The sequence below is a fragment of the Tauraco erythrolophus genome, chromosome 27 (genome assembly GCF_009769465.1).
Source record: "Tauraco erythrolophus isolate bTauEry1 chromosome 27, bTauEry1.pri, whole genome shotgun sequence".
In the NCBI taxonomy this organism is placed as follows: Eukaryota; Metazoa; Chordata; class Aves; order Musophagiformes; family Musophagidae; genus Tauraco; species Tauraco erythrolophus.
The window spans coordinates 5077028-5137975 of record NC_141491.1 but is presented as its reverse complement, the minus strand read 5'-3'; the positions used below and the strand labels follow the sequence as shown (position 1 = coordinate 5137975).

Below are 60948 nucleotides of genomic sequence, written 5' to 3'. Positions count from 1 at the left end.
CACCCCCCAGCACAAGAGCAAAGTGAATCACGACCCGGTGCCCACCCTCACCCGGGGTGACGGGATTTCTGAAACACGTGCCATGAGTGGGGAGATCCCAGGAGACGCTGACACACGGTGAGCCACCGCCTGGCAGCGCCGGCGGGCACTGGGATGGGCGAGCGGGCTGGCACGCGCCTCCGAGAGCCGCAGGTTTGGGGTTCGGTGTCGCTGCCTCTGCGAGCGGACTTGCCACGCAGACGCCCTGTCCGTGTGTCCGACAGCTCCGGGCAGAGGGTGCTCTGGATCGGGGAGTATTTTTAAAGCACACGTGGTGAGCGAGCGTTAGTCACCAGCTCGCCGTGGTCGCCTCCTTCTCATGTACAGCTATAAAGGGCACGATCGTGCTCCTGGTGGATTTCCAGCAAAGCCACAGCTCAGGGAGCAGCAAGTGCTGTGCCACACGTGTCTTCCATCAGGAAGATGTCACATCAGTCGACGACTTCCCATGGGCCTGGCTGCACCAAGAGCGGCCGAGGGCTGGAGACCCCATATGCCACATGGACAGGACCAATCCTGCCCCACACTCTGCTCCCTTATTCTCACCCACGTGGTGAATCCTGCCATGGAAAATCCCAGTGAGCTTGGAGAAGTCCCTGTCCTCCCCCTGCAACCCCAACAGGGAGCTCCCCCCTGGCCTCACCGAGATGCCTGAGAGGAAGAGCTGCCTGCAAAAAAAAAAAACAAACCACCTGTGGATGTTTTGGATGGACCTTACTCGCTGCAAAGAGCTTTGCGAAAAGCTGGAGCCGTTCATCCCGCTTCCCAGCGGGGCATCCGTGCCCGCTCCACGGCTGCCAGCCGTCGGCACGGTCCTGCCCCGCTCCGGGGTGGCAGTCAATGAGGTGGAGCAGCGAGGGAATAAACTGGCAAACGAACGCGAGGGTCGAAGCCAGGTACCCGCGGCCGCCCTCGCCGGGCTCTGAACAATGAGGTCCTTTGCTGCCAGCAAAAAAAAATCCCAACCAACCCCACGAAGCTTCCGAGCTGCTCATGGAAAGTCAGTGAAGCAATTACATTAATGACTGTAAATGGGGCTAAAAACAATCTTGGATGAAAATGAGTGAGGGGCCGAATGAAGCGACCGATTCATAGCCCGGCTCCCGCATCCAGGAATATTTCCAGTAAGCAAAGGCCTTGTTTTAGGGACTGTCTCCCCATTTGTGCTTGGTGGGACTCTATTTCCACTCTGCTGGGTCCGGTGGCTCATCAAAATGCCTTCATAAATGGAGCGAACAAGGGCTGTATATGGCAGGGAAACAGTCAATTAACACGATCTCAGTTCTTTTAGGGGCAGAGTTAATCAAGCATTCAGCGTTTTGTCATTCTTGTCTTTCTTTCCTGGGAAAATCCTATTAGTATAAAATCACTTAATTGGGCACTTCAAAGAGCTGATGGGAAAACAGCCTTCGCTGGGATATAAACGCCATTCAGCCCAACACTGGGTTAATTTAGACTTTTGCTGGAGCGTGAGTGTTTCATTAAGGGCCTTCACGTTTCCCACTTAAAAGAAAAAAAAGCTTGTTAGTAGAGATAATAAAAAAAACCGACCAAAAAAACCCCCAAAAACCTTGGAGATTTGCATCTTACTGAAGAGGGTTTTTACTGCCTGAATATGGGGGGCTTTGTTTTGGGGCTTTGTCCCCAGCAGAGGGTCTTACACCTATGGCGAGTGCCTGAGCTGAGCGATTTCACACCTGCCTGGGGTGTTCTTGCCAGTAAAGGCTGTTGGAGGAGGGAAAGAGTCACCCCCATACCCCGTGGGAGGTGGGCAGCAGCCCTGGCGCTGACTTTTGGGGTGTAGGATGGTGCGTTTTGCAGGACTGAACCCCAAACCCCGTGTGCTCATCCCCACTCTCTGTGCTGGGGTGGAGGTCCCGTGTTAGTTCCCCTATTCTCGGGTCATTTCCCCAGGCAGAAATTCAGGTTTTTGCAGAATTTACATTTATCTCACCTTGAAAAATAGCGCAGCGTGCCCTGAGCTGTCATTGCCAACTCCATCCCGAAAGACCTGAAGGATGCCCATCTGCCCGACCCTTTTCTGTTTCTTCCCCTACATTGGTTGATCTAACAGGAATATTACATTTTCAAAAAAAAAAACCACTTCATTTATACCTTTGACCACCAAATCTCCAAAGCAGCCTTGCTGCTGGAGAGGGCTGGGGAGGAACCCTGCGGATTGCTTCGTTTCTGCGGTCGGCTCTGGAAGGCTTCTGGGAAAACATTTCCAGGTCGACCATGTTCTTATAGATATTAATGACATTTTGTATTCAGCCTTTACAAAATCCTCACACCTGGGTGCTCGTGTGCATCTAAACCCGTGGTTATGGGCATGGCTCGGACCTCAGCGTGTGGTTCCCACCAAACGCGCCGAGACCCTGCCTTGGCACAACCTTCGGTTCTCCGCTTTGGGGTCAGGATTCCCTGATGCGGCTCCACGAAGCCACGTTTCCCAATTCTCCACCTTCCCACCCAAACCTGGGGCAGCCGAACCCCGGTCTCTCCACCAACTCAAACCATTCCCCCGCTCCATGCTGAAGCTCCCACCCACATTCCCTCGGATTCCGCGGGTCCCCATGTCCCCGGAGCGGACGAAACTCGGTGTCAGAGGCGATGTGCCCGGGCACGTTCCCGTGACGAAAGCCCGGCCGTGCCGGCGCTGAGGAGGGGCTGAGTCACGCGCCGACTCTGCCCACCATGAGGAACGTGTTTGCATCCATGTCTGCAGTGCCTTCCCCTCCCCTCGGGACCCACCTCGGGGCGTCCGCCGGGAAGGAAACGCTCCCGAGGCACCAACCGGGCACCCGGAATTTGGGTGCCCTCGGTGCTGAGCAGTTTTCTTTGCAGGCTGTGAAATTCACCGTCGTTTCACGTGTTCCTTCTGCTTCCAGGCGCCAGGATGGGTTTGTTCAAGCGAATTACAAGGACGGATTCTCCCACGGTCACACCGCTGCCGGGTGGGGGTTTGGGACACCCCTCGGGGAGGGGCGCTGGGACGGGAGAGGTGACAGCTCCCGCGCGGTGGCTATAAACGGGGAGAAGGAAATCCCTCGTCTGCCCTCGGCGCTGGTCCTGGTCCCCAGCCCCGCGTCTCCAACCTCCTCCTCCTCCTCCTCCTCCATACGTGTTGGTGGGGCTGAACATCATGAGTCACCTTTGGGATTTTTTTTTTTTTAAGTTCCTGTACCGCCTTCTGTATTAATCACACTTTTTTTTCCCCTTTTTTTCTGGCAATGTCTCTGCAGACTCGACCACGGACTCCCTGACCCAGCCCCTGATGCTATTCCTCTCCCCACTTCCCATTTCCAGTAACCCCCATTTCCAGTAACCCACTTTGCTGAGGTCTCCTGTGATGCCGGTGCTGCGCAGCCGAAGCTCCCCAGTTCCTGGCACAGGCGCAGGAGGAAGAAGAGCAAAAGTGGAATTTGCAATAGCCAGAAACATCCCCCCCATCCCAGGGTGCCAAGACCAAACCCCTACCCCACCAAAAAAAATCACAGAGATAATTATAGAGTTACTTTCCTGAGGGAAAAGCTACGTCCGATTTATTGTCTGGTTGCTTTTGCCCTGGAATGTGTCTCCTGTGAAACTGGGAATGTTCACACCAGCCGGGCTGGTCGGTTTGATCCGGCGTCACTTCGCTTTTTTGAATCCCTCTTGCATCAGCGGCCGGCGCTGCGCGTTGCACAAGCTCCTTCCCCCGCCGCTTCGGGCGGTAATTTGAAAAGCCGCCGGTTTTGACGGTCCCGTTCCCCTTTTGTGTGTTCGAGGGGGGGGAATTTTTCTGGGAAAATCTAAAAAAAAAGCTCATTTAAGCAGTGGGCAAACTCTTGGTAAACGCTGCTTCACCTGGGAGCCCCAACTCGCAGCCAGAGGTTGCGCTGACCGGGGGAGGACACCGGTGGTCCCGCGGCTGGGATGGCGTTGGGCTTCCCTTCGGTGCCGAGCGTGTCTCCCGCGCATCCAGAGGGAGCGAAGCGACGAACGGCAGCCGGAGCGGAGCTGGCGGAAACGATGCGCTACGGCACAGCGACGCATCCAGCCCTCCGCAGTGCGGCTCTGCGAGCTGCTCTTTGCAAGCGGGAGGGAAAAACCATTCCCACGTGGAAGCGTCAGTTCCCACGCGCCCCCTCCTCTCCCACGTATTATGAACGGAAAGATGGGCTCGATTCGGCAGCACCCCCACCTTTGCCAGGATGGATTTTCTGCAGTGTGTGATATTAATTTAGGATGCTTTCACGTTCCCCATCCTCCTCCCACCTTTCCTCCCCATCCCACTGTGCCTGTCCAGAGGCAGCCGAGGGGATGAGCAGCCAACACCGACCCAAACACCAGCATCCTGGCCCAGCCCAGCACCGCGGAGCGGGGACCGGTGATGGTAAACAATGCTGCGGTACGTGGCAGCCTCTGGCCAAACATGCCCAAACATATTCTCCAGCTGCTCGGGCCAGTGGGAAGCTGCTAGTCCAGCCTGGAAACACACGGGTGTTTTGCATGCCAAGGGTCCCCCCTCAGCACCCCAGCACTTGCCGGCTCCAGGGACCTTTGAGGGTGCCAGGCACTCCCAAGGGACCACTTTAACTCGATCTTTGTCACTTGGAAGTGTGATCCCACCTTCTTGTGCCCCACAGGAGTGCACCCTTCCTGCCCAAGTCGTGGTGCCCAAGGTGCCTGGGACTTAATGCCAGGCTTATGCCATGCCGGGAGGGTGCTGCACAATATGGCCCTCCCTTATGGGATAAGCTGACTCCAGGGGCATCGGCGCCACGGGGCAGAGACGGACCCACTGACCCCACTAGTGCCATGGCACAGGGGTAGGTGCCCTCTGGCCTTGCAGTTTAACCCGGGCAGAAGCTGCCCCGTGTTTGGACCTTTCCTGCCTGTGGACTTGGATGCGTTTTCCAGATAAGCCCTGGATCCCTCCAAATCCTCCCAGCAGGTTCCCGCAGAACATGCACGGGCTTGTTCCTCCTCTTCCTCCCTGCCCGGTGCTGGCAGGACTCAGACCAGCAGATCCTTCCCAAAACGCTTTTCTCTGCCCGCAGCCGGGTGCCGGGGGGTGCCGGGGGGGGTTCAGCTGGTGGAGCAGAGCCAGGCCCTGGGGAGAAAATCCAACAGGAGAGGCCAGGGACGGCCTGTGCGGCCCAGGACGGTGCTGGGCAGAGCCTGGGGACCAGGGGAGCATCACCCCGGCGTGGCCCTGCGGTGGGGACCCCGAGGGGCTGAGTCACCCCTTCCTTAATCCATTATCCCCCTTCCTACAGTGCCAGGTGGGCAGGAAAGCCTGGGGGGATGGGGACACCCCTCCTCCAGCCAGCCAAAGTGCTGCTCTCTAAGGTCCCTGCATCTCCCGATGGGGAGGGGGCACCCCTGTACCCCCTGAGACAGAGTCCCTGCATCCCCTAGGAAGGGGGCCCCCCATCCCCTGCTGGGGGGGGTCCCTGTAGCCCCTGATGAAGGGGTCCCTGCATCCCCTTAGGAAGGGGGGTCTCTGTATCCCCCAAAGGGGGGGTCCCTATTCCCCTGGGGGGGGGTGTCCTTGTATACCCCAACAGCGGGGTCCCTGCACCCCCCAGGAGCGGCGTCCCTGCACCCCCTGACGGGGGGTCCCTGAATCCCCCTACGAAGGGGGTCCCCGCACCCGGTGACCGGGGTCCCGGCACGACCCGCTCCCCGCTGAGGCCGCGCGCACTCCCGGGACCGGGGATCGGGATGCGGCTGCAGGAGCCACAATGGCGGCGGCGGCGGCCCCGGGGGCCGGGCCGGTCCCGCGGCGGGGCGGGGCGGGGGCGGGAGGGAAATCCCGGGCGACGCGGTGAGCCGCGGCGAGGCGCCGCCCTGCCCGGTATAAAGCGCGGCGAGACGCAACGGATACCGGCCGCCGGGAGACGCGACGCAACGGTGAGGGCGGCGGCGGGGCGGCCCCGTGGGGGGCGGCCGGTAGCTCACGGCCCTTCGCGGGGGGGGGGGTGTGTCACCGGGGGCGCCGGTGCCCGGCTCGGGGGTGGGGAGCGGCGAAAACGCCGCAGCGGGAGCGGGCGGCGGCTCCGCTCCGGTGGCCGCGTCCCCAGCGCGGCGGAGGGAGCGAGGCCGCTGCCGGTAGCGGGGCCGGGGGTGGTCGGGGGAGGGGGGTGAGAACCCCACGGAGCTTCCCCCCCGCCTCCCCGGGCGAGCGCGGAGCCCCGGTCCGGGCTGCGCTCGCCCCCCGGTGGCGGCGGGGCGCGGCCGGGTAGCCCCACCGCGGAGCATCCCCGCCGTCCCGCGGGGGCGGCCGCTCGGCCGTTGGGATCCGGACACCTCCCTTCGTTCCCGGGGGCTCTGGGCTAACCCCCCGCGGCTCATCGGTGTCATGAGCGGGGCGTTCTCTGCGCCTTCCCCCGGGGAGGCACCTGGCGCGGGGTCACGTCGGTTTCTGGCTCCGTCCACCCCCGGGTGTGGGTGCTCCCAGCCCCTCCTGCTCCCCAAGCCTTCTCCCAACTGGTGTAACTGGTCCTGGGTGTTACAGGTGTGTGTGTGTCCCCGGGAGTGCCTTCATCTCCCAGCCCGCCTGGGTGAGGCTTTGATGCAGCTGTGCACCTGCATTGCCTCTGTGCCCCACTCTTGGGGTTCTCCAGCTGGGCAGGAAACCTTGAAGCTCTTGCTTCGGAGGGGCTGCTAAAAGCACCCCCAGCCCCACGGGAGGGGACGGCGACCTGGCCCTGGGCATTCCCTACCTGGTGGCTCCGGTAATCTGGAGCCGTGAGTCAGGGCGAAGCTGTTATCTCAGGGCGTGGGGCTCCGGGGTGGCACCCGGGCCCTGGCGGTGGCCTGAGGATGGGGAGATCGGGTGCCTGACATGGGTGAGGAAGGCCGGAGGGTGCCCGGTCAGGGTGTCGAGACGTGTCCCCTACCTGCCAGGGCTTGCCTGGACATGCTGGGACTTGCCTCGCCATGAGGTCACCCTGTTTATGCGCTCTGACTGCCCGGAGATAGGAAGCTGGATTTCTATTTTTATTCGGGGATGCTCAGTCTGGGTTCGGAGTAGGTCCAGGCAGAGGGTCAGGGTGGCCCCACCAGCTGCTTGCTGGCATGCCATGCCGGTCACCTGCCTGGTAATGGGGCAGAAGTGACCCAGAGGGGATGGGGGTGCTGAATTTGGACAGAAATCCTCCTTGTAGGAGGCTGAGCACCCTATCCCTGGGGAATTTTGAGGGCAAGCCTGGAGACCTGTTGTGGTCTTGGCTTTGGGGGTCCCAGATTGGGTGGGTCACGACAAAGCTGTCTTGCACCCAAGGATTTTATTTGTGTGAAATGCTAAAGCAGATTTGGTGAGCACGGCTGTCCAAGCGGGGTCAAGCCTTGGCTCCGAAAGCCATCAAATCCCAGAGTGTTGGTTGCTTTGCCCTGATAACGAGGTTCCTCGTAACTGTGGGTGGCACGAGGGATCCATTAGCCCCACGCGTGGGTCTGGGTGAGGATGGCTCGGAAGGAAAAGCTTTGCTGCTTACTGTGGAAGGCAAGGGTTTGGGCACCGATTTGAAAAAAAAACCTGAACAAACAAGGTCTTGGCTCTGGTTGCCCAACAGCTTCTTACAGATGAGGGAGGGTGGTTGGTTAACAAAGCGGTCAAGCTCGTGGCATGCTCTTGCAGTTGCTTAAAAGGCTTCCTTGCCACTGGGCCTGGGTTCTTGAGATGAGGAAACTGGCCAGAAAAACATCCTGTTGCTTCAGTTGCCCTTGTGCCTCTGTGGAAGCGGGAGTGCAGCTGGGTTGTGGATGGAGACGGTGGCAGCATCCAGGTGTTGGATGCTCTGCTCTGGCAGGGCTTTACCTGCTGGAGGAGGAATGGGGAACGTCAACATTTACACCTTCCCTGTCCTTCTGCATCGTGCCAGGCTGTGTTTGACCTTGGTCACGCTCAAGCCTCTACCCAAAACACCACTAAAATCCCAGATGTCTGAGCCCCAGACGAGCACTGGCAGATGGAGGTCCCCTCCGCCCTGCCTCATTGCAGAGCCCAACCCAGCTTGTCCCACCTTGGCTACTGTGTGTTTTGCTCTGGTAGCAAATGTTCTGGCCCTTGGGCTTGCTTGGGGCTTGCCCAGCACCCCTGTAACTTGCTCTGTTTTCCTTCCAGCTGCCACGATGCCCCTGTCTCAGAGCAGGGCTGGGCAGATGCCATGCAGCAGCAAGGTGTGCAGGAACCTCTTTGGCCCTGTGGACCACCACCAGCTCCAGAATGACTTTGAGGACCTATTGAGGCAACAGCTGGAAGAAGCTCAGCAGCGCTGGAACTTCGACTTTGAGACGGAGACTCCCTTGGAAGGACATTTCAAGTGGGAGAGGGTCTTCCTGGCTGAGCAGCTACCCCAGGAAGTCCACAGTCTGGTCGAGGCCACTGGCAGTGAGAGCAGGAGCTCCTTGGTCCACAAGGTCCCCTCCAAGGATCATCTTGGCAGGATTTGCCCCGACGGGTCCCAGCAGAGCTCAGAGAGTTACAGGGCTGGTTCCCCACAGAGCTTGAAACGTGGGCAAACCACCATCAAAGGTGAGTGCTGGAGGCTTGGTGTCACTCCACAGATGCTTGGTGGCATTGCTGGTGTCACTGCTTTCCTGGTAGGGACAGATGGAGGAGACTTGGGAGCAAGAACCCTGCCTGGCTCCTGGGCATGGTGAGGGGACCACCCTCCATGCATCTCTGTCCTGGGAGAGCAGAGCCCATCTTCCAAGGGGAAAAGGCTGCAAACTGGGTGCCTTCTGGTTGCTGGGAGTTAGACAGGGGCCTCGCATCAGGCTGGTGGGTCTTGTAGCTGAAGATACCCCAAAATAGTTGGTCATCCTCAGTTCCCATGGCCTGAGCCTGTCCTCTGAGATCAAGGGCTGGGGTGGAAATGGAGGTGAGACTTGCAGAAGGAGATGGTGGAGACCTACAGGCTCCTCTCTCCAGGAACACATGGCTTTGGATGGGTGGCTCTAAAACAGAGTCCACCTTGGCTGGGTTTTGGGGTGCTTCCCTGGGGACACCTCCTGCCCCAGTGCTCCTGGTGGGCTGGAGGCACTTTCCAACCCTCTCTTTCTGTCTTCCAGACTACTACAGCTCCAAGAGGAGGATCGTCCCTGACAAGCCCAAGCCTGACAAGCCCAAGCCGTGACCCGGTGGTGCTCAGCTCTTCTGGCATCAGGGACAGCTGCCGATGCTGACGTGCCCTGGGGGTGTCCATTGCTCTTCTCCCCCACCCTGTACTGTGAGCTGTCTGTGTGAAGCAATGTAGAGTCTGTAGTTCCCTATTTATGAGTAGCTCTGGGGTCTTGAGGGACCTTCACTGTGTGCAATGTATAGGAGTAGCCCCACGGAGGGGATGGAGGAGGACTGAAACGGATCTGGTGGGACAAAAGCATTGCCCTGTCTGTGGAGAAGAAAGTGTGTGTCCTCTGCCCTGCTTTGGTGAGGCCAAGCATCGTCCTTGCACCATCCTGCTGTCCAGCTGTGGTCTTCCCCCTGCCTGTGGGCCGGCCATGGAGCACACTTGTGTCCCAGCCACCTGGTGGCATCAGATATCCTTAAGAGAGGGTAACCCATGTGGATCATAGAGCCCTGGGACAGCCTGACCCCGAGGACACCCCGGTTGCTGGCACATGGTGGTGGCCCTCTTCCCATGAGGATGGACCCAGTGGTGGCAAGCCCTCATCCACGCATGGAAGTGGAGTGATGTGGGGGCTGCTCCTTCCCACGGCTGCTTGGGAGAGGAAATGCTGTTTCCCTGGCCAGCCCTTCCTTCAGGTGACTCATGGTGCTGTCACCCGTCGCAGACGGGCTGCAGATGATGACAAGCCTGCTAGAGGTCCTCAGCCCTGAGCTCATTGTGGGACCAATGCTGCCTGGGAGGCTTTGGGGCTACCCTGGACTCTGTTGACCCAAAACTCCACTACTTTCCCTGTTTTGGGCTTGAGTGGTGCTGTTGGCCCTCCTGTTCCTGCCTCATTCAGTGCTGACCCTGGGCTGGGGACCTGCCTGCATTGGTCATGATGGACTGCTCTAGGAAGGAGTTGTGCTCACCAGCAAGGGCGATGCTGAAAGATGAAATTGTAGCTTTTTTTCCTGGGCTTATGTCTCCTTTGGGGGTGGGGGGAGAGAGAAGGCCCTCACTTGGCTCTGCAGAGCAAGGGGCTTTGGTCGTCTCTGGGATGGGGTCACCAAGGGATGTCCTGGAGTGAAGGGTGCTCGGTCCCCAGTGCTGAAGGATGAGTCCCTGCTCTTGGAAGGCTCAACACTGTCAGGTCTCAGCACTTTCTTGGAGGGTTCATCTCCTGCTCTGCTGGATTTGGGCTCTGGAAACTGGTGCAAGATGTTCCCAGGCAGAAAAGGGATGGAGTTGACCTCCTGCCTTGCACCGTGATGCACTTTGCTGTCGGTGAAGCTGGCAAGCTCCCAGCACTAAATGTTTATTTATAAGGAAAAAAATATAAATGTTATTAAGTCTATGTGGGGGGGGAGAAGGGGAAATACCTGTTTGTCCATTAAATGTTAACCCTGAATAAACACTTGGCTCGTATGAGGGAATTGGTGCTTTGCACCCAAGTGGCTGTGGGAAAGGGGATGTGGCAGCTCTGGGTGACTCCTCTGTGGCATGGAACATCAAAGTGGGGAGCTGGGTGAGGATTGAGAGGGGCAAAACCTCACCACCACCCCATACCCCCCTTCCCTTGGGACATCCTTCTGCTGTGGGCCTGGGTGCAGGATTGGTGCCACTGCTGTGTCCCCATTAGCTGTGGGCAAGCTGGTTGTGTCCCCAGTCCTTCCAAGGGGTCTCAGGTGCCCAGGCTGGTGAGGGTGACCCATGTTGTGGGACAGGGACATCTAAGAGTATGTCTTAGTGGCAAGTCTCGGGTGGGACTGAGATTGGAGCTGCTGGATGCCCAGGCTGAGATCCCCTGGGAGTCAGGGATGCCTCCACCATCTGCTGCTTCCTCCCAGGACTGAGCAAGACTCACCTGCAGGCCGTGAGCTCAAGTTACGGTTAACGTGACAAGTGACCCCTCCCAACCTTGGGGCCACAAAATGGTGATGAGCTTCCAGCAGCTGAAGGAACAGACAGAAACTTGGCATTTTCAGCCCAGTTTTGCTGCTCTTCCATCCCAGCCGCAAGCACAGAGCGAGGATGCCGGGGTTTGAACTGCCACAACAGCCAAGTGGTGCTTCCCCTCCTTTCCCCATTGGATTCAATCCCCTTTTGTTGAGACCTGCCTGGCATCTCCTCAGGGCTGGAAGGACCATTGGTGCTGCGGGGCCGGATTGTGCTCTCCTGCAGTGCCAACCCCAGTGCAGGGCTCTGCAGCTGGAGTCTTGCTGGGCAGAGGGCAGGGATCAACGAGCTCTCCCAGGGATAATTCGGATTTCCTCTCCCAAAAGCATCCTCAGGGAAAGCCATGAATTGGCCTACGAATGCCCGAGCGGAGTGATTGCACCTGAGCTGGCTGCTGCTTCGTTAGGTTAGACGGCAAACGAGCAGGGCTGGGCTGTGGCTCGGTGGGTGTGATGGGTGTGGGCACCTGCGTGGCCGGTTCCCTGCAAGTGATTCAACCAGCTCGGATGGGGAAACAGGCAGGGACCAGCCCCCATCCCACGGTTCCTGCCCCGGGAGCCTGGGCTCCGGCCCACGCTGTGAGCCAGGGGGTGTTAATTCCAGTTAAAACCCAACGATAATAGTTGGTGTTTCCCCGTGTTATTATTTTAAGCTGGTTTTGCTCAGGATCTTTTCCAGTTTCGCAGTCGGAGCGGAGCAAACACGCACATGACCCATCTGGTTCCCCAACCTTCTCGTGGACCGGAGCGGCTCAGCCGGCGGGTTTGGTGCCAGCTCTGAAGCCGAGTTAATAATTCAGGCAGGAGCCCTAAAAACCAAACCCATGAGTGGCACAGCGGAGATCTCCAAATCCTGGGGCCAAAAAGCCTCTGCAGGGGGTGGGGTTCAGGTTTATTCCATCTTTGGAAGGATGTTGTAACCTGTGGGTTATACGTAATGGTGTAGTTTGGGTTATCCAGACTCTTAAAATAAGATTTGCTGTTTCTCCGATGCTTCTCCCCAGCCCCAAACACCCTCCAGCCTTGGGAAGGATGGGGCCTTCTGCTGCGGTTCCTCCGATGCCTTTGCAGAGCTGCTTTGGGATCTGGGGGGGTTCTGGGGGGGACGCTGACCCTCCGGATGGGCCCTTCCCGCACCCCGCTTGCGACGTGGCAAACAGGAAACGTGTGAGCACCGGCAGTTGAGTGTAACCCGCAAACGGAAAAGCGCCTTTGAGTAAGAGAGAAAATGAGCGCTGGGGCGCGGGGCAGCGCGGTGGGCGGCAGCCACGGTCTCCGCACGGGACCGGCGTCCCCCCCGGCCCGGGGAGCCTCGCTGCCCCACACACCCCGAAACTGAGGGTCCCTTTCGGGACACAGGGCAGGTAAGCTTTGCTGCTCCGGGGATAGCTCCTGCATCACCTTCAAAATAGAAAAATCAGGAAAATAAAGGGGTTTTCTCGCTGTCGGGGAGCTGGGGGGGCTTTTTCCCACTGTCCTGGCGGGGGGACTGCAGCTGGGGGCCCTTTTCTGATGGCTGGGAGTGGTGCAGGGTGCTTCAGAGGGGAGGCAGGGCGCTGGCAGTCGGTGATGCCGTGGGGAGGGGGATCCTGCTCAGCCAGGGACACGCGGTTCCCATCCCGGTCCCCCTCCTCATTCCATGCCTCCGTTGGGCCATGGACTCAGCTCACCCCCAGGGCTGGGGCAGGTAACTGGGGGCTTCTCAATGCCTTGAACAACCCCAGCTGCCCCCTCCAAGCTCCTGCTTCCGCTCTCGTAGAGGCTGGGACCACCATAAAGGCACCCGGTTTCTGCCCCTGCCTTGCTGGGTGTCCCCTGGGCTCCAGCGGCTCCTCAAGACCCTCTCGTCTCCATGTCTCACTACCGGATAGTGCTCGTGGGCGCCGGGCTTGAAGGGGAAGGTGATGGTTTTGGGGCCTATTCTCCCTTTTTTGATGCACCTCAGGATTTAGCAGGATCCGCTGTTGGCATTGCAAAAGGAAAGGGGCAGAGGGCTGGAGCAGCCGGGGGGGTCCCCGGCCCAGGAGCGGAAAGCCGGGCTGTGGCCATGGGGTGGGTCAAGCATGGCCCTGGCTCTCCATCAGCCTCTCCCCATGGCTGTGGTTTCCTCCGCTCGTCTTTTTCGGCGTCACGGTGTGGAGAACAGCCCCTCACGGGGCCGGCGCGGTGTCTGCCGGTGACGCTGTCACCCATCCGGGATGGGGAGAGGGGAGCGGGGTGGGGGGTCCTCAGCTCAGCCCCCCCAGCCGCGGCGAGCGCGCGGGCGCGATGAGAACCTCCCCGAGGTCTCGCGCAGCCGGAGGTGACTCACGGCTCTGCAAGCCGGGGGAGGAATTTAAAAAGCTGCTGCTGAGCTCCAAAGAAGCAGGTGGAACCACCACGTTTGGCCCAGACCTCCAGCGTCACCTTGGCCAGTCCTTTGCTGGTGTCACCTCCCGGGTGGCCCTCGAGCCTTAGTGGTGCCGGTGCCCTCCAGAGCTGGGGGGGATGTTTGGGACGGGCACTTGGCTGGCACAGGGGAAGCCGCTCGCCCGGTGGGGATGGCGGTTGCCAGCTGTGGGTCAAGGCTCTGCCGGCGCCGTGCAATCGGAGATAAGTGCCTCTCTCTTCCTATTGCCAAACTGGGGCCGTTTACCCCAAAATTAATTTCCAGCTCGGTCCTGCTCCACCATCTCCCCCCACACCGGAGGAAAGGTCCGGGGCAAGGAGCGAGCTGGCCGAGGCTCAGCACCCACCGGTCTCCCTGTCAACAGGACCGAGCCGTGAGCCATGGCCGAGCGCCGGGCGGCCGCCAAGGGCCGGCGCATGGGCTCCAGCCGGCGCAAGCAGCTGCGCCAAGGCTCCGGAGAGGCACCGGCGGCAGCCCCCGGCCCTGGCGAGGAGCCGTCGTGGGCATCTGAAACAGTGCAGAGGGTGGAGGACTTCTTCAGGGAGCGGGACCAGGCGGGGTTCATCACCCGCTCGGACATGCAGGTAAGGGATGGGGACATCTTCTCGGGTCAAATGGCACCGGGGTGGCTGGAGACTGGATGATGGGTAGGATTTTCTCTTGATTTGCTTTGTTCTTAGAAATTGCAGGAGGAGGAGGATTTCCCGTGCAGCACAGAGGAGCTGGAGCTCGTCTTTGATGGGCTGGATGCTGCGGGCACCGGGAGGTTAAGCACCAAGGAGTTCACTGCTGAGCTCAGTAAGTGCCAACACGCTGTGTCGGAGCAGCCCAGGCTGGTCCTGGATGTGGCTCTGGCCCTTCTCTGGGGGGACCTGAAACACTCCCCTTGCTGGGTGGCACGTGATGGCCCAGAAACTGTCCCCATGCCCAGGTCTCAGCCCACGGCTCACCTGGTGAGGGGTTCTATCGCATCAAAGTGAGCCATGGCTGGGATGGGAAGTGTCAGGGTTTGGGCTTCGCCGTTGCCCCGACCAGGCACTGAGGGTTTGGGGTGTCTGTCGGCAGGGCAGTTCCTGAGCTCCCAAAAAGCTGCCAGAGACCATCGCCGGCGGAAAACGGCATCCCGGAGGGTCCGCTTGGTCCTCCCCAGCCCAGCGTTGGAAGGGGTGGACAGTGAGGAGCAGAGACACTTTGCTGCCTTTATGGATCAGCTGGGCACGGATAACATCTCTTCAGAGTAAGCCGCCCTGTTCAGCACCCATGGGTGTCCCGCAGGACAAGGTAGAGCTGCCCCAGGGGGAAAGGCTTGGGGCAGGAGGTCTCCATGCAGGCAGCGAGCCCAGAAAGGGCTTGGAGGTGCCTTTGCCCCAAGCACAGGAGTAGGATCACGGTCACCCCAATGCTCATCTGTCCCCCAGGACCACATGTCCTGAATGGTGTGAGCCAGATGACCTGGGACCCCATAAGCAGCCCGGCTTTGGGGGGTTCTGGAGGGGTGCTCATCACAAAACACCCCTCTCCCTGCAGACAGGAGATCTGGCAGCTCTGGGTGAAGCTCCGGCAAGATGAACCCCAGCTGCTGGGCAACCTGGAGGACTTTCTGGCCAAGATGAGGCATCGCATCCAAGAAGCCAGGAGCAAGAAGGCAGCTTTGGAGGTGACCCTGAACAAGTGAGTCACCCCAGGGCGGTGGAGAGGGACAGGATGGGAAGGACGAGAACAAGGACGGGGCCTCCTGTTCATCCCAGCTGTGGAGACGCACCCAAGGAGGAGGAAACCTGGGTGCTTTCAGCACCTCCATGGGCGGCTGGAGCAGGGGTTTCATGTTTGGGGTCGGGCTCCCTCTACAGTCACGCACGGGATGGCAAAAGTGCTGGACTCAAACTGCTGGACACGTCCTTGCTGGGTGAACTGCTCCGGGCAAACCCGGCTGCAGCCCCCAGGTCCTGTGGGCCATGTGGGGTCCCAGGGACCTGCACCCACTGCAGCAGGGTCTGACCACCCCCCTGGCCTTGCTGTCCCCGGCAGGCGTGTGGCTGAGCATGACAAGGAGGTGCAGCAGCTCTGCGAGGCCCTGGAGCAGCAGATCCAGCAGGAACAGCAGCGGCTGCAGCAGGAGGTGGGTCACCGGCTGCTCCTCTCCCCTTGCAGCTCACCACGGGGGGGACCCAGCAAACCCCCATGGCAGTTCCCAGATGGGTGAGTGGGTGCTAAGGTCCTTGTTGCCATCCCAGAGCATGGCCCGGAGCCACCAGCACGACGTGGAGCTGCAGCAAGCACTGGATGCCAGTGAGAAGGAGGTGCAACGCTTGGTCATGGCACAGATGGAGGTGAACTGGTCCCCCATCGTGTGTATGTGGTTTCTGGGCTGTGCCCGTAGCAGCAACATGGTGTTGTACAGCTGATCCTGGTCTGTCTCCGCCAGCCCTTGATGGACCTCTCCTTTGCCACCCCCACCCCCCTGCTCCCCTCCATCCCCAGAGCATCCAGAGTTTCCCACCCACCACCCCAATGGGGTGGAAATTCAGCTCCAGGTCTAGAGGAGATGGTTATCCATCATTCTTTGGCATGGGTCTCACGGGGGTCCTGGTTGCTGTCCCATAGCTGGAGACGCGGTGCCGCAGCCTCCGCAGCACGCAGCAAGCCACCAGCACCGAAAACCGGCAGCTGCAGGAGAGCAACCGGGTGCTGGAGGACCACCTGCAGCACCTCCACCAGCAGCTCCAGCAGACCCAAGGGCGCCTGCGAACCATGAGGGCCACAGTGGCTTGGGAGCACATGGAGGAGCCCCGGTGAGTAGCTGGCTGACCAGCATCTCCCTCTTCACCTGCGTGGTTTCCTCCTGGGGGTTGCAGTGGACGGTGAATGAGTTTGATGGGTCTCAGCCATCGTGGTCTCCACAGTGCAGATTAATCGTGGTTTGGTGTGAAAAGCATCAGAAAAAAAGCCAGGACTATCAGCACCACGCATGGAATGTGTCCCTGGAGGGCAGTGCCAGGCACATCCTTCACCCAGAAGGACCCAACCAGGACTGATCCAAGGGTTGGGGGTTTTGCTGTCCTGCTCCAGCTGCCTCCGGGGCTGGGATGGGGATGGATGCAGTGAAGAGGATGCCATTGCCATTTTGACCCCGTGCTCCGTGTTTGCAGGCACAGAACGGTGGCAGAGCTGCCCGGCCAGATGCCCCTGTCCCCACAGGTACTTCAGCTGGGGACGGGGGACGGGATGGGGTGTCTGTGCTCCAGGGCCTCGCGCTGGTTGGTCTGGGACTGCTGAGGAGCCTCCCAAGGCAGTGCCTCCCCTAAAAGCATCCCCAAACTGGGTTGGGGGATGCAATACCCTATGGATGGTTGGGAAGGGAGGGGGTAGCAGCACGTTAGTTCTGATACCCACAAGATTTCGGGTGGGTACGTCTGGACACCTGCCGGAGAGCTCAGCGTCGTTTCACGCAGACACGCTTCCTTGCCAAGCACTTTTCCTCTCTTTCCTTCCCGCTCTGTTTTCTGCAGACGAGCCCGGAGAAGAGCGAGAAGCACCGCTCCGAGATGCGGATCAGGCTGGGGTCCCGGAGCACCGAGCCCAAAACCAAGAGCACCCACCAAGTGTAAGGGGTCCTGGGCAACAGCTGCTGCTCCAGCTCGTGCCCTCAGCATCTGCGAGCTGGTGCTGAGCACCAGAGTCCTCCACCCTCCCCAGGCAAAACACGATATTTATTCCTTTCGAGGCTCCTTTCCCACCCACCCACCCACCTCCCATCCTGGAGATCAGGTCTGTCACCCCGGCTCGCCCCCCTGCATCACTCCCATGGCTCCAGCACTCAGCCTGACTTGTCTTTTCATCTCCCATAACGTGAACATGGGGCCTGGGAAGGGGCACGTTTGCTTCCCGGGCTGGGAACGGCCCCGGAGGTGGCTCATGGGTGTGTGTCCCCATCTCCCTGTCTCCAGTCGCTGCTTGGGTGAACCTCCGGTACAGCCGGAGCATCAATACAGTCGGGTTTGGAGAGGGCTGGGGTGAGGTGATGGAGGAGAGACCTCCTGGTACCGGCCCAGGTGGATGGGAGGGAGCTGCAGGCTGACCCAGGGGCTGGGCTGACCCCCTCCTCCTTGTTTTCTGCCCTTTCCAGGGTTTGGGAAGTGCTGCCAGCAGAAATAACCGTTTTAGGAGCCTCACCGAGAGCAAGCTCCACAGAAGAGGACCCCTTCCCAGAATCTCTGAAAGAGGAACGCTTTTCTGACCAAAGCTCTTTGCTAAGAGAGATGAATGATGCAATAGCAGCTCTGAGCAAACATCTGAAGACACAGGCACCGGGTGCACCCTCCGTGCCAGCGGACGCTGCCCATCACCCCCGGGACAATGCTGAGCACCAAATGGGGCTGGAGGCAGCTGCGGCCCGTGGCACAACCCCCGGGGTCCTGCGAGAGACCCTCCCCGGCCACGTCGGTCATGAGCTGTCTGAAGGAGATCTCAAAGAGGGACCAGCCACAGCTGAGCTTCATGCTCCAGACGTGATGCAGGCTGGTGCGTCTGCGGGAGCTGGGCACCGCAGGGCTTGGGAGCCAGGGGCAGAGCAGGGAGAGAGCCTGGAAGAGGCACGGAGGATGTTATTCCTGCAAGGAAAGGGCACTGGTGTGGCTGAGCATCTGCAAGGAGCACCAGGAGAGAGCACGGAGGCAGGAGAGCAGGTGGAGGGAGAAGGATGGATGCAGGAAAGACCAGGTTGGGAAAAAGCACAGCTCCTGCGAGAAGCTGAGGAAGCGGCATTAAAGCAGGGAGAAAATCCAGAGGCAGATCTGGGGCCACCTGAGGCTGGGGAGGCAGGTCCGGCAGCGGGACGGCAGCTTGGCCCGGCTGTGCCTCCAGAAGAGCGTGCACAGCCCCGGGGTGCTGGGCTGGGGGAAGAGGCTGACCCACCATCGGGGCTCTCCAAGGAACTTGAAATAAAGCCTGGAGAGCACCTGGAGCCAGAGCCACCATCATGGGGTGAGACACGAATGGCAGCAGCCCGGGGAGACGGTGTCCTCCCCGAGGTGACAGTGGCTCCTGATCCCGGGATGCTGCAGGAAGAGCACGTCAGGGCAGAGATGCAGCCCTGGGGAGAGGACGCGCTGCCAGCTCAAGCCCAGCACGGAGGGAGCCGCGGAGCCGGGGTGGAGGAAGGGGAGGTGGAGGTGACGCCCCGCGGGGAGGCAGAGCCGCAGGAGCAGGGTGAGTGTGCCAGGGCAGTCGCAGCGTGCGGAGGGAGCGTGGGCACGGAGCTGCCGGCGACTGTGCCACCCTCCAGCGTGCGGGAAGGTGGAGCGGGACCAGATGTGCAACCGCTGGAGGCCCAGAGCAGGGATGCTGCTGCACAGCAGCTTGCAGAGGTGGCGGTGGCTCTGCAGCCCCCGAGGGAGGCTGGCTCCCCGGGGACAGAGCAGGGAGGGAGCGTGGCTCCAGATGTGCAACCACTGGAGGAGGAGGATAGACCAGGGTTAGGGCTGGGGGAGGAAAACGGTGCTGCTACGGTGCAGGGTGAGGGTCCTTCCCCAGCAGAAACACCTGTGGGAAGCCCACACCTGGGTGGGCCGTTCCCAGTTAAGGCTCAAGCACTGGAACTGGTGGGGACAGAGGGATTTCAGGCAGACATGCAGCTGCATGGGGATCCCAGTCCAGAAGTCCCCCAAGGAAGGGGGGACCATGCAGCCATGCAGCGCGGGGACGAGGGCGAGGATGGGGGACGAGGGCAGGGTGAGCACAAGCTGTCACATGAGCCCCTGATGGATCTGCACGGGGCAGGATTTGGGCAGGGAGAGGGGGCTGGTGAGGAGGAGCGGGCAGGACCTGAGGCTGATGAAGGCAGCGCTGGCAGCGGGGACCCTGCTCCTCTGCCCGTGGTGCTCTTTGGGGTGCAGGGGCCAGGAGCGGAGGTGGATGGAGGTGTGTGGCACCTAGAGAAGGAGGAGGAGCTGGTACAGGGAGAGGGCATCAATGAGAACGGGCTGTTCCCAGGTAAGGCTCAGGCCCTGGAACTGGTGGAGGCAGAAGACTCCTGGTCAGCCATACAGCTGTGTGGGGGTCCCAGCCCAGAACCCTCCCAGGGAGGACAGGGTCAAGCAGCTGTTCAGCTCATGGAGGAGGCTGAGGAAGGGGGACAAGGGCAGGATGAGCCTGTGCTGCTGCACGAACCTGTGCTTGATCCCCATGGAGTGATCACCAGGCAGGGAGAGGGGGCTGGAGCAGGTGTGCAGCCATGGGAGGAGGAGGTCGTGATCCTGGATACAGTGAAGGACCAGAGCACTGAAGCAAATGTGCAGCTGATTGCAGAGGTGGACAAGCTCAAAGTGATCCCGGGAGGGAGCACAGAGGCAGGTCCGCAGCCCCTGATGGAGGCTGGCTCCCTGGATACAGAGCAGGGATGGAGCGTGTCTCCAGATGTGCAACCACTGGATCAGGTCGATAAACCAGAGTTAGTGGAAATGGTGGGGGCAGAGGACTCCTGGGTAGATATGCAGATGAGTGAGGGTGCCAGTCCAGAAACCCTCCAGTGGTGGGGGAACCGTGCAGCTGTAAATTTCGTGGAGGAGGCTGAGGATGCAGAACAAGGGCAGGATGAGCCTGTGCCTGACCCCCATGGAATGATCACCAGGCAGGGAGAGGGGGCTGGTGCAGGTGTGCAGCCATGGGAGGAGGCTGGGAGCCTGGGCATGCTGGAGGACCAGAGCACGGATGCAAAAATGCAGCTGTTTGCAGAGAGGGACGAGCTCAAACTGATCCCAGGAGGGAGCACAGAGGCAGGTCCGCAGCCCTCAAGCGAGGTCGACTCCCTGGATACAGAGCAGGGATGGAGGGCGGCTCCAGATGTGCAACCCCTGGATCAGGTTGATAAACCCAAGGTAGTGGAAATGGAGGCAGAGAACCTTCAGGCAGACCTGCAGCTGCATGGGGTTCTCAGCCCAGAAGCTCCAAGGGGAGAGGAGAGTGGAGCAGCCATGCAGCTCATGGAGGAGGCTGAACATGGGGGGCAAGTTCAGGATGAGCATGGGCTGCCACACCAGCCTGTGCTTGATCCACAGGGAGCAGGAGTCGGGCAGGGAGAGGGGGCTGGTGCAGGCATGCAGCCTTGGGAGGAGGCTGTAACCCTGGGCACGCTGGAGGACCAGAGCACTGATGCCAACGTGCAGCTGCTTGCAGAGGCAGCTGAGCTCAAACTGACCCCAGGGGGGAGCACAGAGGCAGATCTGCAGTCCCTGAGCCAGGCTGACTCCCTGGATACAGAGCAGGGAGGGAGTGTATCTCCAGATGTGCATCCACTGGATCATGTCGATAAACCAGAGTTAGTGGAAACGGTGGGGGCAGAGGACCTTCAGGCAGACACGCAGCTGCGTGGAGGCGTCAGCCCAGAAACACTGCAAGGATGGGGGCACCGTGCAGCCGTACATCTCATGGAGGAGGCTGAGGATGGGGAACAAGAGCAGGATGAGCCTGTGCTGCTGCACGAACCTGTGCTTGATCCCCATGGAGTGATCACCAGGCAGGGAGAGGGGGCTGGAGCAGGCGTGCAGCCATGGGAGGAGGAGGTCATGATCCTGGATACAGTGAAGGACCAGAGCACTGAAGCAAATGTGCAGCTGATTGCAGAGGTGGACAAGCTCAAACTGATCCCAGGAGGGAGCACAGAGGCAGGTCCGCAGCCCCTGATGGAGGCTGGCTCCCTGGATACAGAGCAGGGATGGAGCGTGTCTCCAGCTGTGCAACCACTGGATCAGGTCGATAAACCAGAGTTAGTGGAAATGGTGGGGGCAGAGGACTCCTGGGTAGATATGCAGATGAGTGAGGGTGCCAGTCCAGAAACCCTCCAGTGGTGGGGGGACCGTGCAGCTGTAAATTTCGTGGAGGAGGCTGAGGATGCGGAACAAGGGCAGGATGAGCCTGTGCCTGACCCCCATGGAATGATCACCAGGCAGGGAGAGGGGGCTGGTGCAGGTGTGCAGCCATGGGAGGAGGCTGGGAGCCTGGGCATGCTGGAGGACCAGAGCACGGATGCAAAAATGCAGCTGTTTGCAGAGAGGGACGAGCTCAAACTGATCCCAGGAGGGAGCACAGAGGCAGGTCCGCAGCCCTCAAGCGAGGTCGACTCCCTGGATACAGAGCAGGGATGGAGCGTGTCTCCAGATGTGCAACCTCTGGATCAGGTTGATAAACCCAAGGTAGTGGAAATGGAAGCAGAGAACCTTCAGGCAGACCTGCAGCTGCATGGGGTTCTCAGCCCAGAAGCCCCAAGGGGAGGGGAGAGTGGAGCAGCCATGCAGCTCATGGAGGAGGCTGAACATGGGGGGCACGTTCAGGATGAGCATGGGCTGCCACACCAGCCTGTGCTTGATCCACAGGGAGCAGGAGTCGGGCAGGGAGAGGGGGCTGGTGCAGGCATGCAGCCTTGGGAGGAGGCTGTAACCCTGGGCACGCTGGAGGACCAGAGCACTGATGCCAACGTGCAGCTGCTTGCAGAGGCAGCTGAGCTCAAACTGACCCCAGGAGGGAGCACAGAGGCAGATCTGCAGTCCCTGAGCCAGGCTGGCTCCCTGGATACAGAGCAGGGAGGGAGTGTATCTCCAGATGTGCAACCACTGGATCATGTCGATAAACCAGAATTAGTGGAAACGGTGGGGGCAGAGGACCTTCAGGCAGACACGCAGCTGCGTGGAGGCGTCAGCCCAGAAACACTGCAAGGATGGGGGCACCGTGCAGCCGTACATCTCATGGAGGAGGCTGAGGATGGGGAACAAGAGCAGGACGAGCCTGTGCTGCTGCACGAACCTGTGCTTCACCTCCATGGAGTGATCACCAGGCAGGGAGAGGGGGCTGGAGCAGGCGTGCAGCCATGGGAGGAGGAGGTCGTGATCCTGGATACAGTGAAGGACCAGAGCACTGAAGCAAATGTGCAGCTGATTGCAGAGGTGGACAAGCTCAAACTGATCCCAGGAGGGAGCACAGAGGCAGGTCCGCAGCCCCTGATGGAGGCTGGCTCCCTGGATACAGAGCAGGGATGGAGCGTGTCTCCAGCTGTGCAACCACTGGATCAGGTCGATAAACCAGAGTTAGTGGAAATGGTGGGGGCAGAAGACTCCTGGGTAGACACGCAGCTGCGTGCGGGTGCCAGCCCAGAAACCCTCCAGGGATGGGGGGATCACGCAGCTGTACCTCTCGTGGAGGAGGCTGAGGATGGGGCACAAGAGCAGGACGCGCGTGAGTTGCCACACAAGCTTGTGCTTGATCTGCAGGGAGCAGGAGTCGGGGAGGGAGAGGAGGTTCTTGAAGGCATGCAGCCCCCTGAGGAGGCTGAGAGCCTCGACACACTGGAGGACCAGGGCACTGATGCCAATGTGCACCTGCTTACACAGGCAGAGGAGCTCAAAGCATCCTGGGGAGGGAGCACAGAGGCAGGTCGGGCACCCCCGGGTGCAGCTGGGATGTGGGAAGGGGAGCAGAGCCAGGCTCTTGGTTCGGAGGCAGGTCTGTGTGCGGCTCACACCGCAGAAGTGTGGGAGGGGGCTGCTGGTGCACATGTGTCCCTTTTGGCTGAGACCACTTCACACCCTTCATGTGCCGCTGCCACTGAGGGTCCTGGTCTGGAAGCAAAGCCAGGAGGACTCACTGGTCCAGATGGTCAGATCCTGGAGGACACCCAGGCACTGGAAATACCGCAGGGAGGGAGGGCTGATGCAGAGCAGAGGCCTTTGGATGGAGCTCAAGGTCTGGAAGTGGTTCAGGGAGGGAGGCTGGAGGCAGGGGTGAGGGGTTTAGTTGAAACTCAGGGTCTAGGGCTGAAGCAGGGCCATGGTGAAGGTGCATCTGTGCTGGCCTCCCCAGTCTCTGAGGTGCCATTAGAAGTCAGCACGCTAAAGCTGGAAACGATGATGCAGGAGGATGTTCTCATTCCAGATGTGCAGCGGATAGGTGCTTCAGGACAGGCAGCCCAAAGCGAGCTTCAGGAGCAGGTCTCGGCACAGGCAGATAAGGTGAGGCTTCACACTGCTTCCCAGCCGCCGGAGGAGAAGCCACCACATGTGATGGAAACAGAGCAGGTAGCTGCCAGACCTGCCGAGCCTCCGAAACAAGAGGTGCCACCAGCATCAAACCTTCACACGAAGGTCCAACAGGAGGAAGATGCTGGGAACGATCAGTTGGGGATGGTCCATGGAGACAGCTCACTGGGGGATGCAGCCAACAGCAGCATGCAGCCTCAAAGGCAGCTCTTGGGAGAACAGAGCAAAGACCTCAATGTCGGCCAACAAGAGAAGCAGCAAGAGGCTGGATGGAAAACGAGCCAGGAAGACAAGCCCAGCCCAGGACAGCCAGGAGTTGTGACTGCAGGTGGGGCAGGAGCTGCCCCAGGGGGTCGTCCTGAAGCTTCTCTGGACCCAGACCACCTCTACAACGTGCTGTTCGTTGGGGACTCCCACGTGGGCAAAACATCGTTCCTGTACCGGTTGCACGCCGACACCTTCAACCCGCACCTCACTGCCACAGTAGGTAGGTCTCCTCCAGCTCCTCTCCAGCACGGCTCTGCACCCGCTTGGGTCACCATTGCAATTCCCTTGGCTCCACCCCACGAGCTGCTGGTGATCAGTACATGCATGTTACAGCTCATGCCAAGCCTGCTGTACACCCTGTCACCACGGACCAAACAGAACCACCAACTTCACACACCTGGATGCCCCAAGCAGGCAATGCTGGTCCTCCTCGCCCTCTCCAGGGCACCAATACTAATGGCCCTAGTGCTTTTCTCTCTGCTTTGCCTTTCAGCTGTATTCTCCTCTCTTAACCAACCTGGTTTTACTCATCATGAGATTAGAGACCTTTCCAAAATCCAGCTATCAAAGATCTAAAAGCTGGAGGTTCACTTAGGACCGGCCTGCTTGAGCTGCAGCCTCAGACCACACCTGCACCACGTGCCTTCTCCATCCATCCTCTATCGCAGGGGTGAACTCCACCGTATCAAAACATCCCGGTTTTGTGTCTCCTAGGACTGGATTATCAGGTGAAAAACCTCGTCGTGGACAACAAGCGCTTTGCTCTCCGCCTGTGGGACTCGGCTGGGCAGGAAAGGTGAGGAGCTCTGCTGCCTGCATAAGGAGAGCAACCCAGGGTTTGCTTTTTTTTTTCTGGGAGTTTAGTGGAAATGAATGTTCTTGGCTTTGCTAATTAGAGGAAGGGTTGTTTAAGGAGGGACTCTGTACAATGTGTGATCTGATAAAGAATAAGGAAGGCAGTCATTAAGATAAAAATAAGCACTCAGGCTGTTTGTATGGCCTCTACCATTGGGATAGGCGCAAAATCTGGACTTTGCCTTTTTTATGAACGTGCATTTCCAGCTTTCCCACTGGGATTTCGGATCACTCCCAGGCAAAACCTCCTTAGACCATAACCAGTGACCGTTTAAAACCTGCGCAGGTACCGCAGCATCACCAAGCAGTTCTTCCGGAAGGCGGACGGGGTGGTGCTGATGTACGATGTCACGTCGGAGCACTCCTTCTCGGACGTGCGGTACTGGCTGAGCTGCATCCAGGTGGGTGAAGTAGGAAAAACCTCGTTCCATCCCCGAGGTTTTGGAACTGGCGATGACTCCGAGATCGGCATTTCCCCACCTGACCTCTGCCACTGGTTAGGGATGGACATCTAGGGGTGACCAAGCCCTTTGTAAAGGGTATTCTGCTTTGCTTTGGTTAGAAAATAATTTTTCTTGGAGGATTTAAATTCAGATACTGACAATTTTCACATTTTTGCAGTGTTTGCTGGGGTAATCTGTTGATAGCATCGTTACGATAATGATCAACCTTTTTAATTTTAAATACTGGTGCAGAGGAATGGAAAATGTTGAAAGTGATTTTGACGACACTTTTAAATCAAGAATAGTCCTCTTTGAGGCCTGGGAAATGGGAGGTAACCCATGTCTTTATTAAAAATTGCTTGTCAGAGATTTCCAGTCGAAATCTCTGTCCGTGTTGGAAAGTCAGTGTTGGAAAATGCTGGAACAAAAGAGGATGTCACCTTGCTCAGTGCCTGTAAATCTCAGCCAGAGCATCTTCTGGAGGGTTCATGAAGTCAAAATCAAAGTCAATTCACTACAAGGGTGACTTGACCAGTGCTCTGCCCTGTTAATAGACTAGGACAAATTATTTAAGGGAAAAAAATCCCTTTCTTAAATGCTGCTAAGCTAATAAAAGAATTGTAAGGTTTTGTTATCAGCCCAAATCCACGAGCATCCTTCATGGTGCTCCAGGATGTGTCCAGGCAGTGTGGCCAGCTGCGATTCCAAGGAGATTCAGACATGCTCCTGATCCTCCCCTCTTTGATTGCCCAGGAGGGAGCAGAAGACGGAGTCGCTATCCTGCTTCTCGGGAACAAAACCGACTGCGCTGCAGAGAGACGGGTCCCTACAAAGGAGGGGGAACGCTTGGCCAAGGTAGGTGCAAGCTCTGCTAAAGCATGCTGTCCACCCAAGGCAAGCAAGGACAGCCAAGGATGGGTGCCACCAGCCTGAGGACCTGAAGAAACTTACCTTTTGTGCATCAGTAGTTGGCAAAGCGATCTCTGAACCCATCTTTCACCCTTCCCTGCCTTGCTTTCCCCTTGCCATTTTAGTTTTGACTCAACACCGCCCCAGTAAAATAGTTTATGGAACTGGATCTATAAATTAAAACGTTTTCAGCTCTGCTCATCTTTGCTGTGAAGTGTCACGTATCTTCCCAGCATCATATAAATAATAAAACCACCAAGCCCTATCCTGTTTTAAAGATACTGAAATGCTTAAAGTATGAGTAATTTCTTAGAATGTAGATGGCTAATAAAAACTAGGTGAGAAGAATCTCATCTTTACCAGCTTAATTTTAAAGTTTATGGGATTTGGGCCAGTATTCATTGCACAAGCGGAGACAGCAGGACAAGGGGTTAGATGCTTTTTTTTCCCCCAAACCAGTCACTGGCAGGCACAAAAAACCTGGGAACACGTAGTTATGTCTCTCTATTTGCCCCACTAACCAGAGGGCATCCCATCTCATCTGTCTGCAGTGTCAGCCTTTCCTCGGTATTAAAAGTTGGTGTTGTAGCTATCAGAGGAGCTGGATTTCACCCTCATATTCCAGTAAATGAATTATTGAGTGATTTGCTTCCTTGAGTCCTCCTGTTTCTCCTTGACTGTCCCTTGGTTATTTATTCCCATATTAAGCTATTCCAATGGAAGAATATTATATTTCTTTTTGGGCTCTGTGTTTTCCAGGAACATCAGCTCATGTTTTACGAATGCAGCGCTGCCTCGGGTCACAACGTCACCGAGTCCATGGTCAGCTTCATCAGGTGAGGCATGTGCTTGGATTTTGCCAGCTGTCCTGAATTTAATGAGCTCCCTCCTGCTTTTTTAAACTACAAATGCTGGTGTGTTACTGTCACTTGAGACTCCGTGTGCCCAAATGTCAGGGAAAACTCAGAGCACGGCTGGGATGAGCCGGAGCTAAGAGCTGTAAGATGTCTCCTGAATAGTCAGCATTGCAAGGAGATTAATAAAACCCTTCTCAGGATGCTGCTGACTTCTCCCTGGATTGCCTGAAATACGTTCTGTCTGTGATTTTAATTTAAGTTGGCGTTTTTAGCAAAGCCCACGGTTCTCAAATCGCCCTGAGCTGGAAGGCTCCTAATTCCTTTCAGCCATGCTGAGCCTCCTTTACTGATGCTTGTCAAGACAAATAGCACAGCAATGCAAAATATGGGGGAAATACCTGGCTAATTCGCTTCCTTTTCTCCCAGGTTGCTCAAAGTTCAGGAAGATGAATTGAAAAATAAGGCAGAAGAGGTACCAAACCCACCCCAGAAGAAAAAGAGCTGCTGTTGGTGATGGATAGAGACTCCCTCCGCTGTGATCTGAAACTGCAGTGACGGCCAGAAAAACATAAAAATAGCCCTCAGACACCCTCTCTGCTCCCCGTGTGTCTGCCTTGGCTGATCACCGCGGATGCTGAGAGCTAAAGCTGCCGTGGAGGAGCTGGTTGTCACCCGGCCCCTTCCCCGCTCAGCTCCTGCCGGTGCCCCCGAGCACAAGAGCCCTCCAAAATAGCTGGGAAACTTTACCGCTTCCTTTTGGAGACAAAAAACAGGTTAAGGGAAGAAGCAGAAAAGGAACCCAGCTGGATCCAAGATGCTGGAAGAATACTGGAAGCAGCAGGGAGCAAAACCAAGTCTTGGGATAAAGGAAACAAATACCAGGAGTCGCCTGAAGGCTGGTGTATAAACTAAGGGGGTTTAGGGCTGTCGGTGCTGCTGTGCAGCGGCGACTTTTGCTCTGGCTTTGTAATCTGATGGGATTTGATCTGGACCAGTGAAATACACAGTATATCCTAAATGCACTTTTTTAGTCTCTCCAGTTAGGCAAAGTAAAGCTAGTTTTTTTCTTTCCTGGTTTATCGTGCCCGTGAGCAGTAACGGCTCTCGACAGAAAACTACTGAGAATGGCTCAAAATAAATTCAAAAGCCCCAAGAGGGTGTCCAGGATAATAGAAAGAGCTCTGGGCTGGTGGGATTTATGATCAGGTAAATGCTTGCAGGAGCTCTTTTCTTTTTTTTTCTTTTTACAGCTTGATGTAGAGAACCATATTTTTGCAGAGAAAGACATACAGACTAAATAAATAAGAATACGAGTGTTATATTTTAGTATTTTTATACATTACCTGTGTTGCCTCATCCTCCAGCAGTTCAACAAATGTATTGAAAAACTGGGCTTACATGCGGGTTTTGGGGAAATAATTCCGCTCAGATGGGTTTGCTTTTTGTCGCCGCTATTATTTATACGTATATTCTGGCAAAGCATAATAGCAGCCAGTTTCTGCTTTACAAAAATACAGTGACAACAAGAGCTGATTTTCTAATAACACTCTATATTAAAAAAAAAAAAAAAGAATATAATTCTGCATGTTTCTTTGTTACAGCTCAGCTTTTCAAGGAAATAAGGCTTAAAAGCTCCTGATGCCTGTGTATATGTATATACACCTCTGTATCCCCTACGTGTCTTCCCCCAGCCTGCTCCCTGCCCCAAGCCATCCTCCCTCCCTTAAAAGACTTTCTTTTCTTAATGCAATATATGCATAATCCTGTTCCATGCCACTCCTTCATGATAAAACATTTTTACTGATGGAGCAGTGGGGCAGCATGAAGTCCACAGCTCCTCAGGAAGAGTTTACATGGCTCGGTTCAGAGCTGTGCCAGGATTAAGTATTTAGGGTATCTAAAAATAAGATTTTGTTGTTGTTGTTTGGGTCTGTCTTCACTATTTCTGCTTTGCTGTTTTATCTTAAAGTAGTATAAATCCAAGGATGCTTTGCAAGTCTGGTCTGTGAGAAGAGAAGCACCGTTTCGGGCTGGTCGACCCAAAAAATGTTCTTTTTACTGGGTTGGCAACGGTTCCCAGCTGCGTGACCCCGTGCAGAGCCACCCAGCCGCACGTATGCAGCTTTTCCCTTCACCTAAATTTGATGGGATTATCGTGCCGGAGATGCTGCTTTACCGAGTGGCAGCAGGATTGTGCAGGAAAACGTTTTTATTTGCTCGCAAAATAGAAGGGATGAAATCGCCGAGGCTGGATTCTCCCATTAGATGGCAGCAAATACAGCAATACCTTCAAATTGCGATATTGCCGCTGGAAAAAAAAAAGGGACCAGGGAGCTTGAACAGGGCCCAGAAGACAGAGCTGCAAAAGAAAAGGCTTCCCAGAACAGCAGACGGGAAGAAACATCTGTCTTGTTCCACTAGAAGTCATGCCTAGAAAAAAGGATTGAGTTTGTGCCCAAAGGTGTTGCATAAAACAAGGGTGATTCTACTCCGAACCTCCCCTCCAAACCTGGAAATGAATTTTTCATTGCCAGGTTGAGAGAAACGCCGGGAAGGCAACAAAGCACGTCGGAAAACACGGTCAGCGTGTTGCATTGGAAAGCATCTTTCACCTTAAATAATTCATGATCCCAGCAAATGTCCTCACTCCGGAATCAAAGGGACCGCTTATTTGCAAGCCGTTCAACGCACACATGAGTGTTTGGAGGAGGATCAAGGTCTGAGATATTAATAGCAACAGGGAAATGAATATTTGTTTGGACCACAGGAATTATTTTTTTTTTTAAACCAGGTTGTTTCCCTTCGAGCTGTTTGTAATTCCTCCAGGCGCTCCATGAGAATGAGAGGAGCTGTCCCAGCCAAGCCAAGATCGCCGAAGATCTCAGACCCCAGCCCAAAGTGAGCAGGCGTGTACCACCATCTCGCTTTGATGGATCCAACCTTGACAGCAGAGAACCCGGACAAGCTCCTGACAAATTGGAACAAATTGTCAGCCGCCGGCTCTCAGGTCTCGCCCAGCAGCATCCCCCAGAATTTCACCCCGTTCCTCTCAAAAGACAGCAAAATCGGGATGCGGGGACCGTCCCGCTTCCCGCGCTGGGATTGACAGGGCAGGAAATTCAAACGTGATAAGAGGAAATACTTTTTTCTCGGAATGTTTAATTAAACTGCAGAATTCATCGCTGCAGGAAGTCATTGAGGCCGAGAACTTAAACAAGGCTGAAAAGGGATCAGAGAGACACCAAAAAACCCTGGTCACGACTGCAGCCAGCAGCTGACTCTGAAAACTCGTTTAATTGCAATTAAGGACTGAAGCCAACGTCTGAGAGCTGGGTGAGGCTGGGATCCCTCATTCCTGCTTTATTCCAAGCTTTTCATGCCAGGGGTGGCTCTGGGAACCTCTGCTTGCTTCACCTCCCAACCCTTTACTCCCAGCACCTTCTCCCACACTTTTTAGGGGGCTAACACCCCACTGCTTGTCACTTGAGCTGTGGGAATGGGCATCCGTGTTCCCGTGGGGCTGGGAGTGACGGGCTCTGGGGGCACTGGATCTCAGTGGGGAGTGAAAGCGCAGGTAAATGGAAGCAATGGGGCTGTCGTAGGGTCTGGGGGGGTTTGGGGAGATGGTGGGGCTATGCCGGGGATTTAGGGGGGGGCTTGAGGGTGGAGAGGGGGTTTCATGGATGCTGTGGGCTCTTAAGGATTTGAAGATTCTGTGGATTCGGGGGGGGGGGAGGGTATGTCTTGGGGGTGCTGCAGGCTCAGGCAGGTGCTGGAAGGGGTCTCCTAAGATTACTGGGGGGGGTGTCTGAGGGTGCTGGGGGCTCAAGTGGGTGCTGGGGGGAGGGTGTGGGTAATTGGGGGGTGTCAGGCAGGTGCTGGGGGAGGTCTGAAGGTGTTCATGGGCTGAGGGGGGTGCGGAGGGGTCGTCTTAGGGATGGGGGGGGCTGGAATAGGTGCTGGGGGGCCTCAGGGGGACTCCGGGGGGGTGTTCGGGGGTCGTAGGGCCACCGCAGGGGGAGGGATGCGGGGGTGCCCGAGGCCGGGCCGCGGCGGAAGCAGGAAGCGGCGGGGCGGCCCCGCGTCCCGCCTCCATCGCGGGCGGGAGGAGCCCGGAGCCGGGCGGCGGAGCGGGGCGGCCGCCGGGCGGTGCCGGGGTGAGACCGGGGGCGCTTGAGGGGGGCCGGGACGGGCCGGGGCGGGGGGGCCCGGAGCACCGGGGCGGGCCGGGCCCCTCACCGTGGGTCCGGGGGCGGGGGGGCTCCGCAGGCCGCAGCGAGGCCCTGCCAGGCGCCCGGCCGCGGGGGTGGGGGCTGTTTTCTGCTTCAGTTTATTCATTTTATTTATTTATTTATTTTTAACTAAAAGGCTCTGGCTGCGCCTCTGCCTCGGAGATAAATCGGGGCGATGCGGTGGGCCGGGGGCGGAGGGTCTGTAGGCCGGGGCCGGGGCCCAGGGAGCAGCATGGGCGGAGTTAAAGCCGATGAGAGTGTATTTGTATTTGTATTTATATCGCTGTTCCAGGTGCGCTAGCGGGGCGAGCGAGCTTCCTCTTCTACCGACTTGCCCGACAGCGTTTCTCTCTAAATATCGCAGCCTGCCAGTACCTAAAGGGGCTACAGGAAGGCTGGAGAGGGGCTTTGGACAAGGGCGTGTAGTGATGGGACAGGGGGCAATGGATTTAAACTGAAAGAGGGCGGATTTAGATCACATCTAAGGAAGAAATTCTTCCCTCTGAGGGTGCTGAGGCACTGGCACAGGTTGCCCAGAGAAGCTGTGGCTGCCCCATCCCTGGAAGTGTCCAAGGCCAGGTTGGATGAGGCTTTGGGCAACCTGGTGTAGTGGAGGGTGTCCCTGCCCATGGCGGGGGGGTTGACACTGGATGTTCTTTGAGGTCCCTTCCAACCCAAACCATTCCATGATTCTGTGATTTAGCTCTCCAAAGCCTGGGTCCCAACACCTCGCTGTGCATCGCGTTTGCGGGTAGAACTGGGTGGAAACACTCCAGGCTGAGAACCGTCGCTCTTTATGTTCGTGGAGGGTGCTGCTTGTTCCTCCGAGGGTGGTGGAGTTCATTAAAAAACAGGGAGAACATATGGGTTCCCTGGTGTCAAAGGCCCGTCCCTGAGGGGTTGACGGCGGAGTGGGTACAGTAGTCTGTTGTGATTGTTTTGTGGTTTGTATTGTGGTGATAGGAAGGGAAATAATGGGTGTTTTTTTGTTTTTTTAAGGCCGCATCTGTTCTGAAAACAATGTAGGAGCGTGATGGCTTGTTTCCTAGCTGAGGATGTGGGTCACTGTTGGGTCTGTCAAGGAGCTGTGTTGGGTTTTTAGTGTCGGTGGCTCGCAGGGGTTCAAAGGGATTCGCTCAGAGTTGAATGCAAATGTAGAGAGGGGAGAACCGGGATGTATCTTGGCATTTTATCATCGTAGGATGCTTCTGCTGTTCAGAAAGGGGTAAATCACTGTGTTTGACAGCGTTTCTGTAAGGATAAGTGTTTTAAGTGGTTCCAGGCAGATTCTGCAAGCAGGGGAAGCTTGCTGAATCTGCTGGAATTTGGTACAGGAGAGCTTCACAGGCGAAAGCTTTGGCACACGAGAGCCAGAGGAAGCTAGATAACCTTTCAGACCATTTAGTGTGCCAGTTGCAGCGTCAAAGCAACTGGAGTAACCGTAAAAGCTGAAGGAAAAAAGGCATTTAATATCCTGCAGATGTGCTGGCTCTTGCTTGTTATATGAATCAGGGTGTTACATAAATGAAAGAGTAAAGCAAGGTATTGTTTTTACGGAGCTAAGAGCATGCCAGGTGCTTTACAGATGAGAAGAAAAGGTCCCTGCCTTGGAGAGCTTACAATCCATAATGAGATATTATTGATCAAACCTGCTTTGGGGCAGCTTTGCCAGCCCATGGGGCTGCTCAGGTGGTAAGATCTGGGACAAATATTTGCATGGAACGCAAGGAATGTTGGTAGAACAGGGCCAGGAGCTAATTAACCTGGTAATGTAGTGCAGCATGTTCTCATTGCACGCTCGGGGTTAGGTTTTAATGTGGCATTTTACCCTTTCGGTGTTTCTAAGGCTGCGGCTAGATACTTGACACTAATGTTAATATAACATCTGACATTAACTGCTTGAGTTGGATGCTTAGGCAGCTGCTGCCCAAACAAATAGGGATTATTTTTCAGCCAGATAATTTTCCTGATCCGATTCTCCATGTGACCACATAAACGAATGTGCAAGAGCAGAACAGGAGTTGATCTCGGGGGGGAGAAGAGCAGTTGCTGAAACAGGTAGTCCTGCTGAAAAGTGTTTTTTCTGAAGCTACACCCTAGTGTTGCAGAAAAAAAACATATTAAAAATGCAGTCACCTGAGCTCTGACTTCTTATAGAAGCCCACACTTTAGGGAGAGAGCTGTCTGCTAGTTCTTTTAAAGCAAATCAGATTTCAAGCTTGGTTGCCTAACAAGAGAATCTTATTTCTTGATATATGCTTACATACAGACGTTTATGGCTGATTTGTCCCGTGGGAGCAGCCAGAACAAGTTACAGCAGAGCAAATCCCAGTTTAGGTAGCACGTTACGCAGTGCCTGTCAGCCCGTTCTCCAGTGAGCGAAACAGATCTGTGTTTTTTAAAACGCGGGCCGTGCCGTGAGGTGCGTGCAAAGACGACCCGTGTAAATAATTATACAATTCTTGCAGTACAGCGGCAGACTTACTGGAGCCAGGTGGTGGACTGGGTGAAGCAGCACACTGGATTCGCGAGCTGGTGACTGGTGTCAGGTGGTATTTAGAGCAAAAGGGGGGCAGGGGCCTGATTTCCGTTTTCAGCTCTGAGCTGGGGGTGTTGGTTGTGGGTCTTACGTTTTTACACGATGATTTTCTGTGCTTTCAGGGCAACGCATCGCTAAACTGTGTCTCTCCAGAGTTTCGTTGTCCCAGTTTGATCCAGGTTAGAGCCTTCCCAGCTCAGAAACAAGAAGCAAAGCAAGACCTCCCAGATGCTCCCTTTTCCCCAGCAGTGTTTTTCCTAGGCTAAACGGCTCTCTGACAATGGGATTCTCACATTGACAGCTATTAGCTTGTCCAGCAACTTCTTCGCATCTTTTCTTCAGCCCATCTGCTGCTCTTGGTATGGCAGGGCTCTGCCTTTGTGGCAGGCAGGGGGAGTGGCAGAGGAACACGTTTCTTTTTTTAGCTTCTTAATGTTGATCGCTCATAGGTGTGTTCTTACAAGCTTCTTCCCCGTTGAAATAGCAGCCTTCCAGTACTTAAAGGGGGCCTACGGGAATGCTGGAAAGGGACTTTGGACAAGGGTGTGTAGTGACAGGACACGGGGCAACGGCTTTAAACTGACAGAGGGGAGATTTAGATTGGATATAAGGAAGAAATTCTTCCCTCTGAGGGTGCTGAGGCACTGGCACAGGTTGCCCAGAGAAGCTGTGGCTGCCCCATCCCTGGCAGTGTTCAAGGCCAGGTTGGATGAGGCTTTGAGCAACCTGGTGTAGTGGAGGGTGTCCCTGCCCATGGCAGGGGGGTTGGAACTGGATGATCTTTGAGGTCCCTTCCAACCCAAACCGTTCTGTGATTCTGAATGCCATTTTGGCTCTGTCTGTGTTCACAATGCAGTTCTTGCTGCGGTGTTTAGTGATGTGGCATCCCTGCATGCGAATGACCTGCAGGCAAACTGTCAGCAGAACCGAGGAGCTTTTGTTGCCTGCAGAGCATGCTGCTATCACGTTACTGTTACTCAATAATCAGTTGGCCTGGACTTCAGGTTGCGAAAATTTAAACAAATTGTAAGCTGTTGAACTTTGCCCTGCACATACTGCTTATTTCTCTGTCCTGTTCTGATTGCTGACAGGGGATTTAATGGAGACGAATCCACGTTAAAATAAGGACTGAAATTATAGGGCAGGAGAGCTTGGCTTGGCTGCTGCGTGTGATGATCAGCTTCGTATCGCTGGCTCTTGTACTTGGTGAGCAGTCTCTTTGTGAGACGGATTCGTTTGGAATAGATGAATAAATGGAGTTTCACTGATTTCTGGGAAGCTTTATTCATTTACGTAAGCTGCAAATCTCAGCCGGTTCTTCTCTGTTGGGAAATCTCACGGCTTCTTTCAGTCCCGGGGAGATACCGGACCAGCAGAGACTGTTAGGACTGCAGCGGAATGCCGTGCCTTCGGCTGCGAATAGGTTTGCTCCAGAGAAGCCTTCCTTCTTGCGTAGACATCGCGATGTCTTGGGATACCTCCCATCCCTGGAAGTGTTCAAGGCCAGGTTGGATGAGGCTTTGAGCACCCTGGTGTAGTGGAGGGTGTCCCTGCCCATGGCAGGGGAGTTGGAACTAGATGGTCTTTGAGGTCCCTTCCAACCCAAACCATTCCATGATTCTATGTTCCTGTGATCTCTCTGCACATGCTGGTGTTGAGCTGGATGGCTGGAGTGTGTTTTCTGTTAACGTACGGCATCTCTTCACAGGGATTTTTTTCATCGGAGGCCATGGAGCTTTCGGCCAATGAGCTCAGCATTTATGACAAGCTATCAGAGACGATTGATCTAGTGAGGCAGACTGGCCACCAGTGTGGGATGTCAGAAAAAGCCATTGAGAAATTCATCAAGCAGCTCTTGGAAAGAAACGAACCCCAAAGGGGGCCTCCACGGTACCCTATCTTAGTGACTCTCTACAAGGTAAGATGTGTTTTGTGCATGCACAGACCGTTTGAGGGTTGAAATTTCTTCTTTTGCACCTGAGCCTTTCATTTCCCTTTGCATTTTCTTGATGAATTTTTCCTGAGTTCTTTATTTAAAAAGCTGTGAAGCGTAGATTCCTTCCATTGTCCCATGAGCTGGTTTGAAAACACAAGACAGCTGACAGATTTGAAATTGCTCATGTGTGTTGAAAGTTTAACATGTCAACAGCTTCGTCTCCTTAAATTATTAAAGAATGGGACTTGGATTGATTTTTCAGGCAAAGATACCCAATCTCAGCACCCTCAATGCAAATGTGAGGAAGGAAGGAGATACTTAAAGTTCAGAGTTGAATAATGAAGAGATCCAGGTTCTGTTTCTGACCCTGTCATAAGCTTCTGCCTGTCTTTATTCTCCTTCTAGTTTATAAAATAAACCCTTTGTCATGATGCTTGATGCTAGAAAAATGTTTTGAGACCCTTTACTGAAAGGTGCTGTAAAAAGTTTTGCAAAGTGTGGTAAGGATGCTGTTTTTAGGTGGGTTCAAGATGTTTGCTACAAGGATGCAAAACTTCCCACTGGCGTTCAGTAATATTTTAGTGTCATCTTTACAAGTCATCATGACAGTTTCTGTGTAGAAAAAAATTCAAGCTTTCTTCCTCATGTCCTAGAAGAAGCTGTAAACTGAGGCAGGAGAACAGGAAACTGGGAATTTGAACTTTCAGCTTCTGTTCTTGTTTTTGTTATTGATTCACTTTGACTTTGGCCAGGGGGAGAAATGCGTCATCTCTGTAAGGCTTATTTGGGATCCTGGTATGGAGGAGGGAGCTGGTGCCAACTCTGCCAAAGCATTTCGAGGCTTGGCGGATGTTTGCAAAAAGCCTTGAAAACCTTGTGTAAGGGGTATGGCAGAAGTGCAAGCTTGTATTTGCTTAGGAGGGAGGAATCGGAACTATCTGTAGATAATCCTCGTTGTTCTGGTGCTGGGTTATTTGCAGTGCTAAAACATAGGAAGAGACTTGTGTGGTTTGGGTCTGAAGGCTGCTTAATTTCATCCCCAAACAGCCCTAACAATAAAACCGAGTGACAACTCTGTGTACATAAATAGCATTGCAGTTGAACAAGGAGCCACAGCGAAAACTTGGGTGTTCATCTTACAGCCACAACCCTTTGATACCAGCCAGAAGGTGTGTCCTGTTCCGAAGACACACCAGCTCCCTGCAGTATAGCTAATTATGTGCCTGTTTTCTCTTGCAGGGCCTGCTTACGCTGGGCTTGGTCTTGCTGACTGTTTACTTCGTGATCCAGCCTTACAGCCCGCTGCCTCCTGAAGCTCCACTCTCCAGAGCCCATGCCTGGGGCTCCCTCATCGGTCACATCCGGCTGCTCTCTCTGCCTATTGCCAAGAAGTACATGCTCGAGAGTAAGGAAATGGTTTCTGTGCTGTAACATAAGCCTAGCAAGAAATACCAAGTTAAATACCAGCCCTGTGAATCGTTTGAGTGTCTCCCTGGGCACCAAATGACAGATGCGTTACTGGCATGGCACCATGGTTGTCTCTTTTCCTACCACTGTACTTAAAAATAGCATCCTGAGTTCTAGCTAGGGCGCTTTCCCTTCCATTCATGAGGGCTGAAGCATATTTTATCTCTAACTTCATCATTTTGTTCTTGCACATTCTCTTTTCCTTGCTTTTAACGCCTCGAGTTTTTTCTTCCACAAGAGTTCCCCTTCCTCTAAAAATCTCTGCAGTTCTGAGAATCATGCTGAGAGCGCTATGCTGGGTAAATGTCACCTTTTTTTATTTTTTTTCTGAGTAAGCAGGCAAAAACAGTTTGTCAACCAAATCTTGATATCTGTGAGCAAAGCGTAGAAACCTCAACATGTGACCTGGGTTTAAGGAAAAGTGTATTTTGCCAAGTGGTGTGTAGGGAAAGGTCTGTGGGCTGGAGAGCTGCGGTGTTTATAGCAGTTAATGTAACGCTGAGATCTCCTTCCCAGCACAAGAAGGACATGGAGCTGCTGGAGAGGGTCCAGAGGAGGCCACGAAGATGATGCGAGGGCTTGAGCACCTCTGCTCTGGAGACAGGCTGAGAGAGTTGGGGCTGTTCAGCCTGGAGAAGAGAAGGCTCTGGGGACACCTTCCAGCAGCTTTCAGTACCTAAAGGGGCTACAGGAAAGCTGGAGAGGGGCTTTTTACAAGGGTGTGTAGTGATAGTACAGGGAGCAATGGCTTTAAACTGAAAGAGGGGAGATTTAGATTAGATCTAAGGAAGAAATTTTTCACTCAGAGGGTGCTGAGGCACTGGAACAGGTTTCCCAGAGAAGCTGTGGCTGCCCCATCCCTGGAAGTGTTCAGGGCCAGGTTGGATGAGGCTTTGGGCAACCTGGTGTAGTGGAGGGTGTCCCTGCTCATGGCAGGGGGGTTGGAACTGGATGATCTTTGAGGTCCCTTCCAACCCAAACCATTCCATGATTCTGTGATTCTAAATGTGTGTGTGAGGAAGCCGGATAAGTGGCTCCCTAATCAGGTGGTACCATCATGGGAGAGGAACGTAATAAATTTTCCTAGACTGGCACAATAGAAATGGAAAAGTTTGAGTCTTTCTCATTCCCAGTTAATCATTTCCACTGACTTAGACTGGCAAATGGGTGTAAGCATGGGCTCTGCCTCTCTGATAAAATACAAAGACTGTCGGCAGTGATAAAGCTGTGAATTATTTTGAGCAGGGATGTGGCACAGTGTTGATCGTCTGTCGGCTCACTGTAAAAACAAAATCCTGTATCCATGCCCTGGACGGGTTTATATTTAGCTTCGGCAGCTCATTGTGTTGGAGTTGGCTGTTCTGGCCCTGACCTTCCTGCCGTAGCTAAAAAGGGCGCCCTGAAATGCCAGCGCCGTTCCACGTTTTCCCGGGGTGTCTCCCTCTCTTCCGCTGACACGTGGGATTCCTGTTGATTGGGGTTTGTGTGGGTGGGACGGGGTATCCCCCATTGTTTGTCTTCTTCCTTAAACACTGGGATCTCTTGCAGGGAGGAAAAACAAGGGCGAAGAGATGGCTCTGATAGCCGCTTGACATTAGTAGCCTGCTTATCTACTGCGTTTCAGCGTTGACACGAGTGAACCCCCCTTGCTTCTGCATGGAGCAGGAAACCAATGGGAACTTTAATGCTCGTATTTGTTCAGTGAAATTTTGTTCAGGAAGTTGACAGGCTCTTCCTTGATATGCTGCAGGGCTCCCTTGGATGGGGAGAGCCCAGGGAGGTTCCTTGGGACAACAAAAGGTTTGGAGGACAAGGGCTGCCTGAAATCACGAACGTCTTGCTGTGAAGATAAATAAGAGCAGGAGCAAGTCTGATGGGAAAACCAGCTGAATGAGGGAGAGATGGAGAAACATCTGAAGGAGCAGAGGAAAAGGAAAGGGAAGGATGAATGGGGAGGAAGGATGCGAGGTGGTGGTTTAAATGCATATAAAATTCCTCATGCCTCCATGAGTCCCAGAAATCTTCTGAAGTGATGAGCAATAGGGTGGGCAGGAAGCCAGCTCTGGGGAAAGGAAAGGAGGTACAGAGGAGACGAGGCAGTTGCCACTCTGTTTTTCCAACAGTATTAGGTTGTGGTGGAAACCACAGCATGTCCCAATTAACAGATTCGCTAGGGATGGCTGGATAACTTTAATCCTGCCTCAGCAAAAGGAATGAACTAGACCTCGGCTATTTGCACGAGAGAGTGCAGCACCCAGGCTGAACCTTGGCTGCGTTCCTGCGGGAATCCCTCGTGTCCCGGCTTCCCGACAGGCAGCTGTGACCATCGGAGCTGTCCCAGCGTCCAGCTGTCCCAGCAGCACTGGTGTCGACTTCCCAGCTTGCTGCTGAGCAGATTGTGGTAAAGCCATCCAGCAGGGATTTGGAAGAGGGAGTTTCATGGCGTGGGGCTGAGTGGTCTCCTGAACTCTCCTTCAACCCTGCCTTGTGCACGACGTAACGTTTTGCCCTTAATTTTGGCCTTGTGATCTGCTGAAGGGAAGGGGTAAAGCTCATATTGCCATCCTGTTTGTCGATGTGAGCATAAGGCTGGGAGGTCTTGGAAGCAGGTCTGGCATTCTCTGGTGCATGTTTGCATGGGAGAAGGCACCGTGCAAGGAGACTGAGCAGCAGAGAAAACCACTGATGAAGGGACTTGACGTACAGACTCCTCTTCCTTTCTCTACGTAGATCCCGGTAGATGAAAATTTTGAGGGGGCTGAGGATGGAACTTGGAGCTTTCTGTGCTTGGGCACCAGTTCAAATCCAGCTCGGGCTGTTCTTGTTGCAAGCCACCTGTTAGCAGTTTGGAGGCCGCCTTGGCCCACCGGCAGTGCTGGCAGGCGTCCCCCGGCCCTGCCGTCCAACGTGGTGCAGACAAAGCCCGGCCGTGGCCAGCGTGGGTGCGTGGGTGGTCCGGTTCGCTTCCTCCGGGCCTGAAGCCACCTGGGCAGGCAGGGGCAGCCTGGCTGCGTGGGGCTGTGGTCTGGGGCTGTGCTGTGCCTCCCGAGCCTGCTTGGGGCAGCTTTCCTGTCTCCGGGATTGCGGATTGCAGCCCGGTCCCTCGGTAGATGTGGGCTGAACAGCCAGGTTTGTGTTGCAGAACAAGGGGAGCTCAGATGCCTGGTTCCCCTCGAGAGCCAGAGCCCAAAGAGTGGTGATGAGGCTTTAGGAGGAGCGGGGGTGCAGGATGCTGCTCCCCTCTCCCTCCGGCTCAGGGTGACTTACCTTCAATCCCACCTTCATCCTCCTCCCTCCCACCCCAGGAACTGCGCTGTGGATGACAAGGGCTGCCTGTCTGTCGGTGGCTGTGGGTGGACCTTTGAGCGGCCGAGGTGAGGAGCAGTGTCCACAAAGCTCTCTCTTGCGTTAAGTTTGTAGGATTAGGTCCAAAGTAAATTTCCTTTTTGCCTGTCTCTCTACTCTGTTGCTTGCTGGCTTTCTCCCCCAGATCAATTCCCATATTAAAACTAATGTTCCCACCCTTTGTTTCTTCAAAGCTGACTCTTAGACCCTTGGCTTTGGCGTCCGTGCCTCTTTTTCAGCTGTTTTCCCAGGGCTAGGAACCAAGGTCCTTTCGGATGGCGAGAAGCTCGGCGAAAATGTGGTTTGCATTTGCTCTTCCTGAGCTCGTGTTTACGCGGAGCCCGTGAAGGCCCCAGCGCTGGGTCGCGCTCCCTGCTCCGGGCCGGGGGAGCCGCCTCTCGCCACCGGAGCCTGCGGCTGCGAGCAGGAGGGATCAGCACTTCGCGTCGCCCCCGAGGAGGTGGTGGGTGTGCAGACCTCTGGGCTCGACCTCTGATAAAGAGCACCGTGGATTTCGGGTGGGCTCGTGGGTTAACTCAAGGCTTTTTAGTGGTGTTCCGAGGAGGAAGTAGGGCCTGTGTAACCTGGATTCGTTTCTCCTCTCTGACACAGGCTGGGGTGGACAAGTCATTCCCTCTGTGTTTCAATTCTCTGGTGCAAAGCGGGGGTACCAGTACTTCCCTCTGCCCTGCAAGCGTTAGGAAGTAATCGAATGAGCTCTCAAAGTCTGTAGTAGTCAGAGCCGAATGAAAAGCGGCTTTCTCTTTTATTTTTAACAGAAGTTTTAAAACCTCTGTGGTGGTCACTCTACCTGTTTATCAGTGGTTCTTCCTTTCGTGACTGTGCGACCTCCTAATAGCTTTGTTAATATCTAGGTATGAATTTTGGTGTCAACTGGTTGATAACTGTTCCTTGCCAGGCACACAGGGCAAAGACATGATGAGCAGAGTGTTCAGTGGCTCTTACATTGACCTGTGTGTCTGCCCGTGGTGAGTTCAGTCCTTGCAGCTCAAAAACCCCGCTCAGCAGAGCCAGTCGGTCGGTGGTGGAGGGGCTCTTGTCCAATGGCACGACAATTTGCACGTCACGCTGATAAACAGGGCTTTGTCATGACCTCAGGGAAAATCCAGCTTTGCTTCTAATAATGAGACCTGGTCCTGGCCATAGGCATCCTATACGGTTCAAAGTCAACTGCATCAGTAGCTGCTCAGCACCCCTAAAATCAGGGAAATGTTGGAAAATGGATCCTGTGCAAGTTACCCCCAGCTCAGAGAAGACTCTGGTGTTAAATACTCCTTTTTGCCTAGACCAGTAGGGCTAAAATCACGTTTATGGGCTTTATACATCATCTGTTTTGGAGAAGGGAACCCGGCTGGAGGAGCTGTGTTTAAGCAACACCTGGTAAACGGCCTGTCGCTGTCACGTCCTGGGAGCTGCTGGGTGCCTCTGACAGCCCTTTGTGGGGATGGGTCACAGCAGGCTGGGTTACTGGGAGAGGACAGCAGCCTCTGCCTCTTGCCTGGCCACCTTCCATTTAGCTGGAGGAGCTGCCTTGGCGCCTGGCCAGGTCCTGGCTTCTTTCTGATCTTAACCCTTTGCAGGCAGCCTGCGATGGGTCAGCTGCCATCATGTTTCTCTCCATTTCTCATACTCCTCTCCTCCCCTCTTACTGTATCCCCAAAGTGTGTTTCTCCTTGGCGCTGCTCTCAGAAAGGGAGCATCCAGCACGCCTGTCTTGCACGAGGGTGCACTTTCTGCTTCCCAAGCTCGACGTGAGCTGAGCACCCAGGTATTCAGCCAGCCTTTCCCTCGGGTTTCACAGCCCACGCTGTGTCTGACCCGCTGAGTTCGGTGATGTACGGGCCTGCTCTGAGTGAAAGGGTCTGATTTCTAACTTCTTGCTGCCTTCAGCACTGCCCTCTCCCCTTGCTCACGAAAGATCATACTGTTTTTTCCCTAAGCAAAGTCAAGCTGGTTTGCTTGTGCGTTTGTGCCTGTTCTCGTGCACCCCGTCTGGGGGCTGGAGGGTTTTGAGGGGTATGTGAGTGTGATGTGAGTGTGAGCACTGTGCAGGGCTCCCTCCCATCCTCATACAGCTGCCAGTTTGTCTGATTTTTGTGTGTGTGTGTAAATCAACCCTTTTATAATATAACCTGAGAGTGACCAACAGACACGTGTGCTGGCTCGTTCAAAGGGGAGAGAAAAGGCTGACTCTGCAGTGCAGGGCGGTGCCAAGCTGTGTGCATATACTGCTTTACTTTGGCCTTTGTTCAGCCAGTGGACTGTTTATTTGGATTTGCTGACAGTAAACTAACTCCAAATCATTGTGGTAATCCGGAACACGAAAAAACTCTTCCTTTTGCTTCTCTGTTTTGCTGCCTCCCAAATTTCTTGTTTCCTCATTTGCAGAGCAAGTGAATTCTCGCTTTGGGTTTGCTTCCCGGGAAAGAGAGCGAGTGTGCCGTACACGGCCTGTGGCCCAGCAGAGCCCCGTTTGCACTGGTGACACAGGCACGTCAAACCTCTTCCAGACTGAAGCCGCTGTCAGGCAGGTGACAGCAACTGGGAGGGACTGGCTTCGAAAGCGTGCCGTTCCTCCGAGCCAGGTTGCTCACGCAGGCGCTGCCAGAGCAGCACAGGCTGCCTTCTGGGGTGCACAGCCCGAGGTGCAGGCTGGAGTGGACTTCCGAGGCTTTCCTGACAGCTCGGTCCCTGCCTTCGGTTTTCCAGATTGGTAGGTGCAGATTTCTCCTGGAAATAACGCTCTTTCACCCCAGTGGACCGTGAGTTCCTCTTGGGCTAGGCTGAGCAGACTGGATTTCACAATGTCTCGCTGGATCAAAGTCATTTTTGTGCTTTGCTAGAGATTGACTAATCATCCTGGGGTTGTTCGACCAGCCGTTATCCATTAGTGAAATGAGTGAGTAGTCCTGCGAGCTGTTGACTTTTTCCCCAGAACAAAAATAAGGGTTTCTTGATGGGTTTATTTGTAGCTGTTATTTTGTTGCTAACTCTTCCTAAAGACGCTCTGAACCAAACCGGGAGGTACTTTCTTCTCCTGGCATAAATATTTCCAATATACTCAGAGCTACAAAAAAGTTCAATATGAGAAAGAGATGAGGATCTTGCGCTGAGCAGGGACCCTCTTTGTAGTGTATATTTAAAACCCCACTGTGGTGCATTCCTTAATGAGGATTTCCACACTGTAATTAATAAGCACTTCTTAGGATTCCTGCCAGACTTACTCAAGAACCCATCAGTTTAGCCTGACTTTGACATGACACTATAAATGATCAACTGAATTTTTAGCCTAGTGAAAAGTTGCAGCAAGATGGAACTTGGGAATTGTTGCTTTTGCAACAAAGTGCTCCAAATGTCTCCTCTGAACTGTGCCACACAGTCACTACAGAGCTCTTCGTTTCTGTATCTGTGGAGTAAGAACGGTGAGATGTTCTCGTGTCATAGGCTGTGATCGTGAACTGATGTCTGCAAATTGCGTTGAGTTTTTAAAATACTGTTTTACCTTTCTGTAAGGTCTGAGAAAGGGGGCACGGTGATAAGCACATGGTGTATCCTGCTGCAATGACATAGCACAAGTAACAAGCTGTTGACTTGAGGAGCATAGTGGCTGTAATCAGTGGTCCCAATGTGGCGAGTGGCTAGTTGTATCTTAGGAGCAAGAACAACCTGGCCTGCGTGTTCTTTGGCTGTCAAAGCAATAACAGTAGGTTATGAGCCGCAACTTGACTTTAAGGTTAAGGGCTAGACCTTGCAAATCCCCGTCCTTCAAATAATGGGAAACAGCACTGTAAAATCCGGCATCTGGAAGCTAGGTATTTCCAACTGGAGAGAGAGCTGCAGCCCTTCTGTGGTGATCGTAACGACAGAGCACTGAGGGTCTTGTGGCCCCTTCATCACTGGGAATCTTACAGCTGGGATCGAATGTCTTTTTAAAAGCTCTGCCCTATGTCAGCTGTAGGAACCAGCTTGTAGTTGGGCCTTTGCTGGGAAAATGAGTGGAGGAGGTACATATCCCACGGGCTGTCAGATACGTGTCTGTAAAGGGCCCCTTTGGCCGAGGAGGAAGTAGGGTCACAGGCAGCAGAGGGTAGGCTGAGGTCTTAATCCCATCCTTAGAAGGGTCTCTTCAGATCCACTTTGAAAAATTCCCTGACTTTTAGAAATGTGTGGCTGTGGGGAGGCACTGTAGAAGTGAAGATCAGCATCTTCTCGTTGTTGGATCTAGCACGTAGGAGCAAGGTTGTGGCTGCCAGTGCAGTGCTGTAAATGAGTCACTGGGTGGATGCACCCGGGTGAGTCCACCACCATCTTGAGCTTACAGAGTTTGAATAGGCCATGCTTTTTGAGAGCCCTGAGGTTTCCCTGCTCACCTACCCTGATTACAGGTATCTTTGTAGTTCTTGATGGTATGTTGGATCCTGCGAGGGACAGTCCAAAGGTGCTGTGGGTGTTAACGAACCTTTGCAGCCAGGTTTGTACAATGGGATTAAGAGAAAGGACAGAGAAATGTCTCATGAATATTCAATGCACAGGCCAGTCTTTCTTGAGAGCCCTGAGTTCATCCTAGGCTTGCTGAAGTTGCTTGACTGCTCCTAGCACTGATCCTTAGTGAGGTACGTAGTGGGACTGGGGAATAGCAGCATCCTCAGAAAAGAGGAATCGGGGATTTGGAACCAACCTTTGTGGATTGTGGAGCTGCTTAGTGCATTAGGCAGCACTCTGGGGAGCTTGCTTCGAGTTATCGCGGGTGGTGGTAGCAACAAACTGTAAGGACAGAAGACCTGAGAGGATTGTGGATTCCTGGGGGAGTCCTTCCTTTGGACCAGACTTTTCTGTGCAGACCTAGCTGTCGCTTGCCTGCTGGAGACTTCTTCAGCCTTGCAGTCGTGAGTGCTGGGGAGAGAACCAGCGTGGTGGGGAGCCAGTGAGCTGTCTCAGCACCCCCAGTTCTACATGCAGGAGGCTTTATGCTTCCAATGCTTTATTTTAGGGTCAGGAGCAGTGGCTCCATGTGTCTTCCTGGAGCAAAAGGTCCTCCTGCTGCTGGGCTTCCCTTTGAACCTGCTGCAGTGGCAGACTGATAATTTTGTCCTCCGTACGGTCGCTAAAGAGACCAGGGCTGTTGCTGAGATCCTGCTCTCAGATCCCTGTGGGCAAGTTTCCATAAATTTTATTGCTTTTCTGCAACGGGCAGAAGCATGGCCAGGTCTTCTCAGTAACCTCTTAGCGTCCAATCTGATCGTCCACACCCAGCATCTCTGGGGTTGTGTGCACACACCCCTCTGTAGGTCTGGGGACAGCCAAAAACTTGGGAGATCCTCTGTGAAAATGGCCAAGAAGGGCGGGGTACTCATTTTAAATTGATTGTAAGTTGAAAATTATTTTTCTGCATAGTGGAAAGTACAGTCATAAACTCCTTCTAGCATTAATCATAGCTGTGTTTTAAGGAAAGTTGTTATCTCTTCATCTGTGCTGTTAGCAGCTGGAAGTCCCCAGCCCTGGCTCTGCTAGGAGTTGTCCTGACACAAAGGAGGAGACAGCTCTTGTTCTGGAGAGCTAATAAAGCATAAAAGTAAATATTAAGTGGGTATGACCGATGGGGAGCTGAGGTTCTGCTTAAACTGAAGGCTGCTCCTCAAAGAGGGGTGAGAAAAGCTCAAGCGTGGAGGAGAGGTGGGTTGGGACTGGCCCCCGCTCCCGTAGTTGTACGTGTCGATACTACAGCTGCTTTCCTGCACTCAGGCCCCACAGGGATAACTGCACACACCCAGCACCTCGACGTCTGAACGTGAGCGGATGGGACCATTGGGAGAGCTTGCACTGAGATGAAGAGCGCATCTTCTCAGCCTGGAGAAGAGGAGGCTCCGGGGTGACCTTATAGCGGTCTTCCAGTACCTCAAGGGGGCCTACAAGAAAGATGGGGAGAGGCTGTTCAGGAGGGCCAGTTGTGATAGGACAAGGGGTAATGGTTTTAAAATAGAGGGAGGTAGATTCAGGTTGGATATTAGGAAAAAATTTTTTACCATGAGAGTTGTAGAACACTGGAACAGGTTGCCCAGAGAGGTGGTGGATGCTCCATCCCTGGAGACGTTCAAGGCCCGGTTGGATGAGGCCCTGAGCAACCTGATCTAGTTGGAGATATCCCTGTTCCTTGCAGGGGGGTTGGACTAGATGACCTTTGAAGGTCCCTTCCAGCCCTAACCATTCTATGATTCTATGATCTTCCTCTTCAATCTCCGAGCAGACTGTGCGTGAGCACAGACAGCACGCTCGGCTTAAACCCAGATAATCCCCCCGGGTGTCTGGGCAGGGTGATAATGTGAAAGGAATGCAGGGAGGGGAATTGGGAGAGAATAAGCATCCTTGGTGGAACTCCTGCTCCGTCCCGGTGTGCAGTTGCATGCCCTCTCCTCTGCGTGCCGTCTCGTCTCCCTCCCTCCCTGGGAAGAGCGGGCGCTTCCCGCTGCCCGTACTTGTCATGCCAGTCACACGCGTGCTGGTGCACAGACTAACACCCTCAACAATAAATCGAAAAGATTAATTACCAAAAAAAAAAAAAAAAAAAAAAATCCCACAACCCCACTTGCGGCATTTGAAATGCGTCTCACCCGTGCTCCGCTTGGGTTATTCATGGGGAAAAGAAACAACCTCCTGAATCGAGCAATTGAGAATGCAAATATCCCAGCCCAGCTCAAAAGGGGAATCAAGCTCTACACTGTCAAGCTGATTAGCATCCCGTTAGGCGGGATACTGCCCTGATCCTGGAGAGAAAATTTTGGGATAACTGTGCTTAGAGCTCTGGGATGAGGTTTCTAAGTTTTCCCCAGAAAGAAATGGCAGTATTGCTACTCCCTGCGTGATGAGAGACCATAAGAGATGTTTTCTTCTTCTCTTCATGGTGACTGCCCTTCCTCTGATGAGATCTTTCAGCCTTTTGTTTCCTGTCACTGACCAGCTGTTTTTTGTGAGTTGAGGTTTTTTTGTTGTTGTAAAATTGAAGCTTTCTACAGGCAGTGGAACAAAGATTTTCTTTTTTCTCTTGTGAGCAGGGAGGGAAAGTACGTTAGAGCAGTTTCTCATGGGAGTGGGACTTCTGTTTGCAATAAGGATTTTACACTTTGTTTTACCTTTTCACCCCCTTTCCCTGAAAGTAGTGTAGACATGTCTTCCAGAAAGACTAGGAATTACATCCCAGTCCCTTTCAGTTTGTATCCCAGCGGTAGGGTGGGAAAAGCAGCATTTGGGAGTTGACTGGAGATATTTAGAGAGGGAAAAAAAAGCAAAATGAATCCCAGTCTGCTCCTTGTTATGTCCCAGTGAACCTAAACACTCTATATCATTCTTCCTTGTCTGTTGCAGATGTCAGAGGGAAAAATAAAACAAGAGCTTTCCTATTAGGTGCTGCTCATCAGTTATGAGCCATGTGCAGGAGCGGGAGCGTGGCTGGAAACCACGATGGCAGTAACAGGCAGGCTGCGTCGTGCAGGTTCCCCCCCCCCCGAAAAGCTGCTGTTCATCTTTATTTCCCAGTTTTATTTTTCAGACAAGTTTCTCTGCCTCTTCCTTCTCCCCTCTCCCATCCACTCCGTTTCCCGAGTGGGTGGCCTGCAGCAACGTCCAGGAGACATGAGCTGTTCTGACATGTGCTGGCACCAGCCGGGCGGGTGGGCCTGTCGTGAGGACGGATCTCTGGATGTTTCATGGGAGGTGTGTCCGGAGCCTTGGGTTTTCCTAACCCTCCCTGACACGCCAGGTTTGCTGCCACTGCCTGGGTTCAACATCTCGCTGTCGGATTAAGGCTGCAGAGCCAGGGCTGTCACTGCCAGGAAATGAGAGCCGCGTCCTCCGAGTGTGGCAGCTGCTCCTGCAGATCCTTTAGCACAGGAATTCACGGGGCATTCAGAGCTGTAACAGGTCCCTTCTCTTAATGGTTACTTACCTTTTTGTGCTGGGAGGGCTGTTAAGTTGGACGAGGGAGGCGGGATATAGGCATCAAGTAATGGTTTCCCATATTGGAATAATGGTTTCCCATATTTTTCCCATAATTTCCCATTACTTCCCGTAATGGTTTCCCATATTTGGAGAGGGACTTTTTACAAGGGCATGTAGTGACAGGACAAGGGGCAATGGCTTTAAACTGAAAGAGGGGAGATTTACATTAGATCTAAGGAAGAAATTTTTCACTCTGCGGGTGGTGAAGCACTGGCACAGGTTGCCCAGAGAAGCTGTGGCTGCCCCATCCCTGGAAGTGTTCAAGGCCAGGTTGGATGAGGCGTTGGGCAACCTGGGGTAGTGGAGGGTGTCCCTGCCCATGGCAGGGGGGTTGGAACTAGATGATCTTTGAGGTCCCTTCCAACCCTAACCATTCTGTGATTCTATGATTCTATATAAATTGAATTTTTGAAGATGTAAACATACACAGTGTTCATTGTAGGCCAGTTCAGCCCATTGTGGTGTGAAGACAGTTTCTGGAATTTAAAACAGATATAGCTGTGGTCCAGGGCTTCCTCATGCTGGGACTTTTCTCCCCGTTTCATCTTCAAGTCAATGCATGGGATGAACGAAAACAGCAGCAGCACATCTTGGTGAAATTCAGCATTCCCCAGCATCTTCTGCACATCAGAGACTGGGCAAACTTTACCTGGGACAGAGTATTTCTTAATTAACACAGAGGTAAAGGAGAGGGTAGTGATTTCAGAGGTGTCTTAGCAGGGTTCGTGGCACCAGTGCTAACCATGTTAGAGTTACTCTTTTCAACCTGTTTGTTTTTGGGTTTTTTTTGTCTTCTGACTCCTTGATAACGTGTTGGGATTGCTCTTTCGCTCATGGAGTTGTTTGAGTTTAATTGCACTATATGTGGTGGTTGCCATCCTTCTGTTGATAATGGAAGGGTAACTTAGCCTGTATGCCTCATATATATATAAAGAAGTGGAATTTTCATAAAGCTCTCCTGTTTCTCAAAACCCTGAGCCATATCTCCAAAATCTTCAACCTGTGCTGGAACATTCTCTGATGAGCTCCCTGCCCTGGGGAAGCTTGCTCTTTTCGAGTAACTTACAGCCATCAGAAGCTATAAGAAATCTCAGTGTTTCGTGTTAGGGATAATGAGTTTATCATCGAGTCTGTCTCCTCTCCATTTCATTTTTCATCTTATTAAACACGTTTCTCTTGTTTCCTCCCAAGAATGCCAGGACTGGTGGGCAGCAGGTTGCAGACAGAACACTTCTACGCTTCCTGCAAACTGCACAGTCTGTTCTGCTGTGAAAAGCCTTCAGATAGTGACAGACTTTGAAGAACTATCAGAAAAGCTCCAGAGGTCTCAGCCTTTCCTGATCAAGGTAATGCATGGATACGTAAGGCTGGGTAATTAGTCCAAACTCTTGAATAGCACCAGCCAAAGACCCCTGCCCAGTATTTTAACCACCAACTCAAACTGCTGAATGAGGTAGACCATATCTAAGAAGACATTTAGCTCCAGTTTAAGGATGTCAGGGGCTGAGGAGCTCACTGCATCTTTAGCAAGTTGTTCCTCTGATTAATTATGATTATGGTTGGAGGCTTAGCAATCTAGATGGCTGTTAGTTTTGGATGTTCTTTGGCGGGATGGAAATAGGAGAGGGGAAGAACCCCAGGTGCACAGCTTTTATCTTTGTTTTGTGTCCTTCAAGACAGGGCAGCGTCTCTCCTATGAAGAACTGAAGCATTTTCAGTCTCAGGATCCAGACCTGGCAGAGGTTATAATAGAAGAAAATTCAGCTGAATTATGGAGCTGCCCATTTTTCTTTCCCTGGTGAGTCAAAGACAAAACGTGTGACAGATGTATACATCCCTTCTGCAGGGGTGCCCAGGCTTTTTGCCAGCGTGCATTACCAGGAGCTTGCAGGTTGCACTTTAATTGGAGGGAAGGGGAACAGCAGTGAGTTACAGGCTTCTGTCTGCCTGCTGCACTGATTTGATCCAAGCAGAAGACTTCTCTGAAAATGAAGTGTTGTGGATGGGGCTTCACTTATTGCTCGCCTTGCAAGACAAAAATGTCTCAGTGATTGCTCAGTCCTGTTCTTGAGGCCATACGTTGATTATCTGGGCTGTGGTCTGATCACCTGAGGCAACTGGTTTGTTTCTAATCCCCTCTGTCTGCTCAGTGGAAATCCCCTGCCATTAGTGTTGACTGAGAGGAGGTGCCATGACTTTCACAAAACACTGTGAGTTAACAGAAAGCCAAGAGATCCTGCAGTTCGTGTCTGGTCCTGCAGGAAAAATGACCTACCCTAATCCTGGCCCTCTAACTGTGCTAAAGCCTTTAGCATGGCTGCAAGACATTTGAACAACTCGGAGCTCTCTAAGGTCACGGAGCCAGCCCAGTGTGTTCACCAAGTCTTTTCATGTGGAGAAGAGTGACAAGTAACGTGGGAAGGTGCCACCTGGTGTGGACCAGGCTCCCTGGCACGTTGGTACGCGCAAAGGAGCAGTGTCCAAGTAGACTTGGAGAAGGGCAGGGTGGAGTCTGGGCTTTGGCTAATGTTTAGGTGGGATCTTCTTGCTGGTGGACAGATGATCAGGCTACAGAAGTAGTAATCGTGTCGAGCCACTAGACAGAGATGTGAAGATAACAAGCCCCACCCTGCCTCTTCCAGTTACGGTCCCTGGTGGAGAGAACAGACTTCAATTCCCCCTTCCTTGCCCAGTGGTTTCACTTATGGTTCTGTACAATGCCACCTCTCTGCAGCTGTAACTGGTGGACCTGATCAATGTCTCGGATCATCTTAAGAGAAGAAGGGAGGGAAATTAAGTGTAGGCATCCCTGATAATGTTTGTTCCCTGTTCACATGGTCCTGCTGCAGGTACTAAGAGGAAGATACGAAGGAGCACAGGTTAAGAAGCAGAGAGTTTAAATTTTGCTCCTAGGAGTAGTCTGTCAGCAGGCTGTTGTATCAAGCGTGAATATTTGTGAAGAATTTTGATCTTGGAGGTAGCCTTTTAAATACAAGCGTTACCATTATGTGATATTTATTTAATATGGGTTGTTTTGTTTTGTTTAGGAACAAATCTGTGAATAAAACTCAGATTCTGCAGGAATTTTTCCCCACTTCCTCGTTGCTGTCCTTCCCCAAGACAGTGTCCCTGGAGAGCTGCTTCCTCATCCGCCATCCAGATTTGGGGAATAAGGTGAGAAACTCATCCCAGAGACGACATCTCCCTGTCTGTGAGTTGTCCTCCAGAAGCTCCAAGTATTTGGGGGATTTGCAGGACGTTTTCAGCTGATACAATCCTGACAGGAAGGGTTTAGTTCTGTCCATCCCTGCATAACGTGGCATCTCAAGGTTGCTGTACCACCCAGAAGCTGTGCAGGTGGTACACCACACCCATCTCCCTCGGCAGTTAGAAATGCCAGTGTGGTGTCCCAGCTCTGTTCACGTTTATGTCCAGGCCTTGCCCTGTAGCTGGGTGAGGGGATGGTCTTTTTGTGCACAGTTGGGCAGAATTCATTGAAGAGTTGCATTTTAGGAGCTGTTCCTGGCATTAAGTCCCACCCATTCTGAGATTCCTGCCACGGAGACATATCACTGAAAATAGAGATGCTTCAGACTTCTAGCCTGATCTTCTCCTCCGTTTTTTTGTGGGCTTGGTGGGCATGGAGGGCCTGTGTTGCCTTGGACAGAAGAGGGGAGAAGGACCCTTGCATGCAGCTGACTTCAGCTGTGATCTACTGGTGTCTCAGGGGAGCAGCAGACCAGTGGTTTGTGTTGTCTCACCTTGCTGCAGAGCAGAGACTTCCCCCGTGTTCAATCAGACAGACCCAAGGAAAACTAGCAAGGCTTTTGAAATGCTCTCCTCTCATCCTAGAGCTACAGTTTGCACAGCCTCTTTGCTGTTGGCAGTGGACACCTCACCCTGACTGTTGTACCTCTGGACGAGTGCAGAGGACACTGTGAGATGTTCAAGGTGGAGCTGGAAGCTGGAGATTTGGGTGAGTACCGGTGCTGTAGCATGCAGGGTCTGGGAGATCCCTGGGAGTCAGGAGACTGCTTCCAGCTCGGTCTTTCTGTCTGACACCTGAGAAGGAGGAGTGTGCCATTACCACCTCCAAACTGGTGTGTGCCTGCTTGTAGCAGTACAGAGGAGTGATGGTTCTGGACTGGGAGTTTGTGGCCTGGAACACAAACAGGACACTGTGAGATGCTCAGGGTAAAAACTGAGCGGTATGGGCTGCACAGGACACGATGCTCTGCCAGGTGTTACAACCCCAGCGTGTCATTCATTGAGGGCAGTGTCTTTCCAAAGAACTTCTGCATACCCCCATCACTTCCCGGGAAACGTGAGCAGTCATTAAACATGGATTCATCTAATGTGGCCTCTGTTGCATCTCCAAAGGTTATGCCAGCGCAGATTACTGGACGATGAGCTTCATGGCCAAAGGGACAGAGCCGGCGGTTGTTTGTGATGGAGCTGCTAGCTAAGGACAGCGGGGTGGGAAAACAGAGCTGTTTCCAGGACAAGACTTTCAGCTTCGAAGCCAAGACAGCGTCTTGAAAGCGATAGAGCTGGGGCAACTGGGGCAGGCAGCTTTGCCACCCTGCATGTTTACAGTGTTTAAAAATGACTGTTTTCCTGACCCTTGAGGTAATTCTTTGCCTTTCCTCAAATGTATTTTGGGAGAAGCTCAAGCTATTTATGACCTTCCCTGACCCCTCAGGTAAGCCCTGGGTGTGCAGCAAAGGGTTTTTTCCAAGAACAACAGAGGGATTTCTCAGGATGAGATTCACCTTGTGTCCTTTGTGGATTATGGCACTTCTGAAACTTCCTGGGGGGTTTGGGAGTGGAGGGGGTGTGTGACATTTCCGTGTACATTCCTCCTGAGGAGGAAGCTTTGAGCCGGTCTTGTCAGGCCAGCTCTATAAAGGGAATGAATTGGTGATGTGTCCCAACTCCACCCCATCTCAACTCCACCCCATCCCTCCATCACGTACGTAGCTCCGTGCCTCAGCAGTGTGCCCTGCAAAGCCAGTCTCAGCGCCGTGCTCCAGGGCTGGGATGAGCCTTGCAGCCTCGGGGCAGAGACCTTCACCCACTGCGTCACTGTTGTACCAAAAGAATCTGTTCAGGCCTCTTCCTTGTGTCTTGTGATCACTCTTCTGCGGTTCTCTGTCAGCAGGTTGTGAGTGAGTCAAATAGTAACTGTGCTTTTTTTTTTTTTTTATTGCCTCCACCTTCTTTCCTACAAAAATACCAATGCAAGTTTTCGTGGTGATGGTGCTGAGTGCAGTGGTTCTGGACGGAGACGGGGCTGGGTGTAGAGTGACTCTGTACAAACCGTTTTTGTCGGCTCCTTGCTTTGAGAGGTGCTGCGTGTGTTCCCAGCCCAGGGCCCTACGGGAGCACCTGAAAGCTTCCTCGTCCCTGGCATTTTTTTGCATTGACTCCTTCCAGACCTGGGACTCTGTTTTCAGAACGAACGTTGGTTTTTCCCAAGTCCTTTCCAAGCTGCCTTCACATGCTTCCTGTTGCTTGAGCACTGCTTTATCCAATGCCCTGAGAGAGGCTCGGTTTCAGTGTTTGCAGGCTGTGGATGCTGCAGTCTCTTCCAAATCTGATCCTTTGGGTCTGATCCTGCTGTTGAAGATCATTTACAGATGTGTTAGGCTGAACTCATGGGCCAGGGCCGTGGTTCAGGACATACTCTCACACTTGTTAATATGGAATTGGGAGGGGTTTTGTTTGAAAGCGAGTCAACTGTGTTCTCAGGAGCAAGAACCTTTTCCTCTGTAAATATTTTAGATATGCGTAAAATGACAGATTGGAAAATGTCTGTCCAGCCTTTGGTTTTGAGCAAGACCAGGAGAATGGGAGCAAACATCGTACTGATATTACAAGGGTCTGACAAAAGCTGCCAAGTGGGATGACCACATCTGGCTCCTGTACAAGGATAAGACAGAGGACAGTTCCTGCTCCAAAGAATTTAGTCTGAGGCCTTGACACTACAAACATTTCTATGCATAACCCTTACTTTTTCTCCTGTAAACACGTAAGAACAACCTCAGCACCCGTGTCAGTCTGTGTGCATGGCCCTTGACACTGGACCAACACGTACCAGATCTAGTAGAACCAAAGGAAGGGAGAGCCTGACTCTCTCAGGACAGAAAAGGACTAATTTAATTTGTAGCAAAATGTTAAAGGGAAGTGGATTAGTAAGACTTCTGTTAGTACTGTTAGTGCTCGGGGTGCGTTTTACACTTGTGACGCTACATGCAATCTTGTACATGCCAAGACACACACACACCACCCCTCTCTCCTCTTCAAGCCTGGGTCTTAGTTCATGGAAATTCGGGAGTTTGGTGATGGCAGAATTAGGGCCTCGTTAGTGACTGTTGCTGTTTACACTTTGGCAGCTTCTCAAGTCAAATTCAAAGGCTGACAAGGGTTACTTCACCTCTTACTGGTTTTGTACCTGATCCATTCCTGTAAAGCGTTTGTTTAGAGGTGCACGGGGAGAGAACCTGCCGGACCCATACTGCTGAGGTCACAGGTGGTTTGGTGATGCTGTTACTTCCAAGTGTCCTTGAATGTAACTCAAAGAGCTGCGGAGACAATTCCGAAGTGTCTGTGAAATGCCTGTGCTTGGTGAGTCGCGCTTAAGCCGCTGTGGCTGCCTGGCTCCTTTGGGAAGAAGCAGAGAAAATGGATCTATTTACAGTTGCTGTTTAGACTTGGGGGGGAAAGGGGGGGCTCTAGGGCAGGTTTGTGCCTGTTTAGCCAAAGTGCTCTCACACATTGCTTCTCCTCTCCTCAAAGAGTTGCAGCTGGTTGGACAGAAGATGGTGAATCTGGACCGTTTGCAGATCAGCTTTCCAAGTGCACTTTATGGTCTCTGCATAAGTTTCCAGATCTGTGTCTAGGCGATACATTGCATATGTCCCAGCCTTGCTCCCTTTGGAGTTTACATCATTTGTTTTTAAACTTCCAGTATATTTTCTCTTTCTCTTCCAAAAGCTGTAAGGAATTAGCTGCTAAACTAAAACAGGAGGGCAATTCTGCTGATAAAGAGCCGGTTCTGGCCCGAGGTGCTGTCGAGCGCAGAGCCCCAGTCTGTAGCACGGCTTCTAGAGCAGCTCCTGTCCTCCGCTGCCAGAGAAGTAGTGCTCACGCCTTCCGCGGCGCAGCGCGGGCAGGGAGCCGGGCTGGAAAAGTTGGAGGTGAGGCCAAGGTGGCAAAACTAAGATGGACAAAAGGAGGTGTTGACACCTTTACCAAATGGCTGCAAGCAAGCTCCGGTCATCTTCCTCATCTGGGGCTCCTCCTCAGGGCTTCACAGAGCCTTTGCAAAGGCTGCAGGAGGCTGTGGCTTCCCTAGAGACCCTGGTGGCTCCTGGTGATCTGCTGAGGCTGAATTGGGGGGAATGTGGCTGTTTAAAATCGATTTGAGTGTTTCAGAGCTCTTTACCTGCGAGCTGGGAGATGGACTCCTCGCTCGACATCCCAGAGGCTGCAAAACGGCTCTGAAATCAGACCAGCCAGGCACAGAAATCAATGCCACCTGAGAGCCCAGTGGGCAGAGATGCAGAGGGGTCATTTCACTGCTTGTCACACTCAAAAGGTGGTCTGTCACCCGTCAGCTGGGCAGGAGGATTGTGGCTTAAAGCTGGTTTCCAAAAGCAGAGGTCATTGACCGTTGCTCTCAGTCAGCCCTGAACTCAGGGTAGCTGAGAGGAGGAGAAAAGAGTATTATTATTTACTTCAGTACCAGGAAATCAGCATCCCCTGTGGGAGCCAAGCTGCCAGTTTCTATTGATTTTTTTTTTTTCTTTCTTTTTTCTTTTTTCCTCTCCTCACTGGCATTGCACACATGAATTCCCCCAAATCAGCTCTACAGATCCCAGCCTCGGACTCCCTTTGCAACGCTCTGGAGAGCTTTCTAGGGTTGGATTTCCCAGGAGTCTCAGACCTTCAGCTTCTCCCGCCAGTCTTCTTGCTGTAATGGTCTGGCAGAGAAGCTGGTTTTACTGGGCTGGATCAAAGCACCTCCCTTCTCTCGTGGCTGGCCTCCCCGGCTTTCTAGCAGCAAGCCTCGCGTGTCCTTTTGCAGCAAGTCCCGCGCGCAGCGTGGGGACACCCTGAGCCACAGGAGGTGAGGAGCAGGAGAGCGTCTCCTTCCAAGAGATGTGAGCTCTACAAACTCCAGCATCTCGGAACGGCGACCCTGCTGCCTTTAAACCCCCATGTTTGCGTCAGTAACGCTGCTCCGGGGAGTGAAGTTTGCAGGACTCCCCCCCAGTCCCAGGCTCAGCGACCCACGTTCAGCCCCGTGGCCCCCAAGGCAACCCTCCACTTTCTGGGATGAGCCCGTTTTGGTGGGATTTGCGATGGGTGCGCGAGGAGCTTTTGCTTCCTGCAAACCAAACTTTCTCCTCTTCGTAAATTTTATATGTGGAACTATATATTCTCCTCTTCAGGAAGCTCCTTGTAAAGCACAGATTTACTGTCCTGCCAAGTGAAATGAGGGAGATGCTGGACTTCCCCTTTGCTTTGGAGATTCAAACAAATGACAAGTGATTTATTTTTAGCATTATCTCTTTTTCCACGGGGACGGGAGGCGCGTTATAAAGGCTCAGGGGTGCTGGGAAGTAAAGTTATATATGCATAAAGACTGTTTCAATGCTGAACACTATAAATTCAGTGGTGGATTGAAAAAAAAAAAAAAGAATGTAAATATGCACTTAATGCAGAATTTTATGGATGGTCATAATTTAATATATTGCAAACTTTGTAAATACTTGGAAAAAGCCTGTAAAGTGTGTAAATAAATGAGATTTGTATGTAAGAATAAAAAAAAGTTTTTACTTTTTGCAATGAAATACAAGTGTTAATGCACCTTTTCCCCTTTCCTGATATATTTTCCTTTCATGTTGCATGTCTGCCATGCAGGGGCTATTTAACCCTTTTTAGGGCACTTTTTCCTAGGTGGAAACGTTGTTTTAAGTGAAAAGTCGGAACACTTTTGTTTGGAAAATGTCAAAAGAAGCACTTTGGAATATGTTTTGTCGGTTTTAGCCTGGTTCCCTAAACAAAGTTGATGCAACAGCTCAGCCTGTCCCTCCTTTCTCCTAATAACAATCCCCGTCCTTCCTTCACAATTCAGCTTATTTCAGCCAAACCTCGAAGGGTAGCAGACGATAAGCTCCTCCAGAGTTCATAAAAACAGGCAAGTGGAGGAGAGAAGGATCCAGCTCCTGCCAGGCCGATGCGTTATCCTCGTTAGCCCGCGGAGAAGCCACGCTGAAGACCCTCAAGACGTGAGTCAGTAGCAAACCGGGCCCCTTTGCCTCTGCAGTGCCCAGTTGTGCCTTCGTGGAGCCCACGGGCCCTGGGCCAGACCCTGCACACCCCGTCAGGTGCCACGTGCGGCTCCCGTCTCCCGTGCCGAGGCGGTTGGTGGGATGGACGAGCTTCTCCCTGCAGCGAGCAGAAGGAAAGCTGCATTCCTCCAGCGCTGACCTAATGCCGGCTGGACGGGAGCTCATCAGCTCCAGGGTGGGGCTTGGACCTCACGCTGTTCATCTCGATGCTTCAGACGTTGGCTCCGGACGTTGGCTCCAGCAAGAGCTGTCGGGGCAGGTTGGGGAGCTGAGAAACGGCCCCGCATCCCCTTCGCCAGCTGCCGCGCCTGCCCTTGCCCAACGCGTCAGCTGTTACTTGTGCTTCCCCGTGAGCACGTGCCCTGGTTGTGACTCCTCCAGGGCTGTTTTCTCTTCCCGATGAGCACCATGTGTCCCGTTTTCCTTAACCCTTGTTGCTGTGTTATCTCCTACAAGGCTTAGTCAGGATGCTGGAGTACCAGGGGCTTCGCAGAGCTTGGCCCTTCGTCTCCACATCTCAGTTGGTGGAGACCAGTATGTGCGTTGGGGTCTTCTCAGCACTGCCTCCTTCCTCCTGAGCCAGGCCAAGGGGTTGGAGCCAGTGTTGATCCTTTCTAGCTGTTCCTCCAGGTCTCTGGAAATGCAGCAGCAGAGCTTTTGAGGTGTCTCATGATGGAGACAGGTTTGCCTTCACCCAGATCCCAGGCTTGCAGTTTGCCTTCGCAATAAGTGGGAAGCTTAGGTTTGACCAGAGGAGTTGAAGATAGCCCGCTGAGATGTTAGCCTCAGACCGCTGGCAGAAATTGTTAGACTGGTGTGAGCATCGTAACCCTGGACCTAACGCAGGAGAAGGTAATATGCAGAGGTAAGAGATTTGGGGGGCGTCAGGAGAGCTATTGTGACGAGAGGTGATCAGCGTGGTCCGAAGTGAAAGGAAAAATGGCCAAGCATTGCCTGGGGAGCAGGGAGGGGAGAGGCCGAGCCGACGGCGTGTGATGAGCTTGGCTCTGCTAGCCAGAGCTGCCCACCCGCTGATCCTTCCCAACAGCCCGCGATCCCCAAAGGCAGCTCCTGGAGCGGAGCCGGGGCGGTTGCACAATCGCAGATGGGGAGGAAGAGGCTGGAGGGGCTCTGCCAGACGGGCTCCGCGGCGGGGCCACCGGCACACCTGACGTTGAGCCCTTGGGGGCTCTGCGGGGCACAGAGCACAGCCTGTCCCTGCGGAGCTAATGGCTGCTTATTCCAACCAGCCCTGAAGGCAGCTCTGGACTCCCAACTCCCCTTTTTTGGGGCGATTTCAGCTCTATGTTCTGTTCTTTCTCTCCTGCTCAACCTTCTCCCGATGGCACGGGGATGGGGCATCAACCCTCTGCTTATCCCCCACCTTCCCAGCGGGCTGGGTGCCCATGGGATCATGGTGCTGAGGGTTCTACCTCTCAGCAGGCAGAGGGGTGTGCCCCCCAACACGGCCGGTGCGCGGGCACGGCGCCGGACAAGGTGGGCTCTGACCCCCACCTGGGGAGTTCCTACGGTGCAAACTGTGCTCGGCACAGGATCGCCTTCGTTTCTAGACACAGCTGCATTCCAGGGCCAGGAGAGGGCCCTTGTGTAAAACAGGGCTTTGCTGGTTGCTTGGGGATTATTATCATTATTTTTATTTTTATTATAGTTTAGGAGAAAAGGGACAGGAGGTAGAAGAGAGAACCCGTAACTGAGGGCTAAGGGGATGTCTGAGATTTGGAGCAGCAGATCCTTGGATGAAAAGTGCCAATCCAGGGATTACGAAGGAGGCACAGGGTCTGTCTCGGGGAGTGGACCCTGCGCGCTCGTTGGCACCAGCCATGCTGCTGCTCCTCCATCGAGGCCGATATGTGAGATGGGTGTGGACCGCGTGGCTCCCAAACTCCGCTCTAATAAAGAAACACGTTTCCTCCCCAATCTTCAAGCTGTTGGGTGTTCCTTGCTTTTGGGAGGTGCTTTAAATCCGACTGCCAGAGCCGTGGGCTGCTAAGAGCAGAAGCTGGCTGCACGATGCTGAGCTCAGGTCTTCCTCCTGTTTTCCTGTTGCTCACAGCGCTGGAGTTGAGCTGGTCCCTGAGCGATGAAGAAAAGCAGATAATTTTGGATGAGCACAATAAATACCGCTCCCAGGTCTCTCCTCCTGCTATGGATATGCTGAAGATGGTGAGTGGCTTTTATTGCAGGGGAATGTCAGAGGGTGGTTGTGTCGTCCAAGCCTCGATCTTAATTCTAGGAGGGATCGGGGTTTTCTTTAGGGAAGGCAGAGCAATTCTTCTGTGGGCTTACAACTAGGTATCAATGGAGGGGTTCCCTAAATTGCCTCTAAAGAGAGGAGTTTTCTTTCACCTATAGAGCTATCCTTGTTTGTGGAAGTTCCTAAGTGGGATCTGAGTCCCCTGGTGCTCTGCGTGAGAGCGATGCAGCTCTCGCTCACGTGAGCGCCCGCTGGAGCTCCTCGTGATGGGGAGAACAGGCAGTGAGACACTGCCGTGAGTGGGTTCCTCGGGCTGGAGGGGGAGTCCTGCTGTGTTGGGGCGTTTGCCTTTGCAGGTGAATGGGCTTTTATCTACAGGAGGGAATGTCAACTTCTAAGATGACAGCCAGGTCATTCAGTTATTTGGGCTTTCCATCACTCTCCTAGTCCCCACCACAACTAATGCGTGGTTGTCTTGGAGGTGGACGATCCCCCATTTTGCTTGGGGAAACTGAGTCAGGTGCCCACCATCTGTGTGGCTGCAGTGGGGGTGAAAACAGGCTCTTGAGTTGGTTCTGCTTTTTGTCTTATTTGGACCCTTGATTTCATTATAATTTGGCTATCGTGTTTTATCTTGCACCACGTGATTTTTCTCACCCTTTGCAACACACGTGGAGGAGGAGGAGGACAACTGTTTATCCTAGACAGTTGGAGTGCTTTGCTCTTTTGGTCACAGTGTGCTTGCAGACCTCTCTGTCTGACCCAAAAGTTGCCCAGGCTGAATTAAACCTTTGTGGGCTGCGAAATAGGAGTTTACCGATATGAATAATAGTTTACCAATAATAAAACAAAAAGCCACGTTCAGGCATAGGAAGCCTGACTAGTGACTCGAGCCACAAAGAGGACAGAGCCAGAACCCTAAAGACCATGGTCCCATGGCCACCAGCCAAAGCAAGGCACAGAAAACTCGGAGAATAAGGGCTTGGGAGCCAAAGT

At 53.8% G+C, this 60948-nt stretch overlaps 4 protein-coding genes across 4 annotated transcripts in view; all 4 read left to right on the top strand.

The window, feature by feature from the left end:
• The first annotated feature begins 5886 nt into the window (after nt 1–5886).
• On the top strand, nt 5887–9846 carry CDKN1A (cyclin dependent kinase inhibitor 1A). The gene is made up of 3 exons (XM_086627249.1): nt 5887–5940; nt 8156–8566; nt 9106–9846. Exons 2-3 carry the CDS (start codon nt 8164–8166, stop codon nt 9168–9170), a joined length of 468 nt encoding a protein of 155 aa, XP_086483375.1. The 5' UTR covers nt 5887–5940; nt 8156–8163; the 3' UTR covers nt 9171–9846.
• Nucleotides 9847–13870: 4024 nt separating this feature from the next.
• On the top strand, nt 13871–27482 carry RAB44 (RAB44, member RAS oncogene family). Its single transcript, XM_086627256.1, has 18 exons — nt 13871–14074; nt 14171–14288; nt 14556–14727; nt 15018–15161; nt 15519–15609; nt 15725–15820; nt 16095–16282; nt 16640–16688; nt 17000–17094; nt 17617–19033; nt 19448–19924; nt 20351–21112; nt 21539–24002; nt 24497–24578; nt 24924–25038; nt 25834–25935; nt 26749–26825; nt 27273–27482. The coding sequence occupies exons 1-18, from the start codon at nt 13871–13873 to the stop codon at nt 27358–27360; spliced, it is 6741 nt and encodes a 2246-aa protein (XP_086483382.1). The 3' UTR covers nt 27361–27482.
• Nucleotides 27483–35330: 7848 nt separating this feature from the next.
• C27H6orf89 (chromosome 27 C6orf89 homolog) lies at nt 35331–57365 on the top strand. Its single transcript, XM_086627206.1, has 7 exons — nt 35331–35535; nt 36793–36958; nt 49570–49724; nt 50055–50176; nt 51426–51552; nt 52231–52354; nt 52759–57365. The coding sequence occupies exons 1-7, from the start codon at nt 35347–35349 to the stop codon at nt 52842–52844; spliced, it is 969 nt and encodes a 322-aa protein (XP_086483332.1). The 5' UTR covers nt 35331–35346; the 3' UTR covers nt 52845–57365.
• A 2403-nt stretch (nt 57366–59768) lies between these two features.
• The window catches only part of PI16 (peptidase inhibitor 16), a 7545-nt gene continuing 6365 nt past the window's right edge, over nt 59769–60948 (top strand). The window contains exon 1 of the mRNA XM_086627391.1: nt 59769–59921. Within this exon, the coding sequence (XP_086483517.1) occupies nt 59769–59921 (153 nt within the window). The remainder of the gene's footprint in view (nt 59922–60948) is intronic.

Excerpts from the sequence above, each read along its gene's own strand:
- CDKN1A (XM_086627249.1), top strand. The coding sequence starts at position 8,164 with ATGCCCCTGTCTCAGAGCAGGGCTGGGCAGATGCCATGCAGCAGCAAG. Across the intron at positions 8,567-9,105 it reads TGGGCAAACCACCATCAAAG|ACTACTACAGCTCCAAGAGG; the intron begins GTGAGTGCTGGA and ends TCTGTCTTCCAG.
- RAB44 (XM_086627256.1), top strand. The coding sequence starts at position 13,871 with ATGGCCGAGCGCCGGGCGGCCGCCAAGGGCCGGCGCATGGGCTCCAGC. Across the intron at positions 19,925-20,350 it reads ATGTGCAACCACTGGATCAG|GTTGATAAACCCAAGGTAGT; the intron begins GTCGATAAACCA and ends CCCCTGGATCAG. Across the intron at positions 25,039-25,833 it reads ACTGGCTGAGCTGCATCCAG|GAGGGAGCAGAAGACGGAGT; the intron begins GTGGGTGAAGTA and ends TTGATTGCCCAG.
- C27H6orf89 (XM_086627206.1), top strand. The coding sequence starts at position 35,347 with ATGGAGCTTTCGGCCAATGAGCTCAGCATTTATGACAAGCTATCAGAG. Across the intron at positions 35,536-36,792 it reads TCTTAGTGACTCTCTACAAG|GGCCTGCTTACGCTGGGCTT; the intron begins GTAAGATGTGTT and ends TTTCTCTTGCAG. Across the intron at positions 36,959-49,569 it reads CAAGAAGTACATGCTCGAGA|AATGCCAGGACTGGTGGGCA; the intron begins GTAAGGAAATGG and ends TTTCCTCCCAAG.